Source organism: Cheilinus undulatus, linkage group 9, assembly GCF_018320785.1.
Source record: "Cheilinus undulatus linkage group 9, ASM1832078v1, whole genome shotgun sequence".
Classification (NCBI taxonomy): Eukaryota; Metazoa; Chordata; class Actinopteri; order Labriformes; family Labridae; genus Cheilinus; species Cheilinus undulatus.
Window position 1 is genome coordinate 28083905 of NC_054873.1, and position 69310 is coordinate 28153214.

General features: G+C 39.0%; 7 protein-coding genes across 9 annotated transcripts; 2 read left to right on the forward strand and 5 right to left on the reverse strand.

Annotated features, from left to right (window-relative positions):
- Nucleotides 1-548: 548 nt before the first annotated feature.
- Nucleotides 549-9612, reverse strand: prpf18 (PRP18 pre-mRNA processing factor 18 homolog (yeast)). 2 transcript variants are annotated; one of them, XM_041794610.1, is made up of 11 exons: nt 9453-9612; nt 8566-8643; nt 8272-8298; nt 6930-7031; nt 6737-6850; nt 4485-4631; nt 4236-4304; nt 3727-3867; nt 3575-3646; nt 3347-3502; nt 549-1093 (listed from the first exon to the last, which is right to left on the reverse strand). In XM_041794610.1, the coding sequence occupies exons 1-11, from the start codon at nt 9516-9518 to the stop codon at nt 1013-1015; spliced, it is 1053 nt and encodes a 350-aa protein (XP_041650544.1). In that variant the 5' UTR covers nt 9519-9612; the 3' UTR covers nt 549-1012. The 2 variants fall into 2 exon arrangements, with proteins under 2 accessions (XP_041650544.1, XP_041650545.1); XM_041794611.1 differs by lacking the exon at nt 8272-8298.
- A 2734-nt stretch (nt 9613-12346) lies between these two features.
- bend7 (BEN domain containing 7) lies at nt 12347-17372 on the forward strand. The gene is made up of 10 exons (XM_041796464.1): nt 12347-12410; nt 12925-12996; nt 13078-13415; nt 13719-13854; nt 13932-14281; nt 16041-16148; nt 16306-16423; nt 16501-16614; nt 16815-16856; nt 17293-17372. Exons 1-10 carry the CDS (start codon nt 12347-12349, stop codon nt 17346-17348), a joined length of 1398 nt encoding a protein of 465 aa, XP_041652398.1. The 3' UTR covers nt 17349-17372.
- A 1397-nt stretch (nt 17373-18769) lies between these two features.
- sephs1 (selenophosphate synthetase 1) lies at nt 18770-25920 on the forward strand. Its single transcript, XM_041796263.1, has 10 exons — nt 18770-18831; nt 20870-20992; nt 21125-21221; nt 22329-22432; nt 22608-22715; nt 22849-23003; nt 23120-23210; nt 23303-23402; nt 24353-24565; nt 25101-25920. The coding sequence occupies exons 2-10, from the start codon at nt 20897-20899 to the stop codon at nt 25313-25315; spliced, it is 1179 nt and encodes a 392-aa protein (XP_041652197.1). The 5' UTR covers nt 18770-18831; nt 20870-20896; the 3' UTR covers nt 25316-25920.
- Nucleotides 25921-26068: 148 nt separating this feature from the next.
- Nucleotides 26069-37637, reverse strand: cpt1b (carnitine palmitoyltransferase 1B (muscle)). Of its 2 annotated transcripts, XM_041796260.1 has the most exons (19): nt 36486-37635; nt 35273-35425; nt 35014-35153; nt 34736-34907; nt 32755-32856; nt 32387-32524; nt 32225-32302; nt 31610-31717; nt 31315-31399; nt 30988-31183; nt 30717-30902; nt 30521-30626; nt 30320-30436; nt 30071-30235; nt 29821-29955; nt 28607-28759; nt 28405-28518; nt 28216-28308; nt 26069-27083 (listed from the first exon to the last, which is right to left on the reverse strand). In XM_041796260.1, the coding sequence occupies exons 2-19, from the start codon at nt 35411-35413 to the stop codon at nt 26949-26951; spliced, it is 2364 nt and encodes a 787-aa protein (XP_041652194.1). In that variant the 5' UTR covers nt 35414-35425; nt 36486-37635; the 3' UTR covers nt 26069-26948. The 2 variants fall into 2 exon arrangements, with proteins under 2 accessions (XP_041652194.1, XP_041652195.1); XM_041796261.1 differs by lacking the exon at nt 28216-28308 and having other exon boundaries at nt 36486-37637.
- A 692-nt stretch (nt 37638-38329) lies between these two features.
- LOC121515472 (kelch-like protein 42) lies at nt 38330-48436 on the reverse strand. Its single transcript, XM_041796262.1, has 8 exons — nt 47410-48436; nt 47142-47330; nt 41276-41460; nt 40820-41171; nt 40589-40734; nt 39084-39238; nt 38797-38954; nt 38330-38673 (listed from the first exon to the last, which is right to left on the reverse strand). Exons 1-8 carry the CDS (start codon nt 47659-47661, stop codon nt 38491-38493), a joined length of 1620 nt encoding a protein of 539 aa, XP_041652196.1. The 5' UTR covers nt 47662-48436; the 3' UTR covers nt 38330-38490.
- Nucleotides 48437-51358: 2922 nt separating this feature from the next.
- Nucleotides 51359-60058, reverse strand: chkb (choline kinase beta). Its single transcript, XM_041796526.1, has 11 exons — nt 59453-60058; nt 59000-59108; nt 58758-58871; nt 57956-58089; nt 56507-56611; nt 55183-55241; nt 54234-54321; nt 53774-53882; nt 52977-53077; nt 52778-52859; nt 51359-52667 (listed from the first exon to the last, which is right to left on the reverse strand). The coding sequence occupies exons 1-11, from the start codon at nt 59962-59964 to the stop codon at nt 52611-52613; spliced, it is 1470 nt and encodes a 489-aa protein (XP_041652460.1). The 5' UTR covers nt 59965-60058; the 3' UTR covers nt 51359-52610.
- Nucleotides 60059-64840: 4782 nt separating this feature from the next.
- Nucleotides 64841-67079, reverse strand: LOC121514549 (zona pellucida sperm-binding protein 4-like). The gene is made up of 8 exons (XM_041794698.1): nt 66740-67079; nt 66439-66623; nt 66250-66347; nt 65967-66124; nt 65694-65886; nt 65376-65562; nt 65203-65278; nt 64841-64932 (listed from the first exon to the last, which is right to left on the reverse strand). Exons 1-8 carry the CDS (start codon nt 67077-67079, stop codon nt 64841-64843), a joined length of 1329 nt encoding a protein of 442 aa, XP_041650632.1.
- Nucleotides 67080-69310: the final 2231 nt, after the last annotated feature.

The following is a 69310-nucleotide window of genomic DNA, read 5'->3' on the forward strand; positions in this document are numbered from 1 at the left end:
CAAGGAACAGACCAGATCACCATGGTAACCCAGTGTAATAAGGTCAGTGTGTGACGCCTGATGTTACCATCATAGCAAAACACTGAAGGCTTTCTATTAGCAATCAGTCATTGCAAATAAAGTTTCTGAGATTACTGTACCTACATGTATTCAGATAATAGTTGCATGTTCATTTTCACATATCCTTGATTCTTATTTTTAAACCTTTGTAAAGCTCCAAGGTTTGTCAGCAGTGCAGTTCACTTATGCTTTTAGATTATTTAGTCAGTACAAGTAAGATAACAGCATTATCTGCTGTGCTTTCAAATGCATTTCATTACAGAAAATTTTTCCTTGTTAGATAAATTAATCATTGCTAGGCAGAGTAAAATACTGTATTTTAATAATGCTCTACGAGAGACTTCAGAAATCAGAAACCAACCAAAGCCATGGTGGCTAAATTCAGTCCCATTAGGTAAAGTAGCTGCAGAATAAGTGAGCACAACCTCTACAATTATTAACCAAAATAGTTCAAAGAGGGGATTTTTTCACCACAATGCAACACCTGGTGTAATAAATCAACTTTATTTTTTGATGGAATAATAAAGAGACAGATTGATTGGTTCAATGATCAGAAAACACAGAAGTTTAAAATAGGCTTTTGAAACTGAACTTTACTGCTCTAACCTGTCAAAAAAGAGAAAAGAACTTTGATGTAATAAAACTCACATGATCATATCTTTCCTGCAAATAATTTACTTAACAGACCATAAGTTAAGTAACTTATGTCTCAAGCAACAACTGAAATTTCAAATGTAAATAAATGTTATTCGGTGAAAAGGGTACATTTTTTCAGTTTTCCCTGCAAAATGCACAAGTGGTCGATGATGCCCCTTGATATACAAGATTTTGAGAAGTTTCTCGACTACTGTTGTGCCAGAGCGCACAACTTATCTGCAGTGAAAATAAATCTGTTTGAATTATGTCAAACTGGACCTGACAGCCATTATGTCAGTGAAGCTGAAGTCAGAAGTTAAAGAGCGTTGTACTCCACACACTTTGATGGATCAGTTGTAAAGTGTTTCTGGCAGATGGTCATTAGCCTCTTCAGTCCCTGCAGAGAAAATTAGGGACAAGGTTATTCAAGCACTAAAATGAATGATAACATGGAGAAAATCTTATGAAGCAACTTATTCAGCTACTTCATGCACACTTTTTTGGACGAAAACACTTTGCATTCATGTTAATTTCACAATTAAAATTTTTCAGAGAAGTAAGTGCAAATTGACATACTAACATCATCTAGTGACTCAATTGAACTAGTGTTTATGATGTTAAATAATCAGCATCAGAAATCAGTGGAATGCACAGAATTAAAATATGAAAAATGCAGGTTCATTGAGATGTTCTGAGTTAAAAGAGCAACAAATACCAGACATGAAAAAAATCCAGTGGGTTGAATTATTTAGGTACTGCAATTGCCCTTCATTAATGCAACTTACACAACATCCAACTCTCCCAGAGAGCACAGAAGTGTTATAAAGAGAGATCTTAAAAAGAAGGTAATCTCTTCTTAGGTAATCTAACTACAAATGAGAAATAAGAACCCCCCTGTAAAGTAAAGATTTATTTTAGTTTAAATTTCACAATAGCTTCAACACCGCAATAAAACAAAATTAAATAACGAGAATAATGAGTTACTCTGGTGCTTTGTCACACAGAGCTTCATTAAAATGCTTCAAATTATATTCTTTTCCAAGTATAATAACTTTGGACGGTCAAATGTGAGCAAAGTTATTCAACAAGCCAAGGTTTCCAAAATATAGGACACAACAATGATGCAGATTATGAAATCCTTCACTGTGAGGGTGATACTCTTGCAACCAAGGTTATTATAGTTAACTACAACTAATGAAATTACCTTTTTAGAATTTGAGGGCAGGTGGGACACCGGCTTATGGACTTGCAGGAGTTAATTTTAAGTTTGTGTCCACGTAAGTGTATGTATTTACACTTTCTATAACATATCTCCAAAAATCATACCTACTTTAACATTTAAAGTAAATATGTTGGGTTACCAAATCTATTCCCCTGTAGAAAGTATTACCAGTATCTCAGCGTTCATAAATCAGTCTCATTACCCATGTATTTTTTGTGCTTTCTCAGTAATTTTGTTTAGTTTGAAAAAGACATGTTGCTAGATTGTTGTCAAAACTTTTAAAAACAGCTGTGATAAGCATTTAAAATATAATGCCATGGCTCATATTGCCTTATTGGAAGATTTAGTATACCGTGTGCTCTGCAGGCAGTGCATTTTAAGTACATTCTAGAAGGAGCGTCACTGCCTGGTTTCAAATCCCAGAGAAAGCTGTGTCACGGAGGTGATAATTGTTAGGTATTGTGTTATCCTCCAGTTGCAGATACTCCCAGTTTGTGTGCTGTGATCTTTTTATGCAATTAGCTAAATATCAAATGTTAGTGGCCATTAGTACCTTTTGTTTTTGTTATTCGCTATTCACGTTACGGGCGGAAGCCGACACCCCGGAACTTGTATAAATAGTTTCAATTAGCATTTCCACACACTGGCCTCATCAACACCAGGATGGAGCATGATAAGTTACAACCAGTTTGTTCATTTCTTTCATTTGTATAATGCACTGTATTTGTATGCCTATTTGAGAGGCTGAGTGTTATTTTGTTGTCTTCTAGTTTCACGGTGCTGAATGATTAATAAAAGAATTGCACCTGTTGAACTCCACGTGGTTTATTGATACCAAGGAGACAGCTACATCAAACCTTTCTCTTGATTTCTGAAAGTGAACTGACTGAACAGAATGTACAGTATGCATCATCATCTCACATATAGCATGTTGTCTTCTGTTAATAACTCTCTCGCTAGGTTAGCAAACAAATTATTTGTTTCAGTAAGTGTAAGGATTTCTCTTACTGTATTTTCATCAAGCTTATAACCTTTTAACCTCAGTTCCTATGAAGCTGCTTTAGTTTTCCCTTTTTGTCAATATTCTGGGCAGGTAAAAATACTCACATGGCTTTTTAAGAGTGTCTTGTTACCACATATGGTATAGAGGAGGCGTCTCTGATTGCAAATGTCTCTGATTGTGCCCAAATTCACCCATGAAGAGCAAGTGGGTTTCATCACCACTGATTACTAAGTAATATGCGTGTGATTGGCATGCACAAGTTTGATAAATATGAAATTATTTGCTTTGAGGTAATTCTGCATTTCATTCGTGAGGTAAAATCAAGGATATTTTCTTCACAATGTTGATAAAAGCGGGCTTTGGTACCATATTCCTAAGCTAATAGATTTGAAAGCTTGCTGTGGAGGATAGTATCACAGTCTTACCTGGATGTATTTTCTCTGTGTCTCATCGTTGAGAACGTGGGCCACGTGCTTGGAGAAGATCTTTTCTCGTCCTGTACGGGCATGAATACCCACCATAGTCACACCAATGGGCCATGGAGCGTTACCAATGGCCATCTGCAGATAGGCATCATTTGCCTGCACAAGTCAAATGACTGTTAATTAAGAAATGGGCTTAAATGGAAAAAAAACAAACAGATAATAACATACCTTAACATATTCTCTCTCCAGCATGAACTTAATGATGTCTGTGATTGACTCTTTGATGTCAGCTGGTAAACTCTGAAATGCACAAAATAAAAAAATTAAACCTTAAATTCACATCATCCTTACAACCTCCCTGTAGCATGTTTTGATCTTACCTTCTTCCTGAGCTTCCTGAAAAGAGGTTTAAGGTAGGACTCTGTCTGTGAGTGGGTTGCACTGGCCAGTTTTCCCTGGACGCTTCGCTTCACATGATCTTCCCGACTGTTCAGATCTTTGGCCCAAACACCAAGAAGAAACTACAGCAGAAGGAATGCAACTGTAATCAACATCTTCAGCAAGAGATTTTAATAATGCAGATGTGAATTGAGTGATGAATGCGTTGTTGTCTATGTCTAGCCTGAACTGTTTGAGAGGGATGTTTGAAAATGCCTGAGGAACATCTGATGGATCAGCACATGGCTCTGTAAAATTTTATTTGATTGAATCTGTCACTATGTGTGGATCTCTGCAATCTCCTTAAATGTGAACGGATATTCATCTTTTGATAAACAAAGCAGATAGATAATTACAATCAAATACAGAAAAGCAAAATGAACAATATAAATATTTTCTTACCCAACAGCTCCCTCTAGACCACATTAAGAGCATTCTTTTTCTACCTTACCCTTAAAAACTTGTCAATAACATCCTGGTCTCCATGGTCATCTCCTGTGCCTAGAGTTTTTCCAAGGGCCTGAAGAACAATTTGCACATTAGAAACAAACTGAACCATAACTTAAATATACTTACTGTAAAAATCACATGTATTACACTTTAAAAATGTATGATAATCATGCTGTAACAAGAAATAAAGGGTAAATAATAACCTAATAGAAAAAACAGTCCTGAACATGGTTACTATAATAATATGTACCTCTAGTTCTTCTATAGTTGTGTTTTCTTCATGAACTTTAAGGTCATGCTGTGTATCCCCTTCTCCTGACTCTGTTCCTCCAACAATCTCATTCAGGTACTGCTGGTCGATCTTGTCCATAGCAGCTTTTAGGTCGTTTCTCAAACCCTGGAATTATGGTAAATGTCAGAAGTTTCTATCAGCTCACTGGAAAAGATAACATTAACATAAAAAACAGCCACAACATTGTTTTGTAGAAAGAAAAAAAGTCTGATTCCAATCGCCAAATAAAAAGATAGATTTTACAAACCTATGATACATATAGCGAGGATATGAATAATCATTACCAGTGTTACATTTTTTAAATTAATTTCCAAAACAAATGTTCATTTGAAAAACAATGGACTAAACCTGTACATTCAGCTTTTTTTTACCCACAGTTAGTCAATTAACCTCAGAGAGAAGAAGTATCTAACACTGCTCCATCAGGGTAAGATGGTTCCCAGACGCCTTAAGTAAGAGCAGATGCCTCTAGTACTTCAGACAGATTTCTGAATATTGGGGCAAAATGCCTGTCTCAGCTCAGAGCACTTTTATTGATAAAATGATGCTTGACTTACATGATTTAAGCAAGCTGGAGTGAAGACTGGTAATACATGAGGAAAAAAACACCTTGTATGTTTATTAGGTTTAAAGCGAATTGTAGATCTTTATACAAGATTAAAACTTTTGTAAGATGTGGTTTGTGGGGACCCTTTACTGATACAGCAGGACTGTTTTTGTTAGAATATTATGATCAGAAGAGTACATCAGAGCTTTAAAAGGTAGGTTAAATGACCAAAAATCATTGTTCGTCAGTGTTCTGACAAATGCATGTTTAGTGGCTGCTGTGTTGGTTGGATCTTGACAGGGGTGTTCTGATCCCGATCTTGTGTACTGGACCCGAGACGATATAAGCATTTTTAGAATTGATCTTAGATTTTCAATTTGGTCCTATCAGTCCAGCCGATCATTTACATCAGCTGTCGTTGGCAGACACCAATTTGTGGCTAGTAGCAACAACATCATTCCTGTGGCTAAAATGTCAGCAGTATGCAAATACTTCAGGCTTGAGAGTGAAAATAATCCAATAACCACATGCAGCATCTATTTATCATTTTGATCCAACATTTCCAATCTACGAATGCATCGTAATACAGTGACTTCACTATAGTAACAGAGGAGAATGCTCCACTGAAGCAACAAACTCTGGACTTAAAGTGGAAAGATAAATACCCTGGAGAGAGCAATAAGGCAAAAAAAAAAGATCACAGAAAAGATGATGAAGGTTCTACTTTTCCTTAACAAGACCATCGGTTCATTTTAAGGAAACAGAAATAAGTGTGGAGGTGGAAAAAGTTCTGTTGCAGCTCTAGTTGCACTTCAAAATGTCCCTGTGATAACAAGAGTGCCGTTTGATATTCAAGTTTTACTGCAGTTTCAGCATTCTCTCGTGTCTCAGATTAAGCTGCTCCATTTAAAGAGGGGCTGTTGTTTTGAAGCTGTATGATTTATTTGTTTTTGATCCTGTTGTTATTTAAGTCAAACTGTTTGCCCCACTTTTAAGTGGAACTGGGGTTATTTGGGTTTCCTTTAAGAATTATTTCTTTACTGCTCAGGTCAACTTTAAGAGGATTTTAGATTCTTGTCTAATTTAATTCAAACACTGCGTTTAGTTTATATGAAACTTTATTTTTTGACTTATTATTAAAGTGAAACAGAACTATTACACCATTCTGAGTAGAAATATGATTCTATGTGCTTTACAACATTAGCTGTACTAAGTTAAATGAAATAAGCCCGAAACATCTAGTAGTTGTTCTGTTCACTTAAGTTATCTTTTTAAACAAAACACATTGAAACTCTAATCTACGCAAACAAAGAGTATCAGATCCGGACACAGAATCAGTAGATACTCAATATTAAAAAATCAGATGGCCAAAAATGCTGACCGTGGCACCCCTAGATTTTGAAATGGTTAATTTAGTCAAAACAAGTGATGTTTGGCCTGAGAAATACACAGCAGTAGAGTAAATAACTGTGATGATAAGAAAACATACTATAGATGGGCTGTTGGATTTTCAACAGCTTTGATGTTAATGTTGACTTTAGTTAATTTTGAACAGAATTAACAGATGAACTTCAATCAAATGTAATGTCTTTCTTACTGGACTTCATAAATCTTAAACTGTGCCCATCTCACCTAGTTTTACTAGATGCTGTCTCAGTCTTACCTTATTCACTTCTGGGGTCAGGATCTCAATCTTTCGTAGTCTCTGAAAAGCGTCATAGTCTGACTCTCCAAACAGTCGGATAGGTTCACCACGTTCTCTAAGCCGTCTGATTACCTACACAAATAAAGTGATGAATAAAACACACAAACATACTGCTCGTTCAATGTTGCTGTATTTTTCTCTGATGACTCACCTCCTGTCGTGACAGTGTCATTGGCAGCTTCTCTTCTGTTAACTCCAGCTCTAACACAGGGTTAGCTGCAGTGGAAGGCTCTTCTTCTTCTTCTTTATCAACCTTCAAAGCAGAGTAGAAGGAGAGGAAATGTGCTGAAATTATTGAAGGGGTTGAAGAGAAATGTGCATGTCCATAATTTACAACTGGGATATGTAAACAGCCTCTGCTATGTCTGCATGACACCAGAGTTCAGGACTTAAGGGGATGTGTGCCACAATGACAAACACATTCACTTCTTCTTTCCTCTTTAGGGAAAAGTCAACAGAAGCATGTGAAGTGATAATACAGTAAGGGCATAACTTTGGCTGAATTTGAATGCTGGCTGCCCTGCCTTAAGCTGATCAAAGGCAAAGCATTTTGGGATTTTGTCCCAACAAAACAGGTAAAACTATGCTATCAGATCATGCTTTCAAAAGCACATGCATCCCAACACTTTTAGATTGTGATTTTATGAGCACAATCTAAAAGAACAAACAGGAACTGATTACAAAAGAAAGCCTTTAAAATAAACAACAGGCTTTGCTAAAGTAAAAAAAGAATTTTGTATCTGTGCAAAAAAAAAAATAAATAAAAAAAAAAATCCCAGCCTGGAGTGTTTGATATTTAAGCTTTGCACAGGATCAAACAAAAATGCTTTTTTTTTTCAGTAAGCAGCTGTTACAAAGCAATGCAGAATAATAACACACAACCAGGGAAAACTTAAAATTGTTCTAGATATTAAAGCTGCTGTTACAGAGCATTTGCAAAATAAGAGGTGCAGTAACCTAAAGTAGTGTAATTGTCTTCTACAGTTCAGTATTCCATGCTGAAATCCACACCATGTCAGGGTCCCACTCTGGCTTTGTAGATTCCTTTCCTTGTTCCCTTTCCTTCTGACAAATGATTGTTGCAAAGTCAAAAGTTTAAAAACCAGCCAAACAACTGATTATGAGTATGCTCCAAATAAACTTTTATAAGTATGCAAGAGGGTTTTAAACAAATGCACACTACAAAAAATGAACTGATTAATCACAAAAAGCAAAAGGGAGCTACTTAAATGGTTCTACTATCAAATTAGTTCTTGATTTGCTCACTGCCCAAATAAGTCTGGTGGATTTACTGTTAAGTTAAATAACTATATATCCACTGATTTAAAAGAAAAACATATTTACACATTGTACTATTTTTGCTTCTTTTCTCTCTTGATTGTCAAGAGTTATCTTTCAGAAAGGGTGCCAAGGAAACAGAGGCCTTTGGGGTACAGTGTTTATGATATTTTATCATGCATCCTGTCAGCTATTTTTACTGTGCAAACCCATACCTGGCTCTCAGGACTCTCTCGCTGAACCTACAGATGCAGGCAGCAGAGGCAGGTTGGGGAAAAACAGCACAGCAAACACAGATGTAAACACTAATACGGTCAAAAGAGCCTGATTTTTTTGTTCCTGTCAAAATTTTTAAACTTTAATATTAAAGAAGATAACTTAGATATTCATCCCAAACATGAGATAAAATGGAACTAAAGAAAGATTACAACAAGTAGCCTATGTTTGTGTTTGTCTGATGAACAGAGAGAGAGAGAGAGAGAGAGAGAGAGAGGTGTCTTGAGATTAACCTTGTAGCCACATCGTCTGTAATAATCTTCTTGCTCCTTGCGAGCAAGATCAGACCTTTTGAAGAATCTTTTTGTTTCCTGTAAGAAAAGAAAATCCACTGTTAACAAGTGAAGTTCAATTTCAATGTACAGTACAATTAAGAGATCAGATTAGTGGTGAAGTAGAACTAAGTAGCTATTCTTTAAAGGAAATATTCCATATCGTTACAGCAAAGCTAGATAGTTTTTTTGCCTTAATGGGTTAAAAACATAAAACACCATAACAGGGCAATAGTCAGCATGTATAATGAAACTGTGTCAAAATGGCAGACATATTGAATGGGATCTTAATACCACACATTTAAAACGATACTTTGTTATTTTCACTGACTACTTAAGATAGAACCTAAGCTTTGAAGCAACCAAAAGCTGCCTTATTAGGAGTGTAGGTCATAGGTATGGGATACTTCAAGGCAAGTCTGCATCCGACAGTGTAATTTCTTACATTTAGACAGTATGCACTGCAGGAATCTTCCTGTAACTTTAATTGTTGAAAAAAATAAAGCATTCAAAATGTTACGAACGCTTGACCTTATCTATGTTGGTTTAGGGTTAAGATAGATGTCAACATCGTTCGTTTTTCAAATTTATCGTAAGATTGTTAAAATGTTGTTGATGTTGTTGTTATAAATGTAGCTCGGGGAATAGATTATCGATACTATTGAGTATCAACAACACTGAATATTGGCTTTACGTATTAGATTCAGTATAATTCTTATATTGTAACGTGACATAACAACTAAAGCATGTTGATTCCAGAAGAGCACTGCTAACACAAAACGCAATGCAAACACCTTTGAGCTAACTTAGCATGCTAACAAAACAAAACAGCGTAAACATTTACTGACGTCAACGAGCTGCTTTCCTTCCACAAGTTTCCTTTTCCTTGCGATCTCAGCTTTTAGTATATCCATCTCGGGTATAAAACAATGTGCACGCTATGTCTTGATTAAATATAAATACACGTAGTACTACAGTAACATAAACAGCAGGCTGCTACAACCGGAAGTCATCTACGTAATTAGACTTCCGAATTTCAGCGTAAGAGTCTAAAGTTTTATTCAAAATAAAATGAAAAACCTGTTTTAATGACGAGCCAAAAGATGTGGTTATCAGAATCGTAAACCCTGCAGCCACTTTAATATAAATGTTTCCAAGGTTAAAGTGAATAAAATATTTAAGATGTTGTCCAGCAGTTTTCAATTCATAATAAAGGGGATACAACTGATCGACTTAAAGTAACTTGGAAAGATTTAACACTTCTGAAGTCTCACTGTTATTATTTGTTAAATTGTTTTCAAGTCAGGGCTCCATTCTCTCTCAGGCGTTATATGTGGACTAGCTGAGTGTAATAACATTGAAACGCCATTACATTAGGCTTTGCATTCATCAAAACTTTACTGGGGTAAAATCTGGTGTAAGGACTTGAACAAATCTGAGAGCAGATGAGCAGCAGAGCTGAGTATGTGTGCTGTACCCATGCCATTGCCTCTTGTTTGGTGGATTGGATGATTGAGTCATTCGGAACAAGACATATTGGCAATTCAACAAATTATTCATTTAACAAACAGGAGCCTCAGTAGAATACCAGTAGCAACCACACAGAGCCACAACAGCCTGGCACCTGGTCACACACTGTTGTGGTATGGCATTCCATTCCAACCAGCAGTTGTCACAAGTCAGCCGGTGTGGTTGTGCTGGTCACTGGCACGAACAGCACACCCAAGCTGGTCCCACAAGTGTTCAATGGGGTTGAGGCCATTCCATCCTCCCCCAAATTCTGGAGGAAGTTTCTAATGAACCCCACTCTGTTGGGGTGAGCGCTGTAGTCTTGGAGGATAAGGTTGGCTCCCAGACTGTGGAGATATGGGTTTGCCACTGGTTGCCGAATCTCGTCTCGATATCTCTCTGCATTGAGACTGAATTCAATGATGACAATCAGGCACCTGACTGTCCCAAAAATGCATGTTCCTCACAAATGTGACACCATTTAAAGAGAAATATACAGGCTTTCCAACAGTATAAGATGTATTGCCAATAAGCACAACGAAATCATCTATCAAACACAAATTTTCTCAATTTTTGTGCAAAGTTTCTATTTAAGAAAAAAAAAAAAGATTAAAAAAAGCATCCATACAATTACAAAAACTGTGCACCAAAACAGAGAGCTAGGAGTTGCTGCGTCCTTGTGCACCGTCATATTTATCTTTATAAAATAAAAACTGTAGTTTGACCTTGTCGTGTCAAAGTATTCAAAATTGTTTTGATATTGTGGTGCAGAAAATACAGCAGGCTACATTTTGATACCAATCAGTCCATGAACTCCTGAATTTTACAATGTGCCCTCTCTGTCCTTGTCATGTTAAGATATTTGCTTAAAGGTGTGTCAAGGGGGGGCCGGAATCAACCCTAGAAAGATGATTGGTCACCCCAGCGGCCACCCCAAAAAATTCAAAATTATGATTGGCTATGTCAGAGGCAAGTCTCACACTTCATTTATTTGCTTGACATATTTACCTTTGTACTTGAAAGAGTGAATTCCAATATCTTTTTGAGATATAAAAATGAAGTTATGATGACTTATAGTACATATTTTTAATCTGCCATGTTACTTTAAAAGTCTGGCAACACCACTGCTTTTACAGTAAACAAGGGGTGTCCAAACTATGGCCCGGGGGCCAAATGCAGCCCTTTGTCTATTTTTTTAATGGGCCCACTGCAAACTGTAAAACATAAAGAAAAAATGGCCCACATCAGAACATGAAGCTTGTGCTTGACTGTATATTTTATCTGTTTTCTTATTGACAGACAGGAATATTATTGTGTCACCTTGGGGGCTCGTCTCAGGAAGGTAACACAAAACTATACTCTTCTGTCAAGAAGGAAACAAAAAAATTATAGTTTGTGGAGATGGTATGAATCACCTACTGTGCTAAATCTGTAAACAAACATTTTGACATGACAATTTGTTGACGTGCATCTTTTTGTGACTTAAATCTTTACCTAACTTTGATAAAATAAAGGAGAGGTATTTAAAAGCGGCCCCACCATCCTTCAGATTTTTTGTATGTGTCCCTCAGTGGAAAAAGTTTGGACACCCCTGCAGTAAAGAAACAGTTTAGACTACTTAGAGCAGGTAGGCATAGATATAGGTAGGCTTCTTAAAAAGCAAATTTGACATCTCACAACAACCTAACATCCTTCTCCACAACAAGTAAAACCAATCTGTTAGCACACTGTAGTTTAAAAAGAGATGTTCAACTGACTTTTAATGTAGAAAATATGTAGTTTACAGGGTTTACATGAATATAATTTAAGACTTTATGAGAGAAAGTTCATGTTTGCTGCAGTCTGTGTTCCTTTTATTTACCCAAGGCCAGTCCCTTGTCTGGATACTACAGGGGCAAATTTCTGACTCGACCTTTTAGATGAGAACATACCATCAGGTGGCGCAAAGGGATATGTGACGAATTTTTAGTATTAAAGTCATTAATTTATTTACATGGCGAGAGGGAAGAACCAGCATCTTAGTGGGAACGGGTATGGATCATACAGTGGCATCTATATGAGCTTTTTTCAAGCTTAACACAAAGAAAAGGAGCCGATGAGGGGACGTGTAGCAGAGCCTGAGGAGAAATTTAACTGATTAATAAAGCAGACGGACAGTCATTCCGCTCAGTCTGTCACTGATCTCGTCTTTCTGAAGAGCGACTTACTCTAGACTATAGGCTACATTCTGAAGATGGAGTTCGGGGAGAGAAAGAGGAGAAGGAAGTCACAGAGCTTTAAACTGGTCACGGATGAAGGTAGGCTGCTGCTGCTGAATGAATGCGAGCCCTTACGAGACGCGCGTCTGTGTCTGGTGTTAGTCTGGCGCTGTGTGCCAGCAGAGACGGCTCTGTAAACAAAAGCGACGGCCACGACAATGCCCACAGTCTGCGCCTCTGTTGACCACCAGCTAAGTCCGATGATGCAAGTCTAGTATGTCAGAATGAACCCTACTCTAAACATAGATTTGATCATCACATAAGTAAACTCCCAGATATGAGCTCAGTCGCGCATTCTGATCATGCAACCTGCAGCTGAATTTTTCACTTTTTGCAGAAGATTTCGCTCCAGCCCACCCCTCGACTACAATTCTTCATACCACCTACAGGTGGTGGTTTATGCATGGAGGGGAGGGGGGTTGTCATGGTTGACATCACAGCTTATTAGCTTGCACGAGCTTCATTATTACAATGCAACATAATGTCTCATTCCTGTGTCACACAGGTCTTATAATAAAAGTTAAATTCAATCTAGCAGCTGTTTGTCTTTCAGATTCTTCATTTACGATGAATTTAAGCAGAAAAGATGCCAACAGAGAGCCCATGGATGCTGCTGCACCTGAAGGTATGTGCCACTGTAACTTTTTATGTATGATACATTATTGTAAATGTCACCTATGCTACCCACCCACTTCTCTCACCATAGTTTGGGTTGGAGATGAAGGTATGGAGATCAAGAAGCAAATCACAGGAATGATGAGGCTTCTGAGTGATAAAACCAGCAGGTTTTATCAGCGTGTGGGAGCAGAGCAGGACAGCTTCACAAAGGAGACCCAGGACGGGCATCTGAGCTGGGTACAGCAATCTGCAGCTTTATCAGAGGAGCGGCACAGTAACAGCTGGAGCTCTACAGAGGAGCCAGGGCCTTCACTTTCATCCATACCCACCTCTAGTCACAATGGGTCAAGCTGTGTGTATAGCACCCGCTCCAAAGCCACAAGAAACCTCCACAACAGCACCAAAGATCCAGTTAAAGAGCATGAAGTTGACGGTAGGCTATAAAAGCATGAAAAAATGACACATGAAACATTGCCCTTGGAATAATGATGCAATAAAAAGATATGGCTTTATTGTGTAGCTGATCTAGTGAATATTTAGTCCACTTTGAGCAGAAATTTGTAACAATGGCTGGATAAAATCTGTTTACAGGTAGAAACCTAACTCATTGGTGAAAAGTCAACTGACTTGCTGTGGAGACTAACCCAAAATTCTGAATCTTAGGTTGTCATTACAGCAAAAATAAGAAAGTATATTCACATTTGAAAGTCTGAGACAGTCACTAACCAGTACAATGACTTTCCGGCAGATGTAGCCCCTCCTGCAGAGCCAGAAACCCCCTGCTGTATGTGTAACTGCAAGGGCACCTTGCAAGCTATTCTACAGGAACTGCGTTCCATGAGGAAGCTGATGCAGACTCAGAGAGGTCAGTCCATGAACAAACACATTTCATAGTATAAGAAACTCAAAAATGGAAAATGCATAATGTGTTCCTTTTTCTAGTGTATGAAAGACAGGAACAAGCAGCGCCACCGTGCCTACCTCGTCTTGGTCAGGGCCCCGCTCCTCGCTGTCGGCCCCGCAAGAGGAGGCCGATCTATAAAGTGGCACCGCTCACTGTGTCTAATTCTAGAAAAGCTGCCCCTGCCCCTCCGGAGGCCTCAGTGTATGTAGCTGTACCTGCAGAAGCTGACTACAGGGAGGGATGTGAGAAAGAGCAAAAATCATCTCCACCAAACAGTCACCCTGTTTGCTCTGAGGTATCTGTGCTGCCATCTCATAATGATCCAGTAACTCCAAACAAAACACACAATGCTCTACTGAACCCAGCGAAGGAGCCTCAGCTGTTAGAGGTAATCCATTTTAATGTAAACTTGTCTATTTTCTGTGCCTAATTTTATTATCTGCTTTTTATCAATCATATACTGTACACTGCAAATTTTATGACCATAAATCAGCCTAACATGCACCCTACAATGTTGAGAATTAGCAGAATACCATTCAACTTAAATCAATAGCCTGGGCTTTTATTTGCTTTATTTGCAAAACTTGCACAGCAAAGTGGAGTAACAATGACAGATAAAAGTCGCTTAACTTACTTTGTAAAGCATCCCATCTATGTCAACTTGCTGCGTCATGGTTGAGAGGGAGAAAGAACCCTGTTAATATTATAATTAATAAATACTATGCTGGCCTATTCTGTGTTAACATATCAGAAAATATTTTGTTATTTAAAACATAGCTATAAAAGTAACATTTCTAATTATTCAGTCCTTTTTGAAGATGCTTGGTTTCATCTTTATTTTTCTGTCTTGTACCTTTTTCTCCTTATTTGTGCTCTGCAAACAATTTCAACAATGAATAAGGATAGGATAGACTCACACATCCATTGCATGGGATGTGTGTCCCATCTATCAAGGCAACTGCCCAGTTTGGGAAGGGCAGCACATTTGAAACTATAAACAGAGTCGGTTGGTGAAACAAACTCATGCTGAAGCCTGTTGTGAGAAGAGCAAAGATGTATTTTCTGCCACGAAAAGCTTTTGGAGTGATTTTTTGCTCTTCTTTTAATAAATAAATGTCATCAGGTTCTGAAAAAACTGCCGCTGTAGCTACATATGAGCAAACAGCTACAGCAGCAGCCATTGTATAACGTCGCATAGAACAACGTAACCCCGCCCACCTGAATTTCCTCAGATTACGCTAATTGGTCTTTTCTCAGACCGGACACAATCGTTTCAGACTGAAGCTTTGCAAGAAGGATCTACCTGATGACAGGGATGAAATCTGGCCAATCAATCTTGTATGCATGGTTAATGAATAGGGGTCTGCAAGTGCGACCTACCGGTATTTCTCTAAATGCACAGCAACACCAGGCTGGTAATTAACTGGGTCTAAAAATAGGATGGACATTCATTTGAAGTTTTACAGTATCCTGCTGAATTACTTCAGCAAAAAGGACAGAACAAATAAACGCAGGGGTTGATGAAAAAACTAGCGTGCATTAATGGGACATAAAAACATAAAGAGAGATGCGGGAAAGACAGGAACTTGGTGTATAAAGTCACTTAGCAGTCTAAGCAAATAGCAGCATAGTAGCTGCCTGGTTTAGCCTTTGTTTCCCCCATTCAAGCCTTTAAAATGTTAAAGTTTTAAGCCTATTCTTAAAAAGGGAAGAGGAAAGAGGATGTCTGCCTCCCTGACCCTTAAGATTCTAAAAGAGAGTGGCCTGATAACTGAAGTCTCTACCTCCCACACTACTTTTAAAGACTTCTGGTACTAGCAGCAGGCCTTGCAGATATGACAGTGCTGACAACTCAGAGCTTTGAGCTGTTTAATTAATACCCACTGTTAGAAAATAAGCGGAGCCACGTTTGCTTCGATGATGAGCTTTCTGTCCTTAAACCTCTACAAGCCTGACTCATGGGAAAGCATTACATTTTAAGCCCTCTTGCAGTCATCTTCAGTTTAGGTTTGTGATGACACAAAAATGAAGACATGATTATCTCAGGCTAAATTTATCTTGTCCTTTAAAATGTATCTTCTTTTTTTTTTTTAATGGAACTGTGTGCCAACACATCTCTCAGTATTTCCTGTTTGTTTCTCTTTAAGTCTGAAGTACGTCTGGCTGAAGATTATGACGTGTATATATCAAAGGCTCAGCTGGACTCCATCCTTGTGAACTACACACGCTCTGGCAGCCTGCTATTCCGGAAACTGGTGTGAATCATTGAACCTTTGATATTGGTTAAATTTTGCAGTCATGTGGCATCACAAGTTGATCCCCTTTTATAAAATTCAAAAACATCTGATTATCCACAAGCTAAGTTCACTTAAGGTTAATCACAGGTTTAACATGGTGCTTCAATATCCCTAGGTGTGTGCCTTCTTTGATGATGCTACTCTAGCTAATTCTTTGCCAAATGGAAAAAGAAAGAGAGGCCTTAATGATAACCGGAAGGGCTTGGACCAGAATATTGTGGGTGCTATTAAAGGTAGGGAAGATTACAAAATAAATGTACAAAAATATTGATAGTGAAGGCATTAATCTAGGTTTGTGAACTGTCTCCAGTGTTTACAGAGAAATACTGCACTGAACACAGAATAGAGAAGTTGCCTGGGCCTCGGGACTGGGTTCAGATCCTTCAAGACCAGATTAAACTTGCCAGGAGGAGGCTGAAAAGAGGTACAGACTTTATGCCTGTAAGATTTTTCTCTTGAGCCTTTAATCCTGTTTTAATATGCAAATGGAGTTTTTAATTTGTTAAGACTAAGTTTAGTTATTTCCATATTAGAGTAGTTGAATAGTTAAGAATGAAGAAAAAGTTAAAGAAGTGCTTTTTTCTCATGTGTCAGGTGATGTTTGTTCTCTTTTTGTTATTACAGATGGTGTAGAAGCAGAGGAAGTCATAAATGGACCTTCAACAAGTATGAGCCTTTCTCCTCATATCTATACCCAAAATCTTTTCACTCGCTCCCTTTGAGCCCATACACTGTCTTCACTTTTCAACACTTCACTGTAATAACATGCTCACAGAGTGGAGTAACTGGCTCACTCACTGGCTCATATGTCTTTGTCATGCTGGTCCCGTTACATCTGACATTCTCACACAGCTTCCCAAAATGTCAGCTAATTACCTTCAAACCATACACCTCATCCCCTCTGTCACATCTATTTGATTCTTGTCGTCTCAATTGCAGATCTTTTCCTGCCTTATTTTTTTCGAAGAAAGACAGATTTCGATTAATTGACTAAATTTGTGAACATGATAATGCACTAATGTATGTATTCATACAAAAAAATTAGGCATTTTTCCAATTGATGATCTATTGACAATAAACACAATTTTGTTCCCTTTTTCAGCATGCAACTTCAGCAGGCCTGCAGGTGTGGAAGTGACCGTAAACATGACTGGTTAATTAAAGGGCTGCCTCATGACCTTACAACAGATTTGCCATCTTCATTATTTGTCAAACCTGATGCATTTTGCCATTTTGGGTGGTTCTTTTGCAGCTTTACTGTTTTGTGCAATTGATGGTAGCGGGTAACATTTGGTCTAAATGAAGGAGCTTGGTGTCTAGGATTTTGTTTAAAGTCCCTTTAAAGTGAAATTCTAACTTTGAGAATTCTCGTGAGTGGGCGTGGCTTCAGCTCATTCCACTGAAACACTCACACCATCCTAGAGCGGATTTTACTGCCTCATTTTTTAATGATTTTGAAGCTTAATTTTATAAACTTCGAGCTGTTTTTCATGACTCAAATTTGGCCTGGTGGTTTATTACACAGTGGCCTGTCATACATCAAACCTACAGTAAAGATTTTTTTGTTCACTTTACAGGGACTTTAAGTAGACAGTGAACTAACTATATAGGTTCAACAATGTCTCATTTTCATGTTTATCAGTGACTATCTGTTTAAATTATATACTACAGCTTTGGCAGTGTCTTTTAAGTTATTTACTTATCTTACACAAAATACTTTATCCTGAGAGCTGTCTACTGTGGTGCCTTTAAGTGTCTGGTACTTCAATAAGTGTAATGTGCTGTTCAACTCAGTTACAAACAATAATTCCAAAACTATATATATTTGGCTTATTTTTGACCCCGTTTGGTAATTAAAAATAGTTAAATGTTAATGCCTGGCTACAGTAACATTTTTTCTTCATACAGTCTTAATGCATCTGCTGCTGTTGTTGTTATCGTGATGGGTTTCCACTCTCACTGTGAATAAAAGATGAAAAGTTGCTTCCACCATTAAATATGGTTATTTGCATAGGCTTGCTTTTGTGTGTTTTTATCCTATGGGTCATAGATAAAGTCAGAGAAGCTAAATCTTAACGTTTTATATTCCTCAAGCCTAAATGATAAATATGTTATTTCTCTGATGTAAAGCACTGTAAGATTTGCCTGTTACCAAATAAACATATTATTCCTATGGTAACATACATTGACAATGACAGGTTATATAACCCAAAGATTAATGGGGTACTTGCACTTTGATCCGGGCATTAGTGTGTTGTTCTGGTGCAATTGGAGGGAAAACGGTAAATTAAAGGTACACTCCATTGTACTGATTTTGTTGCCAGACTTCTCAGCTCATTAAAGGGGATGTTGAAGCCGCCACTGTGCAGGTTGAGGACCCTTTGAGATCTTACGGGATTCCTCTTTGAATTTTAAACCGTATATCGTTTTTACAAGCCCAGCCCTGGTCGGGTACGGATGTTTATAGTAGTGCGTTAATACGCAGTGAAAGCATTACATTTTTTCGATTTATCTTTCGATGTAGAAGGGAAACATTTATCATTTTTGGTCAGGCATTCTCAGAGGACGCCCAATTCTAGCCCCAATGCATTCTGGTGCCTTCCCCGCTCTTCTGTCGGGATCCACCGCTAACGTGAAGCTGGTAAGGATAAACTGGTCAGAGGAATTAAAGGGGAAATGTTGCAAGAATATAACTCCGCATTGGTCCTAAAATAGTACCTATGGCTATCGTAAACACTTGTAATACACCATATCAGCATAAACTTTACAGTAGTAGCATGTTTGGCTCTGTTTTATTGATACCAACTCTGATGTTGCACACCTCGCATGGCGGAGGACAGGAAAGGGTTAATTTTTTCCGCCGCCGACATTTTTATTCAGCGCTCTATGGCAACTTTTTAACTTACATGTGCACCCAGCTGGCGCAATGTTTTACTACTATGCATCGCTTTTATGCAGCAGCGTGCACACCTGTTTGTAAATGCTCGTAGGTTCAGGCAGACTCTGGTCTTTGTTGCAGAGACGGAGCTGCTTATGCTCATCACCTCATGCATGGATCGGCGTTAGAGAGCAAGAGCTAGCAAGGAAACAAATACTGCTTTCACATCCAAACAAACCACTGTGAACAGATGCAGTTGTCGCTGTTTGAATTTTATTCTCAAGGTTGTTTCTAATGTGTGCATTCAGCACAGACGAGTTTACCTGTAGTTGTTCGGCAGTGTCTGGGTTCAATGAACTTAGCAGCATGTTGTATCTTGAACACTCCCACTTTGTCCTCACTACAGCCCCTTCTGTAATTTACAGTATTTAAGCAGCAAATAGGAGTCATAACTCGCAGTAACTGAATGGACTTTAAATAACTGGAGGCGAAGTATTCCTCTTTTTTAGATTAATGTCTTTTAATTTTACTGATGCTGAAACTGAAAATATGAGCGTCGATCAGCAACGAGAACGGGGATCTAGGTTGCCAGTTTTGTGTGTAATAACGCTCATAGTGTTTTGTTGTATGACATTTTATAAAAACTAATTAGTGAGAAGACCCCCATTACCTCAAACAAAATCTTTTCCATCACTTAATTATATTAAAAAAAACAGTTATGTTCACTCAGGATGGATGTACACCTATGTTTATTGTTTTATACTCATGCCAATGCCAAGCATACGTGTTTTTTTTTTGTTTTTTTTTCATTTTTATCCACAACTTTAAACCTATTCAGTATTATGCAGTAATTTCAGAGTTTTGAAGTAATAAAAGTACTACTTGTGGATGCGTCCCTTGTTTTCAGGTTTTGCTGGGTGATATTTTGTGCACCAAACACTTAAACACTTGTTTCAGCTCTGTTAGCAGAAAGACAGAAATAAACAGAAAAGATTTGTCAATGAATCTATGGGTTAACTGAAAGGAAACTGTGAGGTGTCCTTCATAGTTAATTTAGATCACTGGTTCCCAGAGTGTGGGCTGGGGCCCACTGGTGGGCTTTGGAGGTACAAAGTATATTTACAGGTATAAATAGAAAAAATTAATTGCCTTTGTAGATGCCTAAGTAAAACAAAGAAAGTAACAGTGGCTCATTAATTTTACTTTGTGAACCTGAAAAAAACTCTTTCGGAGTAACATTAATGTCCCTGAAAGCATTTGCATTGAAACTTTGTGTATTAAACAAAAATATAAGAATAAAATACAGTTATTTAACTACCATATTATGGTTGTACAGGGGTTTTTGCTGGGCCCTAGAAGACTTTCAACTCTCAAATTTGGCTTCAGCATACTGAAGTTTGGAAAAGGTTGTTCTAGATCATTAATGAATATTGTTTCAATGAGAATATTTATAGGATTTTTTGTGTTGGTGAAACAAATCCAGAAACATTACAATTCGTTACACCTTTATGTAATCTAAATAAGTTTTTGGTTTCTGAAGCTTAACTTTATAATTGATGACTGAAAAGCTGTCTGATACAATCAGTAAAGACATCATTAGCAACATAAGCATGTTTAACTGTTCTGCTATTGCTTAAGACTATACATCATCTAGCAAATTTATACCTTCCCTAATAAACATACAATTCTAATGAAGTGTAATGAATGCTTTTTTTTACTACTAAAGTCCATGCATGATTTTGTTCACATAAGTGTCTCCTCTCATCAGTGTCGTTGATATCTTTCTCTGATATGTTTCTAGTGGTGAGGGCCCAGACTTTCTACAGACATGTCGGTGAGAGAGTCCTTTAACCCTGAAAGCTATGAGCTGGACAAGAACTTCAGGCTCACACGCTTTGCTGAGCTCAAAGGCACAGGCTGCAAGGTCAGCTTTTAATGCAATATTTACCTTGAATGCAACAGTTTCTTTGATTTTAATATTCTGCTAATCAGTCATGTTTTAAATAAATATAATGTGAAAATGAAGTTTGAAAATGGTTGTGTACTCTTGTCACAGGTGCCCCAAGAAGTGTTACAGAAGCTGCTAGAAAACCTACAGGAGAACCACTATCAGGAGGATGAACAGTTTTTGGGGGCTGTTATGCCTCGATTAGGTACAGCAATGATGATCTTTGTGCAGCATTTTAATAACATACAACTCGATGTGGTTCAATTCTACAAACTGTACACTTTGCACACTAAAAACGAGGAAACCAGATTCTTTTAGTATGAAATATGTAAAAATCAGGAAGGAAATAGTTTAATATTATTATAACGGCTAAATCATTTAAAAAGGCAGCAAGATTTGATCAAAGAGGTTTTCATTAGGGCCTGTAAAACTTTTTTAGATGGTAAGATTTCTAATAATGTATGAGATAAGATAAACATTATTTTCCCACAGAGTGACATATATTATAACATGATTTTGTTGTCAGTGATCAACGAAGAATAAAATTTGTTATTATAAAAGAATGTCTTTATGAGCCACTCCTTAAGGTGTGTCAAGAATTCCCCTTAACAGCTGAAACCTTTCGTTCCAATGAAAGCACAGGGGTTTTTTTTGTTTGTTTGTTTGTTTGTTGGTTTGTTTTTTTCTGTGGTACATTTGAAATGACATCCCCTCCCTTTCCGTGATCTAGTGCTATAATATGTATTGTATTATCCCCCTTCCCCTACAGTGTTGCAGGAGGGACCTTGCATCAGGAAAACAAGAAATGCAATATTGTACAAAGTGATTATAATCAACCCTAAATTAAAGAAATGTCAAGAACAGTAGTAATAGCATAAGTAAAAAGGAAATCTCTTGTTTTTTATAGTAAATGCCCTTCTAATATAGCAATTTCTAACTATTGTTTATGTTTGTCTTCTGTGGATGCATGATGAAGCATAATACTGAAGTCGTCACAGTAATTATGAAGTATTATTTTATGTATACATGGGATAATTCTTCACTCAAAATGGCTGCATTTTATCTGTTTGAATAAATCTTAGGTATAATGACCATACTTTAATACTGTTTCAATGCAGTAAGATTACATTTAGATAGCCAACCTCAGGTTAATTGCTGGTAATGAAATAATAAAACATCAGTGTTGAGAAATACTCCTAATGTAGACACAGAAAAAAATACTTTTTATGATTTTCCTCTCTGTTTGTTCCCAGTGGCATATAAGACAACCCAGTTTCATTAATTAACATACAGCTCTCTTTATTTTTGTAAGGCATAGGCATGGACACATGTGTGATCCCCCTCAGACATGGAGGCCTTTCTCTGGTCCAGACGACAGACTACATCTACCCTATTGTAGACGACCCCTACATGATGGTATGATTCTCCTCTTTCATTATCTCTTTTGCGTTTAAGTCTTGAAATCATGGCTAAAGTTACAGCTTGGCGGATATCATTTGAACTTTTATTTCATAATCTTTATTATTGGGTCAGATGTTGGTCTATACCCCAACCCTTTATGTGCTAAATTTTCAGTACTATTCTTTTCCAGGGAAGAATTGCTTGTGCCAATGTTCTAAGTGACCTATACGCGATGGGAGTGACAGAGTGTGACAACATGTTGATGCTTCTGGGAGTCAGCAACAAAATGTCAGAGAAGGTGAGCAACGTGTTCATATTTGGATGCTTTTTATTCTGAATCAACATGAAAACAGAAATACATGTCAGTGTGCATTTTAGGAGGTAAACCGTGTCAATAAATCTTTACTACGTTGTGCCCTGGTTCTCTACAGGAGAGGGATAAAGTCATGCCATTGATCATTCAGGGGTTCAAGGATGCATCAGAGGAGGCAGGCACGTCTGTTACAGGAGGACAAACAGTGCTCAACCCCTGGGTGGTGATGGGAGGTGTTGCAACAACAGTTTGCCAACCCAACGAATTTATCATGTATGTCTGAGTTTCAGATTTATATATTCATATTCATGATTTCAGGAATATTCAAATATCTTTTTTCTTGTTTTGTTTTGATGCAAATCATGACAATATTGTTTGACATCACTTAGGCCAGACAACGCAGTACCAGGAGACGTGTTGGTGTTGACTAAACCTCTTGGAACACAAGTTGCTGTTGCAGTACACCAGTGGCTAGATATTGTAAGTATTTCTACAAACTTGAAAAATCTAAATGTACTATATCTTTACAGAAACTTATGTTATTTGCTTTTATACCTCGTTTTCTCTCTCAGCCTGAGAAGTGGAATAAGATCAAACTGGTGGTGACCCAGGAAGACGTGGAGCTAGCTTACCATGAGGCCATGATGAACATGGCTCGGCTTAACAGGACAGGTAAAACCACTCCAAATGTGTGCAAATAATTGCTTTGCTCCTTTTATAAGGTTCAGTTTTACAAGTACACAAAGTTAGCCGTGACTTTATTAGTTGTTATGTATCAGGTACTGTTGAATTGAAGACACTTTTTAAAAAATTGTTAACGGCAGCAGCTTGGCTTTATTGCACCATCTACTCATAATATGAAGGCAAAGAAACAGCTGAAGAAAGATAATGCTCCACCAGAGAGAGTTATCACATAATTAATATTTTTAACAGTCATGATGGTTAGACACCAATGATCCAAATTGTCACTCATTTTAAACTTTTCAACCAGTTTATCCTTTACCCACCCATGCAAATGTGTGCTGTGTGACTTATGGGGGCACTGCACATTCATTTGGCATTTTTATTAGTAAATGATTGTCAGACTCAAGAGAAATAAATATTGTGTGCATGATTCCTGCAGTTTCTCAATTCAGGCATTTATTAACTGTCTTGGACTTAAAACGAGTTAAACACTGGTTTATAGACACCTTCATCATGTAGACCAGTCGCAGCTCTACTTATGTGATACTGAATGAAGCCATTCCAGCAGACAGCTGACTGTAAACATTTTATCAATTAGTGATTTATTCTGCTCAGTTCTGGTTATATAGTTGGTAGAAACCAGCACAAACAAACTGAAGTCAATTCATATAGTTTACAAAATCATTCTGCTATGGTACTTTTATTTACCCGTCCCAGTGGCTGGTATGTTGAGCAAATTCACCAGACACTGCTCAAAAATACTTGCATTTGGCTGGTGGTGGGTGTTGATTTCCCCCCTGCATGCATACCTGCTTCAATCAATCAGTCATCCATATCTCATCTTTAACACTGCATCTCTCTCTCTCTGTCTCTCTGTCTCTCTGTCTCTCTCTCTCTCTCTCTCTCTCTCTCTCTCTCTCTCTGTTGGTCCTTTTCAGCGGCTGGTCTCATGCACACTTTCAACGCTCACGCTGCCACAGACATCACAGGGTTCGGCATCCTTGGCCACGCACAGACACTGGCAAGGCAACAACGAAGTGAAGTGTCATTCGTAATCCACAACCTCCCCGTGCTTGCCAAGATGGCCGCTGTGTCTAAGGCCTGTGGTAACATGTTTGGACTCATGCATGGCACTTGCCCTGAAACATCAGGTATGTGTGTGTTTGTATACAAAAGGTTTTGTTGTTTTGTTTTCTTCTCAACTATTGTATGACTTACGTACATAACATTGTATGGTCCTGTTTTAGAGTGAGCATGAAAAAGAGATTTATAGATTGAGTAAACCAAATAAAACTTTGATGGTATGGAGTCACAACATAAATGTTTGTTACCTTTGGTCCACTTTTACTGAAACCTGCCCTGATGATTTAGCTGGTGTGTGCATTAACAGTTGTAATTAGAAATGAGTATAGATAGCTGAAGAGCATGATTAGAGTAGTGTATTCATGTCAAAATACCTTAATTTTAAACTTTGGTGTAATACTGCCAAAGTAAAATGAAAGAAGCAAAAAATAAACAGTTGTAAATGTGTGAAAGCAAAGCAAATCTCATTTATAATAAGAAATTTATGTGGTCAACAAAGGTAACTTAGATCACTGTGGTGACAGACTGAGCACTGACTAGCATCACTAGAAATGCATATTACCCTACCCCTATGTCACTGGCCAAATCTCCCTTTCTTTACAGGAGGCCTGCTTATCTGTCTGCCTCGGGAGCAAGCAGCCCGCTTCTGTGCTGAGATCAAATCCCCGAAATACGGAGAGGGCCACCAAGCGTGGATCATTGGTATTGTAGAGAAAGGAAACCGCACTGCTCGCATCATCGACAAACCGCGGATCATAGAGGTGGCACCACAAGCAGCCACACAGAATGTCAACCCAACTCCTGGTGCAACCTCTTAATCCTTCCCCCTTCTGCTGCATCAAAAACCAGAATCCAGAAGCTCTGCTGAGTGATTTTAGACACATAAACTACAAAACCATCCTAGAGTGTTGAAAATATACACACAAAGTAGTACTTGCACAGAAAAGACTGTGTTGGCGTGTATCTACATGAAAAACAGCTCCACACAGTGGCCCAAGGGGGCACATCATCACCCAGTGGACCCAACCTGCAGTATCCACATGAAAAACTAGAGCATACTTAAAATCCATTTGCCTTCATGTCTGTTCTTTTCTGTTTTGTTTAACGTGTGTGAATGGCAGGCAGCTTTCGATTAGAGAGTGCCGGTAATACAGACGATACTGATACTGCTGATTCGGTTAGAATCTTAGGAAGGCCGGTGTCTGTTGCCTCTTTGGGTCTTTTAAAACTGCTCTCATCCAGCAAGTGGCCGAATGAAAGTGTTTTTGTTGGTCCATTCACTTTGTACAGTTAAAAAGCCTAGTTTTAGTTCATTGCTGTAACTGATGCCTTGAGAGAAACTGAGTGTGACCAGAATGGTTTGTTTTTTATTACTTTGACTTTTTGTACTGTCCCCACCTTAACTAATAAATACTCCAGTGAAGATGGTTTGTTTCTGCCCACTTGCACTCATATGCATAAACTTAATCAGAGGTGACTTACACCATGAAACTGCACGTAGATTTATTTTTCAAAAAAGCGTATTTCTGCTGCTCCCCGGTGCATCGACCTGAACTCTGAAGGACTAGAAATCTGCATACCCCTCAGGAGATAACTCATGTTCTCTTCACGTTCCCAGTTTTTCATCTTATCATGGGTAATATGTGGAAAAGAGTTTACATTATTTGGATTGCAGTGTGATTTTTGCAGGTGCTTTATTAAAGCAGCCTGAATCAATGTTATGTCACCTTCAGGCTGATCAAAGTTCAGATCTTTGATTTGTTTGTTCTCATCACCTGGATGGTTCAGGAAGGCCTCTGTAAATGTTCATATGGATATCATGAACAATAAATGACCTCCATAACACCCGTTCAAATAAACTTCTCTTACAGTAAAATGTTTTATCTGCATCCATTTTCTATATTTTTCAAAGATTTACCTTACTGTTCAACTGATGATGAATGGAAGCTTAAGCAAATTAACCATTGCGATTAACTGTGTAATGATCTATGTGTCTATATTTTATAAGAGAAAAGGTTCTAATGGTAATCTTCATGTTAAAATGGCACAATAACTTTAACCAAAAGTACAATGCATAAATGAACAAGTTCATCAATACAGTTTACAAATATTTATATTTTAAAAAATAAGAAATCTTAAATCAGATATATTTACAAATAAATTTTACATATTGTAGAACATATACAAATATTAGATTTATATTTCTAACATAACTAGAGCTATGTACAGTCAGTGGCACAACTGACAAAATTCACACCTAAAAAGAAAATATCTTTCCCTCAGCACCAAAAACAGCTCTTGCAAGTATATAAATACAAATAAATTAGAGGAGTAACATTTATTCCCTTTGCCTGACAGACTGGAATGACCTGCTCTCATTATATGACCCACCACACCAGAAACACTAATTGATTATTAGTGCAAAAGCAAAAAATCATTAAACAGTTTTTGTCATATGTGCTTTTTCCCATTTTCTAGTTGTACGTGCTTAGAATACTCCACCATCCTCTTGTCATTTTCAAGCTTGAAAAGTGTTTGAATATCAAGCATGGCCTTCCAAATGTGCTGGCCAAACCGGTACGAGTCCTGCACACCAAAGGGTAAAAGAGGGAGAAACAGAGAGAATAAGAGGGTTGAATCTTGAAGGGATGCACAATCAGTAAACAGAGATGTATTGACCACTACCAATGGCAGCTATTTTCCAGAGACATCAGGCTGCAGACTTCTGTGGTGAGGCATTTTGGGCTCATCTGTTACAGACCTAAAAGGGCACCTCAACCATGGGGCAGGAAGTGATGTACAAACCTTTGTTGGGGTTTTCCTTAGTTTGTGATATAATTTTTAATTCTAACCCCCTCCCCTTACCCTAACCTTAAGGGTTTGGGTACCCAACCCTAACCCTCTTTGGGGTTTCCTTAGTTTGTGCTGTGTTAAAATTTTAATTATCAGGGAGCAGGTGGCCTAGTGGTTAAAGGCACTCCCCATGTACGTGGGTGGCCCGGGTTTGAATCCAGCCTGAAGCCCCTTACCGCATGTCTCTCCCCCACTCTTGACCCTCTATCCAACTCTATCCACTGTCCTCCTCTATCTAATAAAGGCACAAAAATGCCCAAAAAATAAATCTTAAAAAAAAAAAAAGAATTATCTCAATCAGCAAATTGTTGATTTTTATTCATAAAGTTATGCTTTTGTGGAAAAATAGCCACTAACTGTAACCTCTGACAGTGAGCGGGAAATATACATCATTCAGTATGTAATTATGGTTCCAACTTAGGCAATGTACATCATCTTCCAGCCCCACTAGCACATCATGCTGCTAGCAAGGAAGCTGTTCAAAGCATTCAATTATTGTTCTTTGTCATTTTCACAAGTTAGAATATAAATGACCTGAAAATAAAGTGATAAAATGTTAGTTTGGAACATTTGACTTGTCAGTGTACTTGCTAGCTACCATAAATATGAATGCCAGCAGTAGCTGTTTTCTAAGTTAAACTTTTTGGTTATGAAATTTGTTATTTTGATTCAAAACATGGTCAGACTTCCCTCTTGATTACTTTTTTTATAGTGAAAACTACTGTAAAGGCACTTCACCAGAAATACAAGTGTGACTGTCTTTAAATGGCTAGCATTTAAGCTTCCCACCTTCAGCATGATTTCAGCATAAAAATTGATGTTTCTGAATATTGGTGAGTGTGCCATGCCTATATTGTTCTCTTACTGTGTCTGGGCTGGAGAACTTGCTGGAGATGTGGAATGTTATGAGATTTTCCCCAACAATTATATAAGACACACCATAACCATCATCAGCCACCTGCAAGTTGACAAAATATGAGCATTATACAAATCCTCCATGATCACAAAAGGCATTAGTAATGTGGAATTTCTAACATCACACAATTTTACTCACTGGGCCAAATCCACCACCAGCACCGACATATCTGGGGAACTTATTGATGTCAACTAAATTGAGCTGCTGCTGTGGAGTCTGGCTGGTCGACAACTTCCATGGCTCTGAAAGCACCTGGACAAAAAAAGACAGGGCAGGTAAGAAACATAAAGCCAGAAGCTATTCACCTGATCGTAATTCAAAAGATGATCAGAATCCTAACCTTCTCCAGAAATGGAGAGTCCACCCCGAGGTATTTGGACACAATGTAGAGACAGAAGAGGTGGCGGTCAATGCCAGAACCAGTCATGGCTAGACGATACATGTTTTGATGCTTATTTGCTGCTGTCCGAAATAGGGCAAGTCTGTGAGCATTCTGGATTCAAAAAAGTGACAAAAACACACATAAATACAACAGCACAGCACCTCCAAATGGCCTTATTTCTGTTTGTACTACTGTCAAATGTACCCTGCCAGAACAGCAGACAGATCAGAGTCTGAGTACAGACTTCAGAGACATACTGGCCCTGGGTTTGGGTGACCGAGTACTAAACAGCACAATGTGACCTTCAAAGTGTGCCCTTTAACACATAACGATTGGGCATTTTTGAACCAGATAACACAAATTTAACCCTCTATTTACCAATGTGGTCTGCGGTCTGCAGTGGTTTTGACTGAAATTTATGAAGATGTGCCTGAAGTGAAGACTTTTCAGCTTTAATTTGAGGGCTTTCACAAAGCACTTTCTGAAGTGTGGAGCTCATGGACATCACCATATTCTGAGTTTCCTCCCTGGAGATGTTTTAACAAGCCTTTACTGTAGCCACCTTCAGTTGCTGCTCATTTTTGAGTCTTTTGGTCTTCAGTAAATACAAATTGTGCTCTAATGGGTTGAGATCTTGTGACTGACCTGTTCATTGCAGAGCATTCTATTTCTTTGCCTTCGGACACTCTGGTGTTGCTTTCATGGTATGTTTTGGGTCATTTTTCATCTGCACTGTAGTGCTATCCTTTCAGTTTTTCAGCATTTGGCTGAATGTAAGGAGAATATTCCTATACACTTTCTTGCCAAAAGGAAATAATTGACCAAACACAAATTTCCTAACTTTTTGTTATAAGTTTACAGACGGACCTGACTGTAAATAAACCAAAATCTTTGTTACTCTGCATAATAAAGAAATAATTAGCTCACACTATATTCACATCCATGCAAAATAGCCTCTTAAACACACATTGCAGTAACTTTAATTATTTTATCTGTGTAGTAATAGGATATATTTCCATATTCCCACAGCACACCTAGCCTCAGGCATACCATTTGGGAGTCACTGCTCTAAATGGTTCTGAAATCCTCAAACTGACCAGACCCCCATAAATGTATCTGAATTCACTAAGCCACAAGCCTTTGTCATTTTTCCTGATTTCTTTGTTTCTTACTGTTGCACCTGGATCCTCCATGGCTCTAACAAAAGCAACCGCCTCAGAGGTACAGGAGCGTACCGTCTCTGTCCGACCATCTCTGAACATACGCGTCATTGATGACTCGTATGTCAGACAGAACACTCCCTGGTCCTGCAAAGGCAAGGATAGGAGTCATGGGGGATGATGCGGTTGAACGTTCACAAATCAGCTTCGAACAACAATGTTGGTGATGTTATGCCAGAGGTTGTTGGATGAGAAGCCCTACCCTGAACTGAGCCAGCTGCAGGGCCAACTGAATGAAGGCATCAGGGCTGGTCCTGCACTTCTTGATGAGTCCTTTCCCAAACTCACTAAACAGACAGCCATGGAAGTCCACGTCATCAGCTATCTGCTTTGCTAATATGTATGAAGCCTCAATGGAGTCTTGGCACTAAGAGAAGAGAAAATATGCAAATAATCAAGTTAATTTTGTGTTTAAACCGTTGGTGATGAATGATGTAAGGCTCTGATGTACCTCCTTTGGAATCTTCCACTGTAGCCGAGTGGGATACGGTAGGTTTTTGTTTACATCCCCTTTACAGTGTCCCTCTTCTGTGTAGCCAAGATGGAAGCAGTCTGTTGAAAGGACATACTACACAGACAGACAATGACAGCTGAAATTACCTGAGAACTTTAAATCACTGTTTTATGATACAGTGTTGATAACCTTTTTTACCTCCCACATATGTCCAACAATTGGAGCGTCAGCCCAAGAATGTTCAGCACTGATTCCCATTTTACCATTTGGATAAGAGATCAAGGTGAAAGATTTATCAAACCATCTGTGGGAGAAGAAGAACGGGTGGCAAGCACAGTTAGTCTAAACAGTAATGCTGCTACTGTCAGTATCATTCCTTTGATCCTCTGCCTACCTGTCGTAACATTTTCCATGAAGTAGGGACTTGGCGTAACTATCAAGTGAACGTTTCTTTGCAGGGTCATAACCCTGTGGCTCATCATCTAGTGTCAGGAAGAAGGCAGCTGACTCCACAGCATCCAGGGACACTTTGTTTGCTCCTTGGCCAAAGTATTTAACACGAGTCTGAGCCCATGGAACTCTAAAACATGATGTCAAGTTAAGAATATATATAGATTTTTTTTTTCTTATGTGTCTGCTATTCCACTTAGTGTGCGGTTTTATACCTGTTTCCTGCAGTCAGGGAAGCTAGTTTGAGTTCTCCTGGCTGTGGTTCTGAGGTATCATTGAGGATCCTTTGAAACTGCATCTCCAGTTCACTGGGTAAGAGGTGGCGCCCCCCAGTGTACAGCCACACCTGGAAGAAACGGCCCTTGTGATAGACAACCAGGTGCTTACGGTCAGTCAGGTGCTGTACGATATCTAAAGGAGAAGGAGGACAACCAGAGGAAAAGTGTGTGGATAAAGGAGGAATAAGGGTGAGAAGTATTACCATCATATGTGATAAACTATACACACATGTTTGTGCAAAGCTATAGATACAACTCTTCTACCTGTTTCAATTCCAGGGATACGGGTGGTGTTAAACATCCTCTCCATCTGTGTGGAGCACATGGGAACAGTCCCCAAAGCCCTCAGCTGGGCAAAAAGGAAAAAAACAACAAAATATTACAATTAAGTTATCCAAGACATGAAAGATTTAAAGAAAAATAAAGGTTTGATGTTCATACTTGAGCTTGAGCGAAGATCATAGGAAACAAGTTAAAAGTACAAGACTAAGAAAGGATATGATTGTATCAAGCCTTGTAGGTGTCTGAGATTGAGTAAGAAAGTCAAAACAAGCCTTACCGGTGCATGTTCACCACGCTCCAGTTTGCGTCTGTACTGCAGCATTGCATGCACCATATTTCCTGCCCGTGCAGCTTGTCGGTGTGTTGGAGTCACATACAAGAGGTCCTTCACATAGATTTATTCAATAAACAGAGGAGGCAGACCAAAAAGAGAAAGTCAAATCACATTAATCATAAATCAGAGACATGTTCTCCCAAAATGTTTGGTTTAAAGCTGGGGTTCCCAACCTTTTATCCTCAGGCCCCCCTACTCATATCTCAGACAAGCTAAGCCCCCCAGGACCTACTTGGAACATTTAAACATCGATTTTAATTGTTTCATTGAGAATACTCCAACATAATACACCACATACACATTCTTGACAAAAGATCTATCTGTGTAAAAAAGTCATTATTATGTATTATATGATAATAAAGATCTAGTGATAATCAAAAAAAAAAAAAACCTCAAGTTTAAAGGTATTAATCTAAGAGACTTTTTTCTCCAAAATGTTGTAAATGTACAGGAACCAGAACAAAGGTTTTTTTAAACTCATAAAGTTGAAAAATTGAAAGTCAAACCATTGTCTTCACAACTGCTGCATTAAGCTGATCAAATAACTGTCCACCTTACCATTATATAAAAGTTACTGTTGACCATGATAGGACTCCTGCCACGAAGGTAGATGTACTCCTCCCACCAGTCACTGACCTAAAAATTAACCATTTATTACTGTATAAAACAGCAATTAGATAACATCTGAGTACAGTGTTAAACCATTTTTACTCTACTCACATAATTAGTTGCCCACCAGGATTTTAGGATGAGATATCTCTGAAGCCTGGCCGCTTTTGAATCTTTAAACTCATTGGCCAGAATCTCCATCTGATTGTACTGCTCAGTGTCCAGCAGGGGTCGGACTGACTCCAGGTACTGTGGGGGAAAATGAGGTGTATTGTTTCAGCTCAGTGATCATTGCTGTGCAGAAACAGCAGATATAATTGTACACACAGACAAACAGTAATGTAAAGACATTCTGTTGGATGCAATGAAAGTCCAATCACAGTCTAAAATGTTACAAAAATGCATAACTTAAAAAATGTACTCTATTGGATGTATCCTCTAATAGTTCTTTTGGTTTGGAACAGTCAACACTTACACACCCTGTGAATTGTATCCTCCACACTGGGTACAGGCAGTCTGGGTAAAGAGGCCTGGAAACTGTAGAGGAGCGGCCTGCGACCAGAGAACATCTTCACCAGGCTCTGTGTCAAACAACAAACTGGACATGTAACATGCTCAGTATCCCCAGTAGTGTTCACAGTTACTTTTGAAACTAACTCGTTAGATTACTGAGTTACTTACTGAGAAAAGTAATTAATGACATTACTGCGTTACCTACTGAAAAAGTAACGTGTTAGAGTACTTTTGCATTACCAAATATCAAACTCTTTTAACCAATCGGTCCACTTGTTGGTTGTAAAAATAACATATAACGACTGCCACTGAATGTGTGGACCAAGCTTATTATAGTTCTGGATTTTTCATTAGTTTTTATTCTTATTTAGTTTTTACCTTTTGTTTTAGATTTCAGTTTCATTTTTGTGGTTTATCCTGCTGGTTGGGGTGGGGTGGGGGGTGGGGGGTGGGGGGGGGGGGGGGGGTTGGCAATATGGGACACCTGTCAGGGGCCAGACCCAAAAAAGCTCTTCACTTTTCATTTATTCAATTTTGATGTTTAAATACACCTCAAGGCCTAAAACTAACCATTGGGTCTTCTGTAATCAAATCAGGCCACTTTTCTCTATACTAGCCTGGGTGTTCATGTCAGACAGCATGCTGCTGTCAAAGACTAAAACTAAAGATATTTCTCTAATATTAAATTCCTTTTAGTTAGTTTTTTCAGCACAGAATTAAGTTTTAGTTTTAGTTTTTCTCATAAAGATTATTTTTTATTTAGTTTTGGTCATCTAAAATGATTTCCCCCTTTTAGTCTGAGTTAGTTATTAGTTTGAGTTAGTTGTTATTTAGTTAGTTTTAGTTAACTATAATAACCTTGGTGTGGACTCTACCGTCATTTAACATCCTAATTGTGGTCCTGGAATCTGTATCTCTGCAGTCTGATTACACCACTAAGAGATGTAGAAACCTTTACAACTATTTAACTCTTTTTTTATTCAGCCATTAGAGGGTATATAAGCCATTTTGAGGCTTGTTGGTCATTTTATATTATGATTATTTTGTCTATGTTATTGCAAACAACATGCAACACAGTTTTTCCTATTCTTCACCAAATGTCAGCCATTCCTCCATATTTTGCATGGGGGAAAACTGCACAGTTTTCCTGGTTTTTCTATAAGACTACTATTTCAACAATTTATTAAAAAACAATGATAAGGAATAGAACAAAAGTTGTTTATTTTTAACATATTGAAGGCTGTGGTAATCCCCTTCAAGGATATATATATATATATATATATATATATATATATATATATATATATATATATATAAACTTTTTCTACATTTCAAAAATCATTTTTGAAATCTTGAAATTAAATAAAGCATGAAAAGTTGTTGCTCATTGTCAACATATCCAAGGGTGTGCATTTTACATGTAGTGAATAAAAGATATTTCATTTTTTATTTGTTCTACATTACAACAGCAAGGTTTTGCCCTTCAACTGGCATTTAAATGGTCAGATTCCCCCGAATGAATTCATATTTGATATTTATGGTCAAGTCTGATCTTGATTATAACTAATGCTGAAGAAGTTGGAAAAATATTTTATTAAATCATTTTTGCTGTTATTTATGAAAGCTGTCATTTTTGGCCATGAACACCCTGAATGTAAGAATTCATTTCACACAATTTAAGGGTTAAATAGGTCCTTATTTTCCTCCAGAGTTTCACTTTCTAATCAGTTGGGAAGGAATGGAATAATCATCAACCCTTCACAACATTTTCTACATTAATATCCAGTTACAACCTTTTTACCCAACATTATAAAAGTATGAGAAAATCAGAGCTTACCATGAGCACAACTGCATAAATGCTGCTGTGTAAATACAGTCAAGGTAAAAATGTTGGTGAATATCTTAGGTCTCAGTCACACTAAGTGAAATAGAAAAGGACAGACATACCAGCCATAATTTGGTTGATGTGCTCATTTTCCCATGGGATTCAAAAATCCATCCATGGTAGGAGAGCAGAGCTTTCAGCGTGTATCTGAGGAGGTAGATGAGGAAGAGCCACAGTCCAGTGGCAAACAGGATGGAGCTCAGCACCGCTCGGGTCTGCACTGACATATAGTCTCTGCTCAGAACAGGAAAAATATGAAACCATTATAATAATAATAATTATCACCACCCAATAATGAGATAATAATTTTTATAGCAGATGTAAGAGATTATTTTCTGACCTGAGTGGCAGGTTGTCCTTGATTGTGTGAATCATTCCTAGAGATGGGTCTATGCGAGTGTACAAGGAACTCATCATGACAATCACAACTATCAGCCAACTGGAGGGACTGGCAGGATAGACTCCAGCTAGTACTCCATTCTGTGAAGGAGGGTCAATATATGTTAAACATCACATCATTATTTCAAATATCTTCACCTTGTTGTGATGTTAATAGGTGGCAACATGTATCATCGAAGCCACACAGTGTTCTGCTGTACCTTGAGTTGAATGGCTTTCTTCTTCCATGCTGTCACACTTGACAGGTAGATGTTTTTGATGACCTCTTGGCTCAGTTTAAGGTCCACACCATCTGGGCGTACAGTGAACTGGAAGCCCACCGCCTGATGGGCCTCGGCCATCTTTGAACAGAGCTAAAACATAATCAGGTAGTATTTACTCGTATTGCAGAATTTTGGATTCCTGGATGGAAACAATAAGTTATTCTTTTTTTTTTCTCTCAGTTGCAGTCTTGCTTTGCGATAGCTTGGATTTTCCCCCCAAAGATTTCAGTCTTCATCTTCAATGTCTGCTGGTATTTAGAAATCTAGTAGTGTCTTATTCCTGTTAGCTCTACACAGAATGATTCCGCTGCCAAGACCCACATTTCAATTGAGCCATTCATACTCCGTTACATAATGCTTTGGTAATTTAAACTTGCCAGTTAGACTACAAATAAGGATGACCAGGGGTCTTTTGTTTTGTTTCCCCTCAAAAAAACTGTAAATTGTGTAAACTTGAACACTCAAAACTGTAGCATTCATTCAGGTTGAGTTTCTCTGCTTATCTGTTTGTTTAAAATGGGAGGGGGTGGGGGCAGTCGAATGTGGTTCAGCATTAAGAGTTTGTATTCTGTGAAGTTCAGAAGGGTCATTTATTATGTTATTATTGCAATAGTCTTATAAATTCCCAAACAACAATATTTAGAGTTCACAAATCAATGTAATGACTAGCTTGACAGGTCTAGGATTACTTTTTCCATGTCATCTGACTGAGCAGTCACCAAGTGGGACAAAGTTCATTGGCCCGATATAGTCATGCACCAGCTGAGCATGTGCGCAGACCTCAGATGGGCATGAAAATATAAACATAGAGTGCCAATGGCTGAATACGAAATCCTACAATAATACAGAGCTGTGTCAGAATCTTTTAAACAAGTTGGCTGTCAGGATTTATTTCAACAGAATAAACAGAGATAAACTTCCCCCTGTATGTTAAGGACCTGATTTCTTAGATTTCTTACACACATTGGCCAAGTAAAAAGTGGCCTATATTCTTAAAAAAAAAAAAAAAAAAAGTAAAATCCAGCCTGTATTATTATTGAGTTGTCAAAACATGGAGCAGATACTACAATCAACAAGAAAAACCTCTGCAGTTATCACAGCTACATTCAGAGCTAAGATTCACACAGAAAGACAAAGCTGTAATTTGTACCTCTCTCAGGCCACAGTCAGAAGAATCCACTCATGCAAGGTCGAGCTGGGACTTTGTTTTCTTCCAGCGATTCAGTAAAACTTCTCTGTGCTTGGGCTTAAATGCTCAGTGTGACTCCGGTGCCCTTGAATTGGCTCTCCTCAGGTAGTGAGCTCAGAGCTGCTTCTCCTCCCCCCTTACCCAACACCACACTCTCTCTCTCTCTCTTACTTCCTCCCTCACCCTCTCTCATGACATGCTTCTTTTTGTAACACAACACCAAACACAGTCGAAGCCTAACCTCAGGTGTCATGTGCTTTGAGGTCACTGCTATGAAACTGAATCTGCTGCTGCTTCTGCAGAGCTGTGTTTGGATGGAACTGAGAGCAATGTGACGTTTCCTTTTCACTGACTAAGTGAAGAGGAATGTTTTACTGTGATGACAGGGAGGTTTTTTTATGCTGAAAATAGATAAAATAAAGTTATTCAGGGCTGAAGATCTTGTCCTGAAAAAGTGGGATTTTTGGCAATGTCATCAAACTTAAAATCAATGAAAAATGTTGCAAAGAAAGGACAATTGTAACCCTCTGAGACCAAGCCTTTGTGTGCCATGTATTTCAAGTTTCCTAAATTTATTGGGAAAAAAGGACCTGATAAGTAAAAAGAAAAAAAAATTGTCTTTTTAACAGGAAGTTAACACAAAAAATGTCTGCACAATCAATTTATTTTTTACTGTAAAAAACATTAAAACTACCTTTGTGTAACAAAAAGGAAATAAAAAGAATAAGTATTATAAGACTTCTATTTGAAAGAAATCATTTTCACAAAGATCATGGGTTTCTTTGGCTGTTCAAAAACGTACCTGTTAAGAATAACAAATCTTCTGAATTTCATCTGTCTACAGTAACACATTGCCAAAATTCCTGTGAAAGTTTTTGAGAACTTTTGAGAATATTACCCAATAATTCCTGAAATATTCCAAAATGTGTAAGTAGAAGTTTCTAGACAACATTCAGTCAAATTCTAAAGAACTTTAAACAATTTTCAATTAAATGAATCAAAATTTCCTAAAATAAGCTTAAGTTTTTAGTGAAGATTCCCTAAAATTTCCATGAAAAATCTTGAAAAAATCTTCAAGGAAATTCCAACTATTTTCAAGCATTTACCCCAAAAATAAACCAAGAACATATGTTAAATTTGCCAAGCCCCCCTCCCCCCCCACACACACACACAAAAAACCCTAACAAATGCACTAAGATTTTCAGGATTTTGTGAAACTTTCCAACTTTCCAAACAAAATTCCTAAAATTACCATCCAGTTTCACTAAAATTTCAATTAAAATCTCACAAAAACAAATTTAAACAGTTGAAAATTCAACAAATTCCAACATTTAAAAAGATTCCCCCAAAATTTAAGAAAATTCACAAAAATTTCCATGCAATTCCTGAGAAATTCCAACAAAATTTCCTTTATCTACCATCCAATTTCCTGGTATTATCAAGGCCAAAATGTTAGTAAAAATTTCAAAATAAATTCCAACATTTCAAAATCTTCCCCCCAAAAATACACAAGAATTCAAACAAAATGTCAATGCATTTTTCCCAAACATGTTCTCAAAATATTTCCAATCATGTCCCAGAAAATTCCAAGCAAATTCCCTGAAATACCTGAAAACATCAACAAAATTCTCACAAAAATTGCTTGAAATTTCTGTAACTTATTGAGGTATTCCCCTGAAATTTCATTTAAAAATTTCAAAGCAAATTTCCCCAAATTTCCAAACAAATTTAGACAATGTTTCAAGAATGTTTCCTTTTAATCTCCATGCAAACTCTCGAAAAATTTCTTATCAAGTCCTGGAAAATTTATGCAATGGAGGGGGGGGGGGGGGGTTGTTGCCTGTCCAGTGTGTCCAAAATCCAACAGAACCATGGTCTAATGCACTGATAATACACTTTGAATTTATCTGAGACATTTGTATTATCAAACCTCACTGAATGTGTAGTATGAAAAGCACCTACAACATTAAAAGTGGAGATAAAATACAGATTCATAGCGGGTGGAGATGGGTAATGGCGGGAGAGCTTGGAGGGAGAGAGTGTGGAGATCCAGCTTTGCAACAGAGTTGTGTGCTATACTCGGCATCAGGACTTGGTGGCCTATAATGGTACCTTGTCCGGCAAATGCCACTTTCTCAGCCCTCTGCACCTAAAAATAAAGCGTGTAAAGATTTATAAAATAATCACAACATTAGAAGCATATTTTGACTAAGATACAATCCAGCATTTTCTAAAGTAAAGAGTAAGTGCTGTTTTCCTTATCGCAGCATACCTCTCCCCATCTCTGTGACTGTACACAGAAAGTTGTCACCACATTCTCTGAGTTGTTCCCACCAATCACAAACAGCCTGTCGGTGGCACCCAGGAAGTAAAGAACAGGGAGATCTGTATCTGCTCTGGTGAGGGTGGGGAGCAGTTCAGACCAGGAGTCTAGACAAAAAGAATAGAGACACATTTTCATGCATGCACCGAATCATCTGAACTGTTCATACAAGCTTCATGGACTGAGTAAACAGCACATTTCTTCTTGGTCAACAAATAAATGTGACTTTTCCTTACCTTCCCTTGTATTGTACTGAAGGAGTAGTTTCTCTCCAGTTCTTTGGATGCTCCCCAACACATAGAGACAGTGTTTGAGGCTGGTGGCAAGGGGGACGTCATGGGATAAGGACATGGTAAACTGGAAGTCAGTGAGCGGCAGTGATGACACAAACCTAAGGCAGAGATTAAAGTCAAATATTTGAAGTATATTAAGATTTAAGATTTATTTATTGTCATTCCAAAACATGATGCACATGAGGAGGAATGGAACACAGTTACAGATGTCCGATCATCAGCTTCTGCATAACTAAGATAAAAACTAGATAATAAATTAAAATGTAATAAAAAGAAGCATACGCACACTTAAACTCGAGAGCAGCAGTTACATTAAAAAGTGCAGAGTGATTTAAAATTTCAATGATGTTTAAGTGTAGCTATTGCACATCATAGTTATAAATGATTTTGCATTCAGTTTGAGGCGGTGGCAGGGTTACTGAGTCTAACAGCAGTCAGGAAGAAGCTGATCTCTAGCCTGGTTGTTTTGGCTCTGATGCTGCACCGCCTCCAGCCAGAGGGGAGCAGCAGGGAACAGTCCATGTACAGGATGGGTGGGGTCCTTCATGACACTGCTAGTCTTACTTCTTACTTCTACATCTGTTGCTGTAGATGTCACTAACTGTGATCTTCGGTGCAGTCTTAACCACCTGCTGCAGAGCCTTTCTGTCTGCAGCAGAGCAGTTTCCATTCCACACTATAATACATGAGGTGAGGATATTCTCTACTGCACTGCTGCTACCAAGCTGCTGTAGTTGGGGCCCCAGGGGAGTTTGTTGTCCAGTCGCCCCCCCCCCCCCCCAAATATTTAAAGGAGGGGACGACTGCCACCTCAGCTCCTCCAGTGTATAGGGGTGGGGGGTGGTTCACGGTCGCCTTCATGAAGTTCACAATCATCTCTTTTGTTTTCCCCTAATTAAGACAGAGGTTGTTGGCCCTACACAAGACCCCCAGTTGTTCCACCTCTCACCTGAAAGCTGACTCATCATTTTGAGAGATGACTACCTACCACTGCTGTATCGTCTGAACTTGATGTGATTACTGCAGCGTGGTGCATGACAGTCTTAGGTCAGCAGGGTGTAAAGCAGAGGACTGAGGACACATCCTTGTGTGTGTTTATGTACACACTGCTTCCTCTTGCCTCTGGGTTGGTGTGGGTTCCAACGTCATGCCGCTGGCTTTAGCAGCTTCATTCTGCCCAGCTTTGTTTTCAGATTCGGTGGTAAATCCGTGTCATTCCTGCTGCAGATTTCACAGAGTTCAGGTCTCATTTTTGACATTCCCAACACATTTACACTTGCTATCTGAGCTATCTAAGCCAAAACCGAGAGCTTGAGAAACTGCTGCACTGCCGCGCACCACCATCTTTGTATCTAATTGATTTTTATAAAATCATTGGAGATTGAAATCAATTGGAAAAGACAGCATAACATTTCAATGTTACCTGTAAAACATTTCCCCATACAAACCTCCATGTGTCCTCCCATGGGTCATAGCATTCAACAGCTGTATAAAGGGCAGTGCTGGAGTCTGGAGTCACCAATGAGTCCAGGTACCAGCCACCCACTGAGTAAATGCTGCCTTCACAGACCACTGCACTGTAGTGCCTTCTGTGCTGTGGAAACAACAGACAGTAAAAGCTAAGGTTTTATAAAGACAAAAAATGTGTTTTATTTCTACAAGCTGGAAGACCATCTTACCTTAATCATGGGAGCTGTGGCAGCCCACATATGGGTGAAGGGATTGTACCTAAAAGAGGTCATCTTGAAATCCCAGCCTCTTTTCACACGCTGCCTGTAGCCTCCTATAATGTACAGGTAATTATACAGCACCACTGTAGTAAAACACCACTTATCTGCCCTGAAAGGAAGTTCTGTAGCCGAGCACCAATGTCCACTGTCCTCAGACCCTTTTAAAACAAACATATGCCGCGCTAGCTCTGTTTCTGGATCGTTCCAGGAGGTCAGGTTCTCTTTTCTAAGGCAGCAGAGACATGGTTCTCCTTGTGTTCTCAGGTTCACCACTTCAGCCTGATCTTCTTCATCCAGACTCCTATGGTAGGAATTGTAAACAGTGACAAGAAAGTAATGCACAGCATGCTCAGTTTTTGTCCTAATATTTCTTGCCATCTTTATATACCATTAGATATTCCATACTTAAAGAGTTGATGTAGCTCCAGTAGGTTTCTGCTCAGGTAGGTGAAGACGGTCATCTTCAGCTCCTCACAGCAGATCTCTTGAGCCAGATTCAGGTAAGACAAACAGTTATCTGGGCTGAGGACATCAGACAGGACTGACAGGCATTTTGAGAGGAAGACCTCAACCAGGAGATAGCTGCTTACCTCCAGGGGCAGAGAGAGTAAAAAAGATAAGAAGTATAAGGCATAGATAACTTCTAAAATCCAAAGATTAACTGAACGAAGATAAGGTCTATTTACCATGTGTACAAAAGTATTCAACCCTGGGATGTTTAACCCCTTTATTGATTTTATAAATCAGTCATGGTCAACATAATTTGGCTTTATTTAACAAAAAACTTTAATGTCAAAATGAACTCAGATGTGTAAATCTGCCTAGATCATGTCGTCCTCACAAACTGAGTGACTGTGCAAGAAGGAGACTAGTGAGAGAGGCTACCAAGACACCTATTATTACCCTGAAGAAGTTACAAACTTCAGCAGCTGCAATGGGAGAGACTCTGCATACAACTGTTGCCCGGATTCTTAACCAGTCAAAGCTTTATGGGAGAGCGGCAAAGAGAAAGCCACTGTTGAAGAAAATTAAATCTCAACTAGACTTGACCAACAGACGTGGGAGACTCCATGTTCAAGTGGAAGAAAGTTCTTTGGCCTGATGAAGCCAAAATGGTGCTTTTTAGTCATCAGACAAGACATTATGCTCATCACCCCAAACACACCATCTCCACTGTGAAGCACAGTGGTGGCAGCATCATGTTGTGGGGATGCTTCTCAGCAGCAAGCCCTGGAATGCTTATAAATGTAGAGGGTAAAATTGATTGTGGCAACATATAGGAAAATCCTGGAGGACAATCTTACTCAGACTGCAAGAAAACTATAGATTGGGAAAATATTAATTTTCCAGAAACACAATAACCTGATAACCTGACACGCCAGATGGTTTGTTTCACCCATCCATCTGGAAACCTTCCATAGACAGCATTTGGGAAAGGGCATGTAATATCCTTATGTGCGCAATACGCACAGTTTGTGCATTAAGAGACATCGTAGTTTGATACATGTTCACATCTCGCGAGAGTTACAGTGTTTGTAGGAAAAACTGATGCTCAATAAAGAAGATGTTCCACGGCAGCTACAGAGTGTTATTATTATTCATGTAAAAGCCAGAGGGCAAGTACAACATGGTGTCAGAATAGAGGTTCGGATACCCGCCGATGGACGCAAAAATGGAAACATATGGTGTGCCAACCCCTAAGATGGACTGGGACTTGACGAACCTGCTGGAGGCATGGCGCCATTTCCATCAGCATGTGGAGCTAATGTTCTCAGGTCCCCTGCGTGAGAGGCGCGAACAAGATAAGTGCAGTTATCTTCTCTTGTGGATAGGAGAAAAAGGACGGGATGTGTTTAACACCTGGACCGCACAGAGGATGAAGCTAAGCAGCTAAAGATGTACTACGATAAGTACAAAGAATACCCCACACCAAAGTCCAACCCAATATATGCCAGATATCACTTCCATGAAAAAATGCAAGGCAGCAGTGAGACTTTTGAGCACTCTGTAACAGAACTTAAACTGTTAGTCACAGACTTTGGCTATCCAAACAGCAACGAAATGTTATGAGATTGCATTGTGTTTGCTACCAACTCCCCCATGTGTACGAGAAGCTACTCAGCCAGGGTGCAGAGCTCACCCTAGAAAAGGCAACTGATATCGTTTGCTCACACGAGTTAGCACAGATGCAACTGAAAGAAATGGTTGGAGGCAGAGAGCACAGCCATAAAGCAGTTCATGCAATAAATTCAAGACCAGAAGCAAGATGCCAAAATGCCCTTCAGCTTGATAAACAAAGGGAGCACAACACAGCAAACAAAAGGCACAGCAAATGTAGAGGCTCACATAGCCTAAAGGACACATGTCCCACAAAAGGAAAACAATGTCTGAAATGCAAAAAATTCAACCATTTTGCCAAAGTCTGTAAGTCAAAACCTCCACTAGAGACAAAACCATACAGAAAATATGTACACAGTCAGAGAAGATAGTACAGAGGACTCTGAAGTGCTGTACATAGATGGCCTCATAACTGAAAACACATATGAGATTAACAAACAAGCTTTTGCAGAACTGGAGGTTGGTGCTTCACAACAAAAGATAAAATTCAAAATAGACACTGGAGCACAGATTAATGCCCTCCCAGAAAGCATGTTTAACACACTGTTTAAAGACAGTGTCTTAAATCAAGCCACACATAAACTAAGCTCTTATGGAGGAGACATGCTGAGCACAGAAGGCACCTGCTAGCTTAAACGTAAATACAAAGGCTGATCAATAACGCTACAGTTTTATGTTGTTAGCACAAAAGCCCCACCCATCTTAAGACTGAGAGCTAGTTTGGACATGGACCTTATTAAACTGGCGCTGGAGGTATATGAGACAACACAGGAAACAGAAAACAACACACAAAACATAATGAAGGAATATGCAGATGTCTTCCAGGGCATTGGAGAGTTCCCAGGAGAATGTAATCTCCACATCGACCCAAATGCTACACCAGTAGTTTACCCCCGACACAGAGTTCCCATCCCGCTACAGGGCCGCCTGAAGGATGAGCTTGACAAGATGGAGATAAAAAACATAATCTGCAAGGTAACAGAGCCCACAGACTGAGTAAATGAACTTCTTGTTGTTGAAAAACCCCTTAAAAACAAAGGGTGTGCCTCGACCCTAGAGACCTCAGCAAAGCCATCCAAAGATCTCTCTACCCCCTGCCAACGCTGGAGGATGTCACCAGAAAGCTTGCCGGAGCACAGTATTTCAGTGTTTTAGATGCGTGATCAGGCTACTGGGCCATAAAACTGAGCACTGATTCATCACTCCTAACAACATTCAACATGGCTTTTGGCAGATAAAGATTCCTCAGGCTGCCGTTCGGGATAAGCTCAGCTCAAGATGAGTTTCAGAGACGTGTTGATGAGACATACGAAGGTCTTGATGGAGTAGCTGCCATTGTTGACGACATCTTGGTCGAAAAGTATACAAGAGCATGACAAAAACCTGAGAGCAATGTTGCAACGCACAAAGGAGAGAGGTGTAAAACTAAACCCTGACAAATGTCGTGTCTGTGTTCCAGAGGTTAGCTACTTTGGACACAAGCTATCCAGAGAAGGCATCTGACCTGACCCACTAAAGGTAAAGGCAATCCAAGATATGCAGCCACCACAGAACAAGGCAGAGCTGGAAACCATACTAGGAATGATCAACTACCTCGCCAGATTTGCCCCAAGACTTTCAGAGGTAAATGCACCACTGGGACAGCTGTTAAAACATGACGCCGCGTTCATATGGGACAGCAACCATGACAGAGTATTCCAGCAGCTGAAGGAGCTCATAACACACCACCCAGTGCTGGCATACTTTAACCCACAAAAAGAACTAAGGCTTCAAGTAGACGCTTCAAAAAGTGGCTTGGGAGCAGTCTTGCTCCAAGATGGCTATGCACAAATAGAAAAGAAACTGAATGCTGTACTGTTTGGCTGCAAGCGTTTCCATGAGTACATGTACAGTCACAGAGTGGTTGTGGAATCAGACCACAAACCACTGGCTGCAGTACCACCACACTTACAGAGATGATACTGCAGCTGCAGAAATATAGCATCTGCATCATCCATCGTCCCGGGAAGGACATACCAGTCGCTGACACACTGTGACGCAAATCCATTGAATATCATGATGACAGCCTGACGGAAGGCATGGAAGCACAAGTACACACAGTCATCAGCAGCGTTCCTGTAAGTGACAGCAGACTGCAGGAAATTAAAGAGGCAACAGCACAAGATGCTCAGCTCACTACACTCAGAAGGGTCACAAAGGCTGGTTGGCCCAACAAAAAGAAAAAATGCCCACTGAATATCCAGGAATACTGGAGTCACAGAGATGAAATCTCAGCGCTTGATGGGATAATGTTTAAGGGAGAGAAGATCATAATCCCCCAGAGACTCAGACAACTCATGGTGCAGCGCATATATGCTGGACACATGGGTGTGGAGAAAAGTAAGCATCGAGCTCGAGATGTAATATCCTGGCCTGGCATGGGAAAGCAGATAGACAGTTGTAGAGCAGTGCACCATATGCCAAGAAAGATGTAGCACAAACCCCAAAGAACCCCTGCTATCCTACCCAATACCAGAAAGACCATGGCAAGTAGTTGGCACAGATTTGTTCACATGGAACACACAAGACTTCATTGTCATTGTGGATTACTACAGCCGATTCTTTGAGATGGAAAAGTTATTGAGCTGTACCTCATCAGCCGTCATCAACAAGCTCAAGTCAGCATTCGCCCAACATGGTATAGCAGAGACTGTAATCAGTGACAATGGGCCATGTTACAGCTCAGAAGAGTTTAGACATTTTGCAGAGGCATGGAACTTCACACACAACCCCACAAGCCCCCGCTACCCACAGAGCAATGGCCTCGCAGAAAAAAAACAGTCCAAATAGCAAAACACATCCTGGACAAAGCCAAGGCCAACAACAAAGACCTATCTTGACTTGCTGGAATATAGAAACACACCTGTTGACAACCTGATATCACCTGCCCAGCTCCTGATGAGTAGGAGACTACGCTCCATACTCCCTGTGACCACCAAACAACTGCAGCCACAAGTCATTCCTCAGGAAGCTTTGCGAAAGGAGAGAGCTATGCCAGCAGCGCCAACAAATGTACTACAGCAGATCTACAGGACCCCTACCTTACCTGCCTGAAGGCACTCCCATCCGCTTTCAGCAAGAGGATGGATCCTGGAAACCTGCAGTGGTAACACAACCAGCAGGCCCAGAGAGGAGTTACCACATCCAAACACTAGAGGGACAGATTAACTATGTAACCAATATTATACTAAGTTTACACTTAAATAACTCAGTGGGTGATTGGATGAACGTTCTGTCTGTCACATCTTTACGGGCTAGTCAAAGCAACAAAACACTTGACATTTTAGCCCCAAACCGAGATGCGCCCCTACCGACAAATAAACTCCATAGATAGCTGCATAATGCGAACCATGGCGACTGTAGACATGTCAGTACGTGACTTTTTGAAAAGAAAAACGACTCAGTGCTGTTCTTTGTTCTTCTTTTAACAAAGAAATGTCGTCAAATTCTGATAAAACTGGCGCTTTAGCAGCATCCACGCTAATGTCTTCCACCATAACAGCACCAGTCTCTGCTCACTGCTTGCTTATGTCACGACTCTGCCGTGCCTGTCGCAAAAGAAAAGTCGCTGATTGGTCCTGTCACTTTCTAACCGACCCCAAATGGTTCAGATGGGAGCTTTGCAAGATGGATTCGCCAGTAAGAAACATGGAAACAGCGTATCCATCTGCTTTGCAAGGTTAATGACCCAAAGCATACAGCAAAAGCTACACAGAAATTGTTTAAGAACAAGGTGAATGTTCTGGACAAGTTAAATCCCAGCTCTCAGTACAATAGAGAATTTGGGGCTGGACTTGAAAAGGTCTGTTCACACCAGATCCTTGCTGTACCTGGCAGAACTTGAGCAGTTTTGCAAAGAAGAATGGAGTAAAATTGCAGAGTCCAGATATGCAAGCCTGATTGAGACCTGTCCAGACTAAGTGCTGTGATTGCAACTTGAAGGGGGTGAATATTTATGTAGTCATTTTTTTTCTACTTAACAGCTGGTTTCACTTTGAAAAACAGTGTTTTTGTAATTAAAAACAAATCAAATTATATTGACTATGATTGATTCATAAAATCAATAAAAGGTTACAAAATCCAAGGTGGCAAGTATGTTTTATAGGGACTGTACCTGGATGTGTGCACCCAGCTCTTCTTGTGGAACTTCAAACTTTTCATGGAAGATGAATTCTAGGATATTATGGAAGACAAATGAAGATATGTGGTCCAGGTGGATGAGGCTCTCTGAGGTTTCTTTCATCCTGGACTGGGACAAGGCTCGAAAGTACTCGCTGCACTTGGAGAGCCTCCCAAGGTCAACCTTTAATCATTCATTCACAGTTATTATAACTTTCAGTTTTTGATTAGCCATAAAGTTAATAGTTCTGTTCATTACCTACTTGGAATGCATTTGTGTTGGTCTGCACTGTTACCATTGTTTCGTCCTCTTCTCCTTGGTAATATGTGCGATAGACTTTACTGGTTTTCCACCCCACCACAGCTGCTTTACATGACCCTCTTTCCTTCTTAATATTTGATGTTATCCAAGTTTTTATGGCTGTAAAAGCAGCCTGAAGTCTTGTGAGACTGTATGTCAGCCACAAGGTTATCCACTGAAAAAGTGTCACCAAACAGAGTCTGAGAGGATTCATCTCACTGGAAGGGATTAGATTCAGCAATGGTTGAGGTTTTAGTGGAAGGTGCGATCTGCTTTTGTTTAAGGTTAGCAGTTGAAAAGGACAGGCATACAAAGCATGGTGGACACAATGCAAAATTATTTAAATGTGAGTACAGATACAAGGGAAGCAGACATGACAAAACAGCCAGCTATACTACAAGAGACTACACAATTGCAGGTTTAACACACAAATAGCACAACCAGCATGATTTAGCACATAAACAATGGATCAGATTCATTCATGAACTGACCACATCTCTTGTAAGTGTGAAAATTAGAAAATACTTTTTGAAAAATCTATTGTTTTCCTGGTATTATGATACAAATCAAAGCCATTGTATTAATGTTCAAGTGCCTGGTTACATCTTTGATTCTGATGGCTCTTAAAGGAAAACTCACACAGCCATTCAGAAACATCAGCACTGTCAGTGGTCCTCCTAATAAGGAAAGACAAGCCCCCCTGAAGAATTCCAAACAGCAACCACAATGGAAAAAGAAAGAGGACAGAACAGTTGGTTTAGTCCATGCTTGGCTCCTCTTTTCTGCAGCAGCTCTTGCTGTCACATGCTCTTTGAAAACACACAGAAGAACAGCTGAAAGCAAAGATTCAGAAGCACCAACAGCAGATAGAGCATACAAAAGAAGGCAGAACGGTTCACAAAAAGGATTAATCTTGAGCTGCAGACGTCCTGTTTAACTCTGAAATAGATCCAGTCGATTCAGAATTATCCCTCAATCTCAGAGCTGTGCTCTTCTCTCTGTCCAGTCTATTCTTAGAGTGTGGAGGCAGGACAACACGTGGATGAAACATGGTCTCCCTCACTCTAAACGTCATCAGGGGGAACTCAAGTTGCTTTTAAGATATTTGAGTCAATCGCCTTCCTGAGATGCTGCATGTACAGATGAGGACATTACATTTTGGCATTTGTACAACATAGTTATAATTTCTGCATTTTGAATTTTTGAGATAATTGTAAGGAATACCAATTTAAGTTTGAGTAATATGCTTGAAACAATGTGAAAAAAATCCATAAAAATTTGAGGATATTTTATTGAAATTTAGGAAATTAATCAGGGATTTGAAATTTTCAAGTGTTTTCAAGAAAAATTCAAGGACTCTGTGTAGTTTTGGGGGAATTTGATAATTTTATAAGAAGTTTTTGCTTTAAAGTTGTTTTTGGGAATCTGCACTGAGTTTTTGAGGAATTTTTCATTGAATAATATAATGAAATTTCAATGAAAAATGTGTGGTATATTTGAGTTTTGGGGAGTTTTTTATTCAACCATTAAAAATTGTTAACAGATCTTTCCAGAACTTTTGGGTAATTTCTTAGAAATTTGTGGGAATTTTGTAAAGGAAAATTTTCCAATAAATTCAGAGCTTTTAGTGTAAAGTTGTTGATGCTTGGCCTTAAGGCAGAACTTGAGCATAGCTGATGCAATAGGCTACATATTTGTGCAAAAATGTACTTTAATGTGCTTTAATGTGGACTCTTTCATTTTCAGTCAGCTCTCCACTTTTTACCATTTTGAACAGGAATGAGAAATTTCAAATTCAATTCACCCAAATTTGAGCCGGCTCACTGGGCTTCTCTGAGAAGTCAGATATTAATCAGGCATAGCATTCAACCACTAAAACTCATTTTTCTGTTCAGGAATGCAAGTAAATAACTATAATTTGACATATTAAACAAGAAATAATAATGTGCTTTAATATTTTTTTCAGTTCTTTTGTAAATCAGTACATTTGAAAATTCATGGATAACAATAATAATTATTATATTTCAGCATTAAAAATATCATTTGGGTTAAAGAGCTTCTACATATTGGTGTATTAAACATAAAAAAAATGATTTTTGGGTAATTACCAATGCCGTTAATTTAGGGCAGCTGTGGCATAAACCTTATTTTGGGTGGTGGTCTAATAAATTTGTAAAGCACTGTATGTGGAAGTTAAAAAACATCCAATAGTAAAATTTCTCAATCTAAAAAAGCAAACTTTCTTGGTTATATCCCAGTCCCGTCCAAAGTTAAAAACACAACAAATGTATCTTCTCTGACCCCAAGAACTTTAAATTTTATTGGCTGAAACTATAAGGTTACCTGATTAAATTAATGATATATGGTGGTGACTGTAAACAAACAAAATAAAGCAGAAGCTGAGTTAGGCCCCAGGTCTCAGTCTTTCAGGGTTAAAACATAACTGTTAAAGACACCAACCAGTAACATGCTACTTAGACCCATTAGCAACATGCTAATATAACCTACTCTCACAAATTTGATTAGAGTCCCTCTTTGACCATATCTATATGCCAAGAATATATATTTATGATGTTAACAGCTGGTAATAAACAATAGTCCATGTATGATTTTCCTCAGTCACCCAACATCCAATTTTAAATTTGTGCTTTCACTTAATAAGACATGATGGCTGTTTCTCAGTTCAGTTTTGGACAGACATCACTGCAGCTCCCTATTGTTTCTGATGAGGCAATAACCTAATGTGCACCAAATCCTAGCGTGTGCGACGATGCGAGGGCCCGTTTAGTGCTGCTTGGTTTATAATTGATGCAGCAAAGATCAATGTTAATTTTTGACAGCCAAGTATCACTTATTTTCTGTGTGGGTCTTGGGACAGGGCTCAGCTTTTCTTTGGCATTGTCCACATGTGTTTTTTTTTCTTCAAAGGTTTTTTATGTGTTTTGACCTTTTGTAAACAAAAACAACATTTTAGGTCACTGCGAACACACCTTTGGAAAACTTCTAGGGAGAATGTTTGTGTTAACTCCACTTGCAGCGTTTACATGACATTTTGGCTTGTAACATCACACTGTGCTCGCCTGTTTGTTTTTGTTGGTGTTGGCTGTTATCTCTTCAGCAAGTTTAGACATAGCCAAACTTGTCCTAATTGGACTTTGTCGTGCTCATACATACACACTATGCTCTCCTACTATGATGATGATGAACAGAGATGACTGAATGTACTTTGGAGGTGCTCCATACAATACGCCAAAGACACAAATCCCACCGCAAACATCAGCTGTTTGGATGAGACCCAGTTCAAGGTTGATGGGACAACTCTGAAAATTAAATAGTCAGTTTGGAGAAATGGCGTGAGACTTTTAGCTCATAAAGGACTTGTTGTCTGTGAGTGAACTGCTTCGCCCACACAGTGAAGGGCAGACTACTGTTGACATGGCGTTTATAGCAGTCAGTTTGTGTTTACATGTGGACGGAGATGTTTTTTAAAAATAATGCCTGTGGATGGGATTACTTTTGAAGACGGACAAGGAAAACCACCGTATTCAGAAATGTCCACCTATTTGTGGAATAGACAATTAGGGGAGGCTCCACAAAAAAAAGTTAGGAACCATTGACATAAATGTTTGTTAGCCTCTATTGTATGTTAGGTCCTCACCAAGAGGGAAGCAAATGGGTGCATGACTGAGACCATATCCCACAGCAGTTATAACTATAGAAAATGTATTAATTTTGTTGCTGATAGTCTTTTGCTTTCAGAGGTCATATAGAGCCAGTGATATTACTTTGAGCCTTTTTAGTACACAATTACAATCTCCTCAGGAGCTTTAACGCATTTGTTCATTTATCCTTAAAGGCAGTAGTCCAGGAAAGAAAAGGAGAAGAAATAACATTGCTTAACAACATTTCGAGCACATATGTTTATTTTCTTCTCATTTACAATTTAGAAGTGCATCAATGACCAACATAATGCAAAGACAAATCTAAACTGTGCAGGGAAAATAAAGGTTTAAAAACACATACAGGTAGTAAATGAGGCACAGTTCAGCTTCTAGTTTCTTCTCATAAGTAAACTGATGCAGCTATGTGCAAACAAGGAATCAAGTTGATGATTGATGGTAGTGCATTCTTTAAAATACAAGGGAGACTGCAGAAAATAAAAATAAATAGAATAATAACAATAAAAGAGGAATTTACACAAAGAAAATAAGAAGACTTGCAAAAATGCCAAACTTCACTTCAAATTCAGACAGACTCAAAGGGTCAAACATAATGTGTCTTTTGTTTGGAAGCAGCTGTAAATTATTTTTGAAAATGACAAAAAGGAATTCAAGATGATGTGGCTGCATACATGTGCCTTTTACAGTTGGAAAAAAAGAAAGATATCTAGATAAGTTAGGACTGATAAGATCATAAAACGCTCGGACAGTACCAGAACACAGTATATAACCAAAATTAATTCAAGCATAATAAAATAAGTCAGACAGTTAAAAATAAAGAGAGAACAGAAATGTTTAGTTAGTAAATAGTTTTACAAGAAGTGACAGGATCAAAGATGACCTATTTAAATCCTTTCTCCCTCTGCTGCCATTAAATTAACTTCATTATTGACTACAATGAGATTCCATGAATTAGCCCTCTTGTAATAATTTGGTAGATATGAGATTTTAACATCATGTCCAAGAAGAACAAGAAGGAATATTTCCACACAGGATGAACTTGTTATCAGGCTCTCTAGGATCCATACACTCTAATTCAGAATAAAAAAAGAAGTGAGGTAGAATGAATAAAAACAGAAAAGCCTTCGACACTGAACTTAATACTATTGCATAAGTAAATAAAATGTTACAGAAGTAGCTACTGACAGAAAGACAATTAAGTGGCTGTTATAAATGATGGTTGGGTGGCAGAGAACAACATACAGTGCTAAAAAAACTACCTGCTCTAACAAACTTCCCATTATAGTACTGAAACTGTCTACCTGCAGGCTTGTGAGTGTGCTCCGTGTATGAATGTTAATGTCTACCTTTGACTCAACTTTGTGTGTCATAGGCAAAGCTGCATAGGACTGTAGTTACAGTAAGATGTGGCAGAAAAGGATCCTCAATAAAGAAACATGAGCATCAAGAATGATAAGGAAAGATTGAGACATGAAGGAGGGAATCAGGAGAAAAGCTTCTTTTGCTTGAAGTAGGCATCAAATCGACACTGAGCATAGTCCTGTAAAAAAACGTGGTTTACCAACGGGCAAGGTGTACTGAAAATACATAAGAAACATTATGGTATGTATTTGAATCAGTCTTTAAAAGGTTAAAGACAAATCTCCTTACCATGTATCCAAACTCAATCTTGGATATCTTTGCTTGGATGATTGACCACAGACCCCAGAGGAAGTGGGATGCTAAGGCATACCTTCAAATCAAAGCAACACACATGGTAAAAAAGCAAAGCAACTGCTCAGGGAATTTGGTGAGGACATCTCAATTCATTTCTGCTGTCTGGTCCGTCTGTTGGATCACCCTGTATTACCTGTTTGCTTCAATGATCATGTCCTCCTCAATCTGTGACTGGTCCATGGTCATGTCAGAGTATTGTCCCTGTTCTGCCAGATAACTTCGGATAAAATGAAGCTGGAACAAAAAAGGAAAAAAAAATTAACAATGGGGGGGGGTGGCATGAAGCTTTGTCTGCTCTGCATCTGCCAAAATTAGATCTGGAATAAGATATTTTCGTAAGAAATGCATGCATTGCTCTTTTTTAGGGTTTCACTAGTGAAACAATTCATCTTAATGTTGATTTTTTACAGCAATGTGTCAATTTTTCTTTTCAGGTGGGTCTTGTGGGTGGCACAGCTTTTCTCAGGTACATGTAGGGGGGGCTCTAAGGGGAACTGGTTGGGACTCACTATCTTACAGTATACACATTGACCACCAGAGGGTGCTGTTTAAACAGACCTCACGTAGGTTATATTCTTAAAAAGATAACCTTGAATCTTCCGTCCAAGTTTTAGAGAGAGGATTGTAGAAATGTTTCATAGCCTTCATACACATCGTAGAAATTAGAGTGATTCTATAAAGACTGTATTTGAATGCTGCAGAAGACTAAAACCACCGTCACTTGATGAAATAGCAGCTTTCTTCTTTGCTTCTTGGTGAACAAACAGCAGCTTTCAGGACTGATCAGAAAACACAGCCTCTACTTCACTATTCAACCTTCCCTCTAATAGTTAAAATACCCCAACCTGAAGTCAAAACCCTTCCCCGGAAGTGTTTTATTCAAAGAATAAAGAAAACAGTTTTATTTAGCTATAAAGGGACTGGACTGACCTGCTGCTCTCTGGTGGGATAGTTGTCTGGTGTGGCTTTGTAGAAGGGCCACTGGTTGTAGGTGTAGTCATACATCCACTCACAGAAATGGTTCCCAAAGTCAAAACCCCTACACAAGAAATCAAAATGTCATTATTCTACAGGGACATCAAATACGCTTTTTCCCATATATCTGTTTATTACATATAAAATTTGTGTTACCAACTACATACACTTTAAGTAATCCAAGTGATATGGCATACAGAGAAAGCATATAAAGATCATTAAAAGGCAAAAGAAGTAAAAAACAAAAACAAAGAGCAAACATCATTTTACACTGTGTAAATGGTTATAGGTGTTACTGCAGCAAAACACAAACCTCACAACTTCTAAAATAGCTTATAATTGATGGTAAGGATTGTTTTGATCATTTGCACCTTCAATAAATACATAAATAAATTCCTATAAGTGCAACTTTTACCTGTAATTGTAACTGCTGTACTCAAAGTCTATCAGCATTAGATGATCTGTTGAGCTTTGGTCCTTTTCCTCCAGCATCAGAATGTTTCCTGAAACGTTAAAACAAAGATTAAGAATAACACTGTCATCCACGCTGATGTGTCAGACTTGCAAGTCCAAATTCTGATGAATTACAGCAAGGTAGCAAGGTTGCCAGGTCTGTGTGACAAAACCATCCCAATGGCCAGTTAAACATACCCCAAAGAAAAAACAACATTCAATAAAGCCAACCCAATTCACTTGGCATCAGAAAACAAGTCCACTAAACCTCACAAAAAGACATCTACCTGCAGCAGTATGCAAAAAGTAATCAAATTCCATGAAAAGCACCAATCTGGCAGCCCTGACGGATAGCTAAGTTGAAAGAAAATTAAGAGCTGATGCTGTGTGAGTGCACATGTGTAACAAAAATAAGTTCTTTGGTATATTTACTATTTCAAATACGTACCAATGTACTTCTGGAGCCACACTGATTCACACAATGAAAAGGCTAATCTGACAAATATTTATGATGAAAAAGGAGGCGTTCCAGTGTCATACATGGCAACTAATGTTGAAGTTAATCTTTACACTACAGCTTACAATGCAATTAGAAATATGGTATATTGTAATTACTTTGCTGTGACTGTATAAGTTCAGCTACGGTGGTTTCCGTTTTGTGAACCTCCTGTTCATTGGAATCCTAAACCTCTCATTGCCACCTTGTCTATTTCAGTGGCTCATTTACACTAATAGGATGATGCATATGAATATGAGCTGCCCCTATTAATAACCACAGCCCTCCTTTGACTTATGTAACATATCACTCCACTAGGGAATGTGACAGTGATATCAGAAGATGGATCAATCAGCTCAAATTAGAGGTGAGAAGATTAGAAACAAAAAAAGGGAATAGGAAAAGTTTTTTTCACCTTCTTGGACGTCATTATGGCAGAAAACCACTGGAGATGGAGTTGCCGCCAGCAATGCACTGTGATGAAGACAAAAGACCAATTAAAAGAGATGGTAAGAAGAGAAAAGAGACATTACAGTGGTGAAGCAAAACTAGTTTATAAGAAAATTAGAAAACAGAAAGAGATGTTTAATATACTTCATATTAAGAAAATCAAGACACCCTAGATCAAATACTAAGCAGTGAGGAAATAAACAGAAAACACTTCATTTCATCCATAACTCTCACAATCTCTGAAGTTATACCTGCTTTATTACAGCACAGTCTTTCAAATACAGCTATATTGTTGACATTATATGACAGTGTAAAAAACAAAAGATGAGGTATTATAGGTTAATATACTCAGGGTAATCTAAGGCTTTTCTATCAACCCTGTCAGATGGCTCCATGTGCATTTATGAGCCCTGCAGCTGCTCTTTGACCATGCATATTTTCTATTTTCCTAGTTCTTATCTACAAGATAACATGCTGTATTTTTAGATAAACACAAATGATAAAGACAAGGTTGATTTTTGTTTAATGGCTGCTAAGGTCAGACTGCCAGGAGGACTCAGACTACAATGAAGTCGTGGAGGCAGTGGGACAAAGGTCAGCTGTCAGAGCAGAAACAAAACAACAGCAGGTCCTGTCCCTATGACGAAATTCTTGTGTTTTACAAACATACAGTCACATTCCATTTTTACAAGCTAACTTTCATCGCCAGCTAAAATTTAATTGATGAAAATACATTTCTTTGTTCCAAGTTTAAAAAAACAGACAACTGAATAGTAGAAATCATACCATTTACTTTTTTGTTGTTAGTTTAAATCCAGAAAAAGTACTTAATGTAAGATATGGCAATAAACAATCCTACTGACAGTTTATTGACACTCCATTGCATGACAAGATCAATGACAGAATAAAGAAATTGTCTATTTCATAATGTTTTCCCCTCACATTTTGGTGTTGGTCCTAAAGCGTGAACAGGCTATAACCTGGTATAAGTAAAAATGGGAATTAGAATAAGTAATATGAGAAGCCTCTGCCTACAACGCGTAGCAAGCACCAAGCTTAGGCAACAGTGATTGCATCACCGTTTTACTTGCTGTCGAAGCAAAATTTTTAAAGTGACAAGAAAACTTTGGATCAGGAGGGGTTTGCTTTGTACTGTTTCTTACTAACAATGTTGGGAACTAGATGAAGGGAAGAGGGGAAGGGAGGCTTTATTCGGATGATATTTATCAAACAAAAGCTTCATTTGTATTTTTCTATATTTGCCATTTGAAACCTGAGCCACAACTTACCGGAGGCTTTCCAGCTCAGCGGGCAGGTCCAGCTTCATCAGCTTATTGTACTTCTTTACATGTGCTTCACGTCCAAAACTGAGCTTCATCACTTGATCCATGTACCTAAAAGAAATAAACAGACACTACATTTAAAGCACTTTCATTTTGTTATCTATTGGGGTCCCTGTATGCTAAAGCAGTATGAATGAGGGGGGACTAACTACCTAGCAAATCTGACATACCTTGGCTTTCCTCAAGTATCCCTGCATGATAAATAGCTGAAGACAGAGATAACCAGTATCACAAGGGTGGTTATCAACTTTCTCTATAAACCCAGGACGCAAAGATATCAACATTCCCCAATGAAGCTCTGCTTTCATGAGAATAAAACAACATCAAGGTATGCATTTTCAGCAAAGCAAGACTTCTGTGTTAGGAGTAGAGATGCACTGATTGAAAGGCAGATGTCGATACATGTGTTTAAGATAACAATTTGTCTGATTTTATTACTTTTGTTTGGTGGAACGCTCCAACAATGGCAACATTTTTTCTCATGTTTCACCATGAAAACAGAATATGTCCAGCAGTCACATGTTATGTCCAATAATAACATGTACTACTGATATTTCTTCATGCCTGCACTATTAACCAGTGCCTGATGTTTGTCAAACAATGACAATGTTAAAACAATGCACCTGTGCATCCCTAGATATGAGCCAGTTGTACTGTAGTAATATCCACAGTAACCTCCACACAGGCTGATTCAAGATCAGAACCAGCCAATCACACTGTGAGCTTTATTTTGTGTTATGCCAATTTGCATCTTTTCAATCTTTGCTTATGCTTTCATGAACATGTCCCTCAAATCAGTAACCTGACACGCCAGATGGATGTGTGAAACACATCCATCTGGGAAAGCTTCAGCAGGAAACATTTGGGAAAAGGCAGAGGCTTTGAAAAAAACTCAGAGTGTGATTGGAACGTTCTGTCTGTCACATCTCTACCGCCAAACAGAGCAACAAAACACGCAAGGTAGCCGCTATCAAGCTGCGTGTGCGCAGTTACCGAGGAATAACGCGAAACATGGTGACTTTAGACATGTAAGTACTTGACTTTTGTCGTTTTTGAAAAGAAAACAACTCACTGCTGTTCTTTGTTCTTCTTATGACAAAGAAATGTTGTCAAGTTCTGATAAAAGTGGCGCTTTGGCAGCATCCACGCTAAGCTCTTCTGCCATAATTGCACTGGCCTCTGGCTGCTGCTTGTTTACGTCACGACTCTGCCGCGCCTGAAAGTACTGCCCCTCGTCTCTGATTGGTCCTGTCACTTTCTAACTGGGCCCAAACGGTTCAGATGGGAGCTCTGCAAGATGGACTCGCCAGTGAAAAATAGGGAAATGGGCGTATCTATCTGCTTTGCATGGTTATCAAATCAGAGAGTCAGACAGGCAGATCATGGACTCCTTACTTGTCAATGGTCCCAAACAGCCACTTAGGCTCCTTGTTGAAGGGCATTACCATCTGATGGAAGCGGGACAACTTGCTGGCAATCTCAGCTGAGATGGCTGGATCTGAAAGTTGATCTGTGCGCATTCTGGTATTCTGGGAAGAGACAGAGCGATTACTACATCTACAAAAACTTCCTGTACATGGCAAGAAGATTAGTAATTACTAGGCCTGTGCTAAAAAAATGGAAAAAGGCACTATATCATTGCATGCTCATTTCCAATACATGTATGTTACAGAATCAATATGGCTGTAAATGCTGGGACAGCAGTTTAGTATAGTTTACAAAAGCACTGGCAGATGGCAGCAGATGCTAAACTGCATTAAGTACACCACATCTCCAACAAGTTATAGGTGGTACAATGGTAACATGTAGTGTCTATCTACAGCCAACAAGGTTAAAAGCAAAGATACACAATTATTTTTGGTTTCTTCAGACACCAGAAAGCCAGGAGCTGGGCAGGAGTCATGCAAGCTGTGCAATAAACAAGGTAAAACACTGCACCAACACCAATCTTTATCAACATCACAAATCAATGTGTATCCCAATATGTATCATATTGTGGCTTCTGTGTTGTGAAGCATATCATGACTCTGTGGGAAATACCCAGCCCTAGTAATTACACTTGTATATTTGCACAAACATAATGATATTTCACAAAAAACGCATGGTGCTATACAATATTTCCTCAGTTACTGTTTTCATCCAATAACAGTAAAGGACATGTGTCACAATGCAACTGTATAAATGTGGGTGCTTATACCGGTAGGTACTGTTCCAAGCGCCCCTGGGGGAAGATGCCATACAGTCTTGGCCCAAGACTTCGTTCTGCTAGAATGGCAAACATCACACTCTCCAATACCAGAGAGTCCACTCCCTGTAACAGAAACACACACAGTTTTATTGCAGTTGCATCAGCACTGACGCTGCAAAAGCTGCTTGATTTATTGAATTTTTTTCAGCCTAAGGCTCATTCTTGAAGGCACCTTCGTGAGTTAAACAAACCTGTAAGATGGCCCCATAGATTCTGAGGAGCACTTGGCGGGGCTCCTCTCCTTCAGAGTTCACATGGTCAGGTAAACTACACAGGTACAGCAGATTACTGAGTCCACCACTGCAAAACATAGCACAGTTGTTATCACATCTGAGCAAAGTCCCAGTGACTTAAAATGTATGTTTCATTCTCATTGTTGGATAGACTACTGCTGGCCATCACAGCCACAATTAGGATAGTTAAGAACCAGCATAAACATGAAAGAGTCCCTAGAAAAATGCAGGGGTCTCAAGTAAATTCTTTAACCAAAATTACAGTGATGCATCACTATAATTATTCATTTTTTGGGGATCCTCAGTAGCCTACAGACACTAACGTGAGGGGTAATTATCTGAGTATGATCGTTTAAGTCTATTATAATGCTTCAGTGAACAGTAGATCCTGTAAGCCAGGATGTAGCATACCTGACGATGCTGATTTGAAAATCATCCTCCCCAATGGTTTTCCACGAGCCTGACAGAAAGTCCCTGCACCATACAAATGCCCTGCCCCTGGTGTCCCGGTCCACTTCCTCAGTTCTCCCATCCCGGAAAGACTCTGCCTCTGAGTCGTCATCATAGTTGGCCCCAAACAGGGGACTCGGGGTCCTTAATTTTCTCTCGTTGACAACAAGCGTGCTCCCCACGCGTTTCTTCTCTGCCGGAGGATCGGTATCTTCCGTCTTGATAACAGGAATGTCGCTAGAAAGCCCCGACCCTTTCTTATCTGCTCTTCCAAAACCCCCCTCACCACAACTGCTGCTGCTCGTGGTCACATTCCGGCTAGACTGCATCATGAGTTTCCTGACGAAGAGTAGAGGAGGTCCGCTGTGAAATGTCCGTCTCAAGCGGCAGGAGGGAGTCACTGGCAGACGCAGTTCGCCGGTAAAGCTACGTAGCCGGGAAAACCAAACATAACTGGATGGTGTGAATCGCATGTAGGGAGGGGACCGCTGATAGGCACTTACAAAGTAATGATATATCAAGCTGACTGTTTCACCTCCCCGCACGCGCCGCGACCTGTGATTTGGAGTAAGCCAAACAGGCGTTTCCACCGTCCAATCACATTTCATTTCCGTGTTTACTTGCAAAGCTTATTGGATAGTAGAGCAACACGTAGGTTTACTGTACGCGAGAGGGTTCTGGGTAATGAAGTAAATATTCTGCAAGATTACACGTCTTTATGGTTTATTGGAGAAAAAAGAATGATTCGTCGTTTGTAGCTATGAATAATGGCGATACCAGTGATTGAAGGTACACTTAGAAAAGGCATGGTTTCAGTCGAAGGTTTGTTTATAAATAAGATAGTCGAAACTAACATTTTTCCTTCTCTTTCTTTCTTCATTCCTTTTTCTTTTGGTTAAGTTGACAATTCACAAATTTAAAACTGCAAATAGATAATATTGCTTCATTAAACTGCTACAATATTTTTTTAAACAAATTAGACTGATTTTAATTGATGAAAGAAAAATGCCAGAAGACCAAAGTGTGCTCACATAATGTGCATAAAACTTTAAAGAACTAGTACCATGAGGATCGGGGGCTTGGGGGTCACGGGCCCCCATTCCCAAAAGTCAGCAGGGCCAATTCTTTGCCAGGGACATTTTTATGTATTAAATGTAAATACTGTTGGTTTTCTTATTTGACTCATTTTATCATAATTATCTACCTTTATTTATTTTTTTAAAAAAGATACAGCTTCTCACTTTTCTTTGTCATTGCATTTTTATTTTACTTCTTCATTATCAAAAAAAGCCAGACACGGTCCTCAAACAAACCCTATATTTTAGACTATTTTTATTAAACACAGTTAGCACAAACATTTTCAGTTTTTCCACTGACGTTTTTTTTTTTTCACTTTTTCAGCATCACGCCTTATGATATTGTGTCTCACTGTATATGACAAAACCCATCATTTCACGTCCTTTAAAAATACAGAAACCTTTACTATTAAACATTTAGTATTGAAAAGGTCAGTATGGATGTCCCAGAGTTTGGTTAGAGCAGCTTTTAAATTATCACAGAAAAAACAGACCTGGACCTATCTCAGACTTTATCTTTCATGCATGTAGTTTTCCGCTTTACATCACATGTTAGATGAGCTCTTTATATGAAATTATAGGCAATGTTTGGTCGTCAACCTTCATTTTTGCCCCAGCTGGCATTACTCCTCCTCATCCAGATCCTCTGACTGGCCTGAGCTGCGTCATCTGACATCTCCTTAACTGTCTCAAAAATTCTGTCCCTGCACTTCCAGCTCTCTAAGAAATGATACAGCTGACCTCGCTACAAATCCTCTAAATCCCACTTCTACTGGTCCTAACTTTCCATCGTCACTGTTCAGCTTCTGCTCCTAAATCTGCATGTCTCAGCTTCTTCCTTTCATAGGCTTCCTCCACAGAATCCTCCCACGGAACCGTCAGCTCTACAAAATAAGCTACATGCTGACTGGCAGACCACAGCACTATGTCAGGCCTCAGATTGGTGCAATCTATCTCCTATGGCACAACAAGTTTCCCTCCTTAATCTACCTGCATCACCCAATCATTAGCACCTTCTAACTGGCCTGATTGATGCCTTCCCAAAAACCTGTCTCCTTTAACTTCTCTCCTTCTCAGACAAACTGAACAGTCCTCGCTCCCTGATTACATCCTGCATTCACCTGTCACCTTCTGTTTACAAGTCCTGCTGCTAGACTTTTCAACACCCTGTAATGTCTCCATGTGTATCTACCTTGTGACAGACTGATCTTACATCCTGTCAAAATGGGCCTCAAGGTTGCTGTCTCAGAGCACAAAAGACACGATGGGTCCCCGTCAACCCAGCACTTTAGGTTCTTGGGTGATGTTAGGACATCATAGGACCTAACGGGAATTTTACCTGCCAATATTCCATACTCTATAGTTCTCTCCAACTCAGCTTCCTCTTCTCTACACTCTCCCAGTTCATCCACTGTCCCTGCTTAGCCTGAGCCACAGCCTACCATACTTCCTCCTGTCTACATACCTGCTCCACTACCAGTCTCCTTCTATCTTTAGGACCTGCTCTGTTCCACGCCAGTCTACCCGGCCTATCTGGACATTGCCTACAATCTCAGCATGCCTAAAAGCTGCCTCTGCCTCCTCTACTGCCTGTCTTGGTTCCATTTCCTTCCTCTAGTATTTGGAACTACATTACTAATTATTCTGTCTTTGTTCCCTGATAACAGCAACTCTGTTTTAACCTTTGAGCATTTGAACTCCTCTGTCAAGCTGGTGATCAGGAGTTGGAGTATCTCTTTACCATACAGTGCCACACTTCTAAGGCATCATTTATTTGATTCTGTACATGTGAAATCAGATTAAATTCTGTTTGATTTAGACATTTATGTTTTCACATACATCTCCTCAGTGTTCCTTTGATATTTTCAGGAGTGCATGTGTAAAAGGAGCTTATGAGGGGGGCCTGTATGTCTTTCTGTTGATGCCATGATTGTCAAAACATAGCTTAAAAAGAAAAAAAAAATACATCAAACCAAGTGTTGAGTTTTTAGATGCAAAAAATAATTTGGTTGCACTGTTTTATTATTGACTTTTCTCTACAAAATACAGCTGATATCATACGGTGTAACAAAAGGATCATCAGGGTGTGACAAAAAAAACAGTCACACCCCTGATGATTCAATGTCACGCCACATGGTGTTTCTTGAACTCAGCACCTCATTGGTTCTTATAGCTAGTTAAATGTTACCATTCTAACAGCATACCTGCTGTAACAACACAGAGCAACATGATGTAAAATAGATAAAGTCATCAGTCTCTACCATTCTGATGTAAAGAGTGTCACACCAAAAGAGAGGGCTAAACTAAGAATCTGAGAATTTAGTGAAAAAGTGACAACAGCTGGCTTACCCTCTAATATTTCATTAGTGTTTTTGAGATGCATATTATACTTAATGGTTAAACACAGATCTTTCTTCCCCAATATTTCAGATAAATTGTCACACTGCATAATTTCCATTTTTAGGATAAATGCTTTCAATCATTACTGAAACAAATATAAAGTATGGACACTGGGACTAAAAGACAGGTAAACAGAAATATCTTCTGTTATTCTATCCTTTACTGAGAAGATTTGCATAACTTTTTCTTAGTTTGAATCACGTTTGAACTTTGGAAACTTCCTTGGAAAAGTCACACTGCATGAGCTTTTCCATGTTTTGCTGTGAAATACGGGGTTTAAGATTTAGTAAATAGAGAGTGTGTTCACGTAGAACAACATGTTCTGTACCATTTAGAAACACTTTAATGTGTTGAGTTTTTATTTGGTTAAGATGGACACTTTGAACCAACAAAAGCAATGTCATGTCACCCACACATTTAGTGGTTGCTGATTGTGAAAAATACTGCCTGCTTCATTCCCCCATACACACTCAACAGTAACAACACTGAGAAGAAGAAACACAAGAAAGCAAACATACAGTACCCACATGGTCTAGTTTTCTACACTGTAAAATACAATTAGCTCAGCTTACTTAAAAAATGGGGAAACCAGTACCCTCAAAAAATAACAAGTTTACTAAACTTGACTTTAGTGAGTTCAAAATGTTTATTTTAATTGTGCAGCAATGACACTTAATATTTCTGAGTATTAAATACTGATGCTAACTTTAATATTTCAAGTGTATAAAAATGCTAGTTTAGCTTTAATTATTTAAAGTGCTCAAAACTAGTTTAAAATTAATTATTTTTAATGTTCAAAACTGAGATTCAAATGCTTATACTTTACTTTTATGCCACTTAAGGTCAGCCAATTTATGTGACTACAAGTGAGAATAACTGGAACGCACACACTGAACCAGGAAGTCCTCTTCCATCATGTTCAGGAAACCGTTCTCAGTAGATTATGGTTGTTCCCCACAGTTGTGATTTTTCTAACTGAGTCAGTAACTTCACTCATGGTGCAAAAGTGTCTGATGTCCAAAGGCATTCTAGGAAAACTCTGCCAATTAAAGGATGGCCATCAAATAACTTGAGTACAATTACAAGAATACTTTAAGTGATTGAGTGCACACTTAAAACTAAAAATACATTCTACTAACTTGGAAAAAAATAGCGCTGAAATGGCTTTAAACATCTTTAAACTGTGTGGTCTTATTGTGTAGCTGATATCTCAGTGAGATCAGTGTGCCATCCAGGTGGCACTAACATGAGTCCCATAGGACAGACCTCTTTAACTGAGATGGTAAGTTCACTCATGGTGCAAAAAGGTTTAATGTCCAAAGGCATTTCAGGAAGACTATAAAGATTAAGGCATGCCTGTCAAGTGATTTGATTACATTGACAAAAATACTTGAATTATTTAAGGGTCGTTATCTTAAAACAAAAAATGATAACTGTCTTACAATTCAGTGAAATAAGTTGTAAGTTCTAAACAATTAAATTATTTAAAACAAGTAAACTTAAGCAAATCTAGTTATTTAGCTTTTATGGCCAAGGAGTGCAAGTAACCTGTTAATAATAATTGTTTACAACAGGTTACGTAAACAAAGTTAGTTTAACTCAGTGTTTCTGAGTAAAACTGATGTTTTTGTTGTTGTTGTTGTTGTTTTTACAATTAAATTAAAAAAAAAAAATTAAGAAAGCATGGCCGTGTTTAGAATTTTCTCATGTATTATGCTGGGCACTTCTGTGAAGACAAATTGTATAATGTATAAGAATTACATTTCATGAGATTAGACACACATTCAGCAATTTGTCAGTTTATTTGAAACTCAGTCACTCATCAGTAAGTTTTGGGAACAGAGATTCATGAGAAAGGTTCTTTCTGAGTTGGTTACAGGCCATTACTGAAGATAATCTCCTTACTGCTAACCAGAGTGGTCTCTGATCTGGGGCCTCTCTTGACAGAAGCAGCGATGTCTCTCCCTGTGAAGAGTGCATGTCAGTGGTCAGTCAAGAAAGTCACAGATCAATACCAGTACGAAAATTAAATCAATTAACCAACAAGTAAATTCCCTAAAATAAACAACAATGCACAGTTTAATCCAAAAAAACATATCTTGAAATGAACCCATGGAGCTTTTCAGATTTTCATACTTCTAACCATTAGTGCCTGTGTAAATCTAGAGACACATGATCTGTTAGGGTCAAACAAGTGAAACAGACTTCTCAACGGGAAAACGGCATTATACTTACTCTGTCTGAAGCATCTAGCTTCACAATTATTTCCAACAGATGGTTGGCACACGGCTGCATTACAGTGGATATACACCTGGTGAAAAAAACAAGGTTAGTGTACATAAAAAAAAAAATCAACACTGAAGTAGGAAAAACAGAAAAAAGATTAATACAGTAGTAAGATCTCATACCTTTTCCTTGAGAGGAGTCATAACCTCTGCATCAGCAGCCCCATCTTTGCTGGGATTAGCGGGTCCAGTAGCCACAAATGTGAACATCTTGAAGATAAAACGCCTGTGGTGGGTTGGATACATGAGCCCTGAAGATGCATCCACAGGGACCAGGGTGGTCAGGTAACGGTCATCACGGTACGGACAGCTATCAGAAGAAGAGCAATTAAGAAATAGGCATTACTAAATCCTCAGGAACTGGAACTTAAAGAGGAGGTAGGGACTAGCTGTCTCATAAAGTACTATAAATCTCTACTTTAGACCAACAGTTACCCTTACCCATCAATCAGTAAGTCCCACTGAGGAAGACTATGGGGGTGGGGGTCAGCAGTTGCCCAGCATCTTCCAAGAGTCAAAACAATGTTAGGATCGGTCCTCTCCAGCATTCGGACCTCGACATACACAGGATCTCTGAGGACCTTTGTGACTGGGTAGTCCTGATCGGCGTAAAAGGAACTGTAGGCCACCTCTTCTGCTCAAACGGGAATACAGATTGTTTACAAAGTCTCTGCAAAATCTGACCACAAACGCAACTGATCTTTTGATGCTTACCTTCCACACATCCCTTGACAGTACACTGTCCATTGGCCAGCCTGAGCTCCACACGCAGGGGTCCAGGAGCTGCAACTGGGGGCGGAGGAGGAACTACGCCAACCTCGATCACCAGAGCTTCAACTGAGGTGCCAATGTATCTACACTGGACAAGCAGCCTGAGAGAAGTAATTACATCTTTTTCAGTAAAACTGGGGAAGTTGGGCTTAGTAATATCACATTTAAGTAGTCCTGATTTGCTAAAGGTCAGACTGTTTAAATCACTTAGGTTAAAGATTCATACTCATAGTGGCTGTCCCTGGTGATTGCTCCGTCAGGTCCAATAGCAACTTCATATGAGGACGACATCCTATTCTCATAAATTAAAACACCAGGTTCCTCCTATGGAAGTTGGCATATTTTAGAATATATTACAAACAGGTGAAAATGAATAAAACGCTTATCTAAAAATCAAATGACAAGTAAACTTTACCGTCATGACCGTGCCACAGGAAGTGACAGGGAACTGGTAGATGGCGAAGGCTGAAGTTGTACCAGCAGGGCTGCAGTTTGGATCATTTCCATAGAAAGAAATTGACTCTAAGTCAATGTTGGGTAGGGTGGCATCTTTGGCTACCACAATGATGAACTGGGCATCTTTTGTGCACTGAAGAGTCACTGAAAACCAAGTTTAGAATATCAGTGCCCATGCTTTGCAGACAGACACATTCATGTTTAACTCAGATGATACAGAAGGACATCCAAAGGTCTTAAGGAAAAAGAGAAGAACATACCAGATTTTCCATAATAGCACATGCGCCCGTCAAAGCAGCAGTTTATAGCTTCACAATCTGAGGCAGAGATGCCAGGGGCCCCACACTGGATCTTGTAGTTGTCCGCCACATCACACGTGTGAAATTCTGCTGCAGGCTGCTGAGGCCTCTGGGGCTGCGAAGGTGTGGACTGCTTGGAGGGATTCTGTGGCTTCTGAGGCTGCTGAGGTGGTGGAGGAGGTGGTGGTGGTGGTGGTTGGTATTGTGGAGCCTGAGGCTGTTGGGGCCTCTGGAAATATTGAGCATCAGCCAGACAGCCTAGCAGGGCAGCAGCAAGAAGGAAACTACAAGTCCACTTCATTGCGATGGCTTCACAGCAAAAAGTGGTCTGCAACAACTCCTGATGCTGTGGGAGTCTGATGAAAACTGGCTGACTTTTATAAAGTATGGGGAAAGCCTGCTACTGGATAATTTATGTCTGATTGGCTGCAAGCTACTGCCAATCAAAAGTTCTAGTTACTGATTGTTTTGTGGTGATTTATGGAAACGTTAGAGGTAATGCCAAACAATTAAATTTGGATCAAATTACTGAAACAGCAGCTTTGTATTGTATCTGAGGTACAAACTCAACATGTCACTGTAAAAGGACTATTATGTGCTCACTTTTGTGTTTTTCTCTTAAGTGTTTCTCTATTCCATGGCACAAAGAGCCCACTGATTGTTATTGATTCACATGGACCGACATACCAGCTTGTTTGAACAATTTCTGAGCAGAAACCTTCACTGGGTCTTTTTGACCTATATCGTGCACTTCACACTGTGTTTAGGCAGAATGCCTGGACAAAACAAACATAACTGCTTATCATTTGGAGCCTTTGCCTTCCCTGGAAGAAAAATTACTTAACTTCTTGCCTTTCTTCTTTCTTTCTGTGACCCATGTAGTCATTGTCCCTGTTCTGCAGGTACATTTGTGCACCTCTCAAAGTTCAATTAACTAAATCCATGTCCTACGTGAGAGAAAATAGTTAAAATCACCTTTGGTGTCATCATCAGAATCACTCAGATATAATACAGGTACTTATTTCAATATTTCATATTATGCTATACACTTACACATTTTTATGACCCTGGCTCATAACTTGTGTGTTGTTTCTGTTTGATTGCATAATGCACCACGTTCCAAATTATTATGCAAACAAGACTTTTCTCTGATTTTCTTAAATAGTAGATGCAAATGACAGTCAGTATAATTTTCAAGTCATCAACCATTAGAGCATTCTTCAAATTTTATTGAACAAACCTCCCAATGATAACTACTGTTTTTTCAAAACTAAAAAAAACTCAAAATGCTCTGTTCCAAATTATTATGCACAACAGAGTTTCAAAACATTTTATTGGTTGTAAAGAACTGAAAATGGTCATTTGTTGAATTTGCAGTATGAGGAGGTCATATCTTATAACTATAATTGGAGAGCTGTTTGTCCAGATGTCTGCCAGTCTCTACTTGCCAACAACAACAACAACGAGAAGCTGTCTTCCCAAGCGTTGAACGAGCTGCAGCTACTTTTTAAAATCTTTCTACTTCTCATCGCTACTGTGCATTTAGGCATACATATAGTTAACAACATGCCCCCCCGCACTGCTTTGTTGCTTTTCTCTTAGCTTCCCTGTCCTCTTCTACCACAACTTGGCCTTGCTCAGCCTCGGCTGCTGTGTCATCATCTGTGACTCTAGTTATCTTTCCTCTCCATGTTCAGGAATGACACATTACATACCCTAATACATACATTTGCAACAATTACAATGCAGATATGTACAAGCTTTGGTTAGTATTATTTCTGGTTTACTGAAATCAAAAGCCATTTCAATCAAAAACATCCTAACAGGCCAAGTTACATGTTAACATAGGACCCCTTCTTTGATGTCACTTTCAAAATTCTTGCATCCATTGAACTTGTGAGTTTTTGGAGAGTTTCTGCTTGAATTTCTGTGCAAGATGTCAGAATGGCCTCCCAGAACTGCAGTTTTGATATGAACTCCCTCCCACCCTCATAGATCTTTTGCTTGAGGATGCTCCAAAGGTTCTCAATAGGGTTGAGGTCAGGGAGGATGGGGGCCACACCATGAGTTTCTCTCCTTTTATGCCCATAGCAGCCAATGACACAGAGAAAGTGGAAGAAAGTGGTCAGTCAGAAACTCTATACTTTGCCGAGGTCATTTTCGCGCCTTCAGGGACCCTAAGGGGCCTACCAGCTCTCTCCGCATGATTCCTACCAAAAACATGACTCCTCCACCTCCTTGCTGATGTCACAGCCTTGTTGGAACATGGTGGCCATCTACCAACCATCCACTACTCCTCCATCTGGACCATCCAGTGTTGCATTTCGCTCATCAGTAAACAAGACTGAAAATTAGTCTTCATGTATTCCCGGGCTCACTACAACCATTTCTGCTTATGAGCATTGGTTAGAGGCGGCTGAATAGTAGATTTATGCACGACTGCAAGCCTCTAGAGGATCCTACACCTTGAGCTTTGTGGGAGTCCAGAGGCAATCCAATGAATATGTCTGGCAGAAACCTTCCTCATTTTGC

Excerpts from the sequence above, each read along its gene's own strand:
- prpf18 (XM_041794610.1), bottom strand. The coding sequence starts at position 9,518 with ATGGATATACTAAAAGCTGAGATCGCAAGGAAAAGGAAACTTGTGGAA. Across the intron at positions 7,032-8,271 it reads GAGAGAGTCCTGAGAGCCAG|GTTGATAAAGAAGAAGAAGA; the intron begins GTATGGGTTTGC and ends TCTGCTTTGAAG. Across the intron at positions 4,305-4,484 it reads CAACTATAGAAGAACTAGAG|GCCCTTGGAAAAACTCTAGG; the intron begins GTACATATTATT and ends ATTGTTCTTCAG.
- bend7 (XM_041796464.1), top strand. The coding sequence starts at position 12,347 with ATGGAGTTCGGGGAGAGAAAGAGGAGAAGGAAGTCACAGAGCTTTAAA. Across the intron at positions 16,424-16,500 it reads TATTGTGGGTGCTATTAAAG|TGTTTACAGAGAAATACTGC; the intron begins GTAGGGAAGATT and ends AACTGTCTCCAG. Across the intron at positions 16,615-16,814 it reads CAGGAGGAGGCTGAAAAGAG|ATGGTGTAGAAGCAGAGGAA; the intron begins GTACAGACTTTA and ends TTGTTATTACAG.
- sephs1 (XM_041796263.1), top strand. The coding sequence starts at position 20,897 with ATGTCGGTGAGAGAGTCCTTTAACCCTGAAAGCTATGAGCTGGACAAG. Across the intron at positions 22,433-22,607 it reads TAGACGACCCCTACATGATG|GGAAGAATTGCTTGTGCCAA; the intron begins GTATGATTCTCC and ends ATTCTTTTCCAG. Across the intron at positions 22,716-22,848 it reads GCAACAAAATGTCAGAGAAG|GAGAGGGATAAAGTCATGCC; the intron begins GTGAGCAACGTG and ends GGTTCTCTACAG.
- cpt1b (XM_041796260.1), bottom strand. The coding sequence starts at position 35,413 with ATGGCCGAGGCCCATCAGGCGGTGGGCTTCCAGTTCACTGTACGCCCA. Across the intron at positions 30,903-30,987 it reads TCCCTGACTGCAGGAAACAG|AGTTCCATGGGCTCAGACTC; the intron begins GTATAAAACCGC and ends ATCATGTTTTAG. Across the intron at positions 30,627-30,716 it reads CATGGAAAATGTTACGACAG|ATGGTTTGATAAATCTTTCA; the intron begins GTAGGCAGAGGA and ends CTTCTCCCACAG.
- LOC121515472 (XM_041796262.1), bottom strand. The coding sequence starts at position 47,661 with ATGAATCCTCTCAGACTCTGTTTGGTGACACTTTTTCAGTGGATAACC. Across the intron at positions 40,735-40,819 it reads CCACAGCTCCCATGATTAAG|CACAGAAGGCACTACAGTGC; the intron begins GTAAGATGGTCT and ends TTGTTTCCACAG. Across the intron at positions 38,674-38,796 it reads AGTCACAGAGATGGGGAGAG|GTGCAGAGGGCTGAGAAAGT; the intron begins GTATGCTGCGAT and ends CTTTATTTTTAG.
- chkb (XM_041796526.1), bottom strand. The coding sequence starts at position 59,964 with ATGCGATTCACACCATCCAGTTATGTTTGGTTTTCCCGGCTACGTAGC. Across the intron at positions 59,109-59,452 it reads TTTCAAATCAGCATCGTCAG|TGGTGGACTCAGTAATCTGC; the intron begins GTATGCTACATC and ends TATGTTTTGCAG. Across the intron at positions 54,322-55,182 it reads CCATAATGACGTCCAAGAAG|GAAACATTCTGATGCTGGAG; the intron begins GTGAAAAAAACT and ends TTAACGTTTCAG.
- LOC121514549 (XM_041794698.1), bottom strand. The coding sequence starts at position 67,079 with ATGAAGTGGACTTGTAGTTTCCTTCTTGCTGCTGCCCTGCTAGGCTGT. Across the intron at positions 65,887-65,966 it reads TGTCAAGGGATGTGTGGAAG|AAGAGGTGGCCTACAGTTCC; the intron begins GTAAGCATCAAA and ends CCGTTTGAGCAG. Across the intron at positions 65,563-65,693 it reads TGGGACTTACTGATTGATGG|CTGTCCGTACCGTGATGACC; the intron begins GTAAGGGTAACT and ends TTCTTCTGATAG.